This window comes from Theobroma cacao, chromosome 5 (genome assembly GCF_000208745.1).
Source record: "Theobroma cacao cultivar B97-61/B2 chromosome 5, Criollo_cocoa_genome_V2, whole genome shotgun sequence".
Taxonomy (NCBI): Eukaryota; Viridiplantae; Streptophyta; class Magnoliopsida; order Malvales; family Malvaceae; genus Theobroma; species Theobroma cacao.
In genome coordinates, this window is record NC_030854.1 from 33,602,819 (window position 1) to 33,659,929 (window position 57,111).

At 35.2% G+C, this 57,111-nt stretch overlaps 4 protein-coding genes and 1 long non-coding RNA gene across 10 annotated transcripts; 3 read left to right on the forward strand and 2 right to left on the reverse strand.

Annotated features, from left to right (window-relative positions):
* Positions 18,202–19,779, forward strand: LOC108661888. Its single transcript, XR_001927780.1, has 2 exons — positions 18,202–18,537; positions 18,707–19,779. It is a non-coding gene; the product is annotated as an uncharacterized LOC108661888 (long non-coding RNA).
* On the reverse strand, positions 20,178–24,941 carry LOC18599715 (protein NUCLEAR FUSION DEFECTIVE 4). Of its 3 annotated transcripts, XM_018122207.1 has the most exons (4): positions 24,432–24,938; positions 22,283–22,411; positions 21,519–22,141; positions 20,178–21,035 (listed from the first exon to the last, which is right to left on the reverse strand). In XM_018122207.1, the coding sequence occupies exons 1-4, from the start codon at positions 24,738–24,740 to the stop codon at positions 20,561–20,563; spliced, it is 1,536 nt and encodes a 511-aa protein (XP_017977696.1). In that variant the 5' UTR covers positions 24,741–24,938; the 3' UTR covers positions 20,178–20,560. The 3 variants fall into 3 exon arrangements, with proteins under 3 accessions (XP_017977696.1, XP_007029848.1, XP_007029849.1); XM_007029786.2 differs by having other exon boundaries at positions 21,519–22,411; XM_007029787.2 differs by having other exon boundaries at positions 20,698–21,035; positions 21,523–22,411; positions 24,432–24,941.
* LOC18599716 lies at positions 26,159–43,724 on the forward strand. 3 transcript variants are annotated; one of them, XM_007029789.2, is made up of 26 exons: positions 26,159–26,542; positions 27,302–27,382; positions 28,811–28,948; positions 29,541–29,651; positions 29,753–29,803; positions 29,929–30,029; positions 30,153–30,246; positions 31,087–31,218; positions 31,305–31,565; positions 31,677–31,755; positions 32,179–32,270; positions 32,409–32,492; positions 32,985–33,059; positions 33,194–33,241; positions 34,309–34,404; positions 34,615–34,844; positions 35,246–38,742; positions 38,853–38,932; positions 39,160–39,240; positions 40,588–40,659; positions 40,735–40,840; positions 40,959–41,013; positions 41,269–41,397; positions 41,500–41,617; positions 42,001–42,080; positions 42,719–43,724. In XM_007029789.2, exons 1-26 carry the CDS (start codon positions 26,378–26,380, stop codon positions 43,137–43,139), a joined length of 6,477 nt encoding a protein of 2,158 aa, XP_007029851.2. In that variant the 5' UTR covers positions 26,159–26,377; the 3' UTR covers positions 43,140–43,724. The 3 variants fall into 3 exon arrangements, with proteins under 3 accessions (XP_007029851.2, XP_017977135.1, XP_017977136.1); XM_018121646.1 differs by having other exon boundaries at positions 31,683–31,755; XM_018121647.1 differs by lacking the exons at positions 26,159–26,542; positions 27,302–27,382; positions 28,811–28,948 and having other exon boundaries at positions 29,563–29,651; positions 29,746–29,803.
* LOC18599717 (tubulin-folding cofactor A) lies at positions 44,149–46,170 on the forward strand. Its single transcript, XM_007029793.2, has 4 exons — positions 44,149–44,263; positions 44,595–44,754; positions 44,984–45,070; positions 45,867–46,170. The coding sequence occupies exons 2-4, from the start codon at positions 44,602–44,604 to the stop codon at positions 45,966–45,968; spliced, it is 342 nt and encodes a 113-aa protein (XP_007029855.1). The 5' UTR covers positions 44,149–44,263; positions 44,595–44,601; the 3' UTR covers positions 45,969–46,170.
* Positions 47,004–51,644, reverse strand: LOC18599718. Of its 2 annotated transcripts, XM_018121691.1 has the most exons (4): positions 51,210–51,644; positions 48,531–49,197; positions 47,449–48,134; positions 47,004–47,362 (listed from the first exon to the last, which is right to left on the reverse strand). In XM_018121691.1, exons 2-3 carry the CDS (start codon positions 49,136–49,138, stop codon positions 47,453–47,455), a joined length of 1,290 nt encoding a protein of 429 aa, XP_017977180.1. In that variant the 5' UTR covers positions 49,139–49,197; positions 51,210–51,644; the 3' UTR covers positions 47,004–47,362; positions 47,449–47,452. The 2 variants fall into 2 exon arrangements, with proteins under 2 accessions (XP_017977180.1, XP_007029857.2); XM_007029795.2 differs by having other exon boundaries at positions 47,131–48,134.

Genomic DNA, 57,111 nt, shown 5'->3' on the forward strand with positions numbered 1-57,111 from the left:
AGTGAGTATAGTGTTGAGCAAAATGGATCTTTTCTGGAGAAATTTGCAATATCTATAGACTAGTGGACTATGCAACTACAGAAAGTGAATGTGCTTACAATCTTCTGGATGCTGGGCATTGTATTTTGGATTTCCTGGCTAAGATTTCTCAGATTTATGATGAGAAACAGGGGAAAAATGGAAGGAGGAAATTATCAGTTGACTAACATTGAGATTAAGGTATATTGGGATTGCTCTGCTGATTAGCCCTGATCCTTGCCTTAATTTGGTTCCTTGTAAATCTCAAGAGTACAAGCTTATTTTATGAAATTAAAAGCCATTCAGTTAAACTATATAAATGTGTGGCTATCTTACAAAACTGAAGGTAAATGTTGCTTAAAAGGTAAGTGGTTATTTATTTGGCAAAGATCAAAGTAAACTCATTCGATTGAAATGGAATAATTGAACAAATAACATTTGCAATTCTTGGCCAAAATACTTGAAAGAGTTGGAAGAATGATTAATATAGAAAAAAAAAACTGGATTAAATAACAATTTTAAAAAATAGAGAACGTTCTTTTTCATTTTTTCAAGAAGATTCCAATCCGATAAATTTTTTAAATAAAAATATATACTTATCATTAAATTAAAATTCGGGTACTTTTTCGTATATCAATAACTACTAAATAAAAGATTATTTAATGGTATATACACAAGTATATGCCCTCAATAGACTAAGACCTTAGTTCACACTATTATTAATTAAGATAGAATAAAAACATAAAACAAAACAAAACTAAACAATACATTAACCCGTTTTTATATTAACTAATCTGCCAATATATATAAATGAAAGGATTAGGTCCAAATCCTATTGTTGATCAGTGTGAGTCTCCGGTCGCAGCTTCTGCTTTGCTGCGTGCTACGGCTTCTTCGAAACATGAGAAGCACAACATTGCAAGCAAAAATAGCACAACTACGACCACAGCAACTGCCAAGGCCCAAGGGGGAACTGCCAGACCCATTGTGTCTGCAATCACAAATTCAGAACCAAAGTGTAAGAGAAAAGAGTTATAAGGAGGAATAAACAGAGGAATGCAATGCAACGACTCGATTAGACTTAATTTCACGTACATAACGTAAAAGGGAGACTGTCTTCCCTAGCTACAAACAACAAGCTTCAAAACTCAACAGGAGCGTCCAATCTGCTGGGGTATTGTAGCATTCCTTACGTCCAATCCTCTATTTATAGTCGTTTATATGGAACCTGGCTAAGCTAGGGTTAATTGTTTTTCTTTAAAAAGTCTTGATGGTCAAGAAATAGGCAAAAAAATTAACCCTTTTGTTAGGATTTATATCACGAATTAGGACATCTTTAAGAGAGAAGTGAACCCTTTTCTCTATTAATAAATTTAGCCAATTATATATATTTAGTTATATATATTAGTATACATCAAAGAGCAAATTTGCTTTTAATTATCATAAATTGCACCTCATTAATTATTAGACTAAGTTTTAGCAAGGAAAAGAGAGAGCTAATTATTCTATTGCTAAATATATATTGATTATAATCAAAACTGGCCAGACCCTCTTTTTTATTTTTTTGGAAAGGCGGAGATTTTATTGCTATAAAAAATCTCCAAATGGAGACTTACAGGGAGCAAGGTCGCAAGTGACTGGCCAGACCCTCTTGAAAGGTTAATATACAAAAAGGAAAAAGTTATTTTGGCCTTTATGACGATTTTATCTTAGGTAAACTGTAGATGATTTATAAGCTTGGAAGAATATAGCATTTAATTAATCATAAAGACCATATAGCTAAGGGAAGTGAAGATGATTAACCAGTTAAAATTGAAGCAAGAAAAATTGTTCAAATATACATTGCTATTCGTCTGTCATGATTGCCTAACAAATTAATTCCTCATTGTGTTTTGTCTAAGTACAATATTTCTTTGGATGCATATTCAGGTATGCCATGAGCTCCCATTCCCTACAGTCAATAGTTTCCTCAGGCGGTGTCAGTACTCTGGAGTAGTGGCTTCAGTGCTTATAGCAAGGAAAGCTCAGGGAAGATTTAATGCCAAAACATAGGGGTGGTCACTTGGTGTGTTGCGGCCATTAGAAACAGCCCAAGCCCATGAACAGGGTATAGGAACTGCAGGCGTCTTTGGCAAGCTAAGTCTTAAGGCTACGGCAGCAGAGAAAGGAACAGGCTATCGTTTCGAGGGGTGCTTTGTTGGAATAGGTGTACACACAGGGGATGTGTAACGGTTCAATATCATCTTCAATGTAGGCATATGACTGTAACAAGTCTCCTGCCTAAATTCAAGGCTAAAGACTTGAAACAGCATGATATACTCCAACCATTACACACACACACATATGCTCAAATTTGCTTTGCAGAAAAAAATTATAATAAAAGTCTTCTTCATTTTTATGAAATTATCAATGCAAAGAAGAGCTGTGCGGAAAATTCAAAGTTGAGCATACCCATTAATTGACAAAAACAGTTGAAGACTTACATAGCCTTTGACTCAGATGAATACATACTCACAAGAATGTTTTTTCATAAATGGGCTTAAGGCATAAGGCGTTTTTTAGAATAGTCTTCTTTATAATTTTAACTATTTTTAGTCAAGAGAAAAAAAATGGACAAAATTATCCTTAATGAAACCGACCTATTCTCATGCTTTGGTACACTTTTTGAAACCTCCATAACTAGCATAAGGTTTTTCTCTTCCATATGGACATCTTGTGTATCTTACTTTTCATTCAAACTCTATCAAACTCAAGTTCAAATAGTATTATTCAATGCAAATATCAATGGCAACTTCGAAACAATCCCTAACAATTGACGTCTAAAGGGCCACTATCTTCAGGTACGACACCGATAACGTTATCAGGGTTTGTAGTCCGCATTGGATAGCGGTTTCGTCTGTGCCCTGGTTGTCTACAAATTGCACATGCCTTGGGTCTACGTCATCGAGCCGTCGGCTGAACAGATGATGTTTCCCTGTTTGTCGGTAGAGATGCAAATAGAGTCCGACAATTTTGTCTATTATGACCATAGCTCTTGCATTGTGAACATCCACGTCGTCCGCTACCTTCCCTAGCTGATGGAATCCTTTTCCTCCTAGGTCTTCCCGCTTAACCTTGCCAACTTGGTGGCAAAACGACATTTTGTTGAACGTAATCGGGGATGTCCCACTCACTAGGATGCCCAATCGGGCGAATGAGAACCGCATATCCCTCCGCCCAAGACCGAGTCTTGTAATAGTCCAAGCAGAATTCAATGGCTGCACGTTTGCACTTACTGCCAAGGCAATGAAATCACAGATGGCAAACAATGTAAAAATTCAATTCATCATGCACAATATAACAAAACATGCTCATACCTTATTGCAGCCTTGGCATGCGTGCAGGGGAGTAGATTGGACTGAAACTCACCGCATGAACACTCCTTGGTGGAGGGGTTCACGACTCTGTCCTTACTCCTGCCTATAACTTGAAACTCCACCCAATCGATTGCTTGTACGAAAAAGTGACATGCTTCATTGAACCGTTTGTTCAACAAATCGGTAGCCCAAAGGTTGAGAGGTGTGGTCAAATTCAATGCCTCATTGTGCCGGTCATGGAACCAACGTTGAAACATGCCTCTGATGCACTCGACCAAGACCGTTATTGGCATTTTTCTTGCATGCCTGAGGCAGGAGTTAATACACTCTGCAGTGTTGGATGTCATTAGCTTATATCGCCTTATTGGTGACCGTGCACGTGCCCATTTCTTAGGGCCTAATCTCATGAGGCTGTCATAAGCAAGTTTGCAAAGCTATTTCAGCTTATTCATATGTCTGTCAAAATCGATGACCCTATAGTAATTGGCGGCCATGGTGAAAATCGCTGCAACATCTTCACGCTTGAACTTGTTTTTAACGTTTTTCCCTAAGTGGTAATTGCATAGACCGTGATGAGCGTCCTTGTACACTTTCTCAACTGCATTCTTAATGCTAAGATGCTAATCAGAAATGAACATTGCATTTTCAGGACAACCAATCGCACGACGCAATTGGTTAAGAAACCACGACCAAGACTCTTTGTCTTCGACGTGGCCAATGCCAAATGCAAGTGGATATATCTGCTCATTCGCACTTTGCATACCACCACAAATAGAATACTCTTGAATCTGCCTTTCAGATGTGTGGCATCGATAGCGACTACAGGCCAATTACAGCACTGAACCCCCGAATACATGACCCGAACGCCCAGAAACAATATTTGAATCGTTGTTCCCCATCAGTAGTGACACACGTCATAGTATCGGGATTTTTACATTCCAACATATGGAAATACGAGTGGAGGAGTTGGAATGACTCTTTCGACGGACCGCACATAAGACTCTCCGCATACTCATTAGCTTGCCAAGCCTTGCCATATAGGCATCGCAATCCCCACTTGTGATTCATCTCTTCCATTATTTCCTTTGGTCTCAATGGGTTTACACAATTTCCTTACACCCTGCTGGATATAAGCTCACCAATTACTCTCGCGCTCGTAGTTCGATACCCACATTGCAAACCATCGACACTACGCGTGTGTACCTTATGCAACATCCGAACATGCCAATATTCTCCCTCAGGAAACTTCGTTGCACCCAAAGAAAACTTGCATGCCTTATCTTTACAACCAACCTCAAAACGAGCGTGACATGACTTTTTAACTCTAAACTCAAAATGCTCTTTTAGTGCCAACATGCTGAAAGCTGGTTTCAATTCAGCTTTCGATAGAAACACTTTTTTGCGATATAAGTGGTCGTCCATTGATCTAAATTCCTCACTCTCAACTATTTGGAAGGATATCATATCTAGCCTGGGAATAATTCATTGACGAGATACCCCTGTATTGACCCTCTCTTGATCACTGTCATCAGGCGAACAAATGTCGTTCTCGTAAATAGGGTCCGCACCCTCAACATCTTCTAATTCAACGGTTCTGCAATGGTCGTCCAACTCAACCTCTTCTAACACAACAGTTGTGGTATGACCTCTATCGCCATCTGCATGATTGCAATCAGGAATGTCGGTCTGCTCAACCCTGCCGTCCTCTGAACAGTCTTCATGTCTGCCAACGTAATCATCTTCACAGTCATAACGCAACTCATGGTTCCAATCTACCGTGTCGTCCTTTTCAACATCATCTTCAATCTGATCAGATGCATCGTCATCACTCACAACCATCACAATGTCGTTTGCTAATGACAATGGACCCAATGCAATTCTGAGCGACAGTTGTGTTTGTTGCAAAGTACCGAGTATTTCGTTCAATGTACATTCCGATTGAAATTTTGCAGACACCTCATGTGTGCGCCGGGCTGCTGAAACTCATGAGGATACATCAAACGTGATTGCCATGGTTGTTTGTTAGGAAATGCATTGTGTGGTATGTCAGTATAATTAACATTTTGTTCTTGTTGATTACTATGTTGGATATCGTGCTCATGTGGAATATTGTTTGCATTTCTTGCCTTAACTGTCACAAACACAACAACTGCCCTCTCATCTCGCAGAATACTGGCTACATCTTCATCATCCTTGATAACTGTGCTCGAAACCCCTGCGGCATGGCTAAATGATGCATGTAACTCGATTTCATTATTACGTGAGTTGACCCCAACAACCTCTTCAACTAGCTTCACTAGTCCCGAAAATGACAAATCACTCCCAACACCCCTCACTCGTGTCTCACCACCCTTGTAAGTGTCATCGACCCAATGACCACCGTATGTAATCATAAGCTTGTCATTTGACAGGCCGCTGAAATTTAACAGAAAATAAGTGTCACGGTAAGTCAATTTATCAAAAATAGCCCCTCAATGCATAGAAACCACTTATGCAATTCCTAAGTCACATTTGGTCGGCCGCAGAAATTTAACAAAAATTAAGTGTCGTAATGTATAATACACATTAATGCAATGCCTAATAACTAGTGAACAAATGCCCCTAAATAAGAGGTGAATTGCACAAGTCACGTGCCATCGCTCTCGCAATATATAACAATAAGTCACGTAATACATAAAAATTAATAACGTAATCCTAAAAAACTACTGAACAAAAGCCTCTAAACAACACATGAATTGCACAAGTCACGTGCAACCATTCTCGCAATAAATAACAACAGGTAACGCAATATATAAAAATCAGTCACGCAACCCTCAAAAACACTGAACAAAAGACTTTAAACAACACATAAATTGCACAAGTCAAGCACCACCACTCATGCTACAATAGGTAACGCAATATATAAAAACCAATCACGTAAGCCTAAAAAACTACTGAACAAAAGCCTCAAAACAATACATGAATTGCACAAGTCACGCGCCACCACTCTTGCTACAACAGGTAACACAATATATAAAAACCAGTCACGCACTACTTAAAAAACTACTGAATAAAAGCCTCAAAGTAACACATGAATTGTACAAGTCAGTCACGCACCACCAGACTCGCAACACCTAAGAATAAGTCACCCAATGAATAATAAGCCTCTAAACAAAAGGTGAATTGCACAAGTCATGCACCACCAATCTCGCTCATAATACCTAATAATAAGTCAATCGATGCCTAATATCCACTCACATTATGCCAACTTAAACAGTCACGTACTGGCCCAACGTCACGCAATACATAACAACACGTCACCATAGGTACTCTATTCCATATACATACAAACCACTCACGCAATGTCTCAACAGAAGATATGCATTGCACAATTCAGGCACCGCGTATAACCCACTCTCCCAATACCTAATAATAGGTCACCCAATGCCTAACATCCACTCACGAAGTTGTATAGCATAATATAACTTAAACGAACAAAATAACTCAACGAAATATGTGCTCAATAAAAATAAAAATAGCATTAAATTTTATTCAAATTTTATTAAAAAGACCCCCTTGAAAATACAAGGAGATGATACAAAAAAAATGAACCGTAGTTCATTTCTTCATAAGTTCATATACTTTGAACTCTATCTCGACGAGAATCTTTTCGTTGCTTAGGATGGTAGCCTTCAGGTCAAAAGTCCTTTGCATCAGGTTGTCGATGAGGACTTGCATCTCCTGCTGGAATATGTGCAATTGGTCCCTAACACTCAAGAATATGTGCAACTAGTCCTTCACACTCAATAGCACCTCATCCTCTTCGGAAGCTGCTTCTTTCCCCTTCTCGACTCTTAGATCTCTAGACGTCATTTTTCAATTATCTGAGATTGATTAAGATAATTGAATTTGATTCAAATGGTTAATGGTTCCTTTTATTTATAGACATGAAAGTTAACTCTTCGTTTTCTACAGCCATATCAGTGCAATGAAGGGGGACTGAATTAGTTATTAAGTACCCATTCGGCCTACCCTTTTATCTTACTTACCTCTTAAAAGCAAAAGTCAGGCCAAACATCATTTTTCAAGAAATTCTTAATAAAAAGCAACTTAAAGGTTTTCTCTCTTTTTCACTAATCAACAAGGATTTTAATGTTACCTCTTTTCTCTGCTTTTTTTTTTTTAATTTAGGCATCATGGTAGACTAACCAAAATCTAATACTATTGCTACTATACAAGTCTGAAATTATATATAAACTTCAAGAATTAAATTAGAGCTTATTAGGTTATTGAAGATAATCAGTAGAGAATCACCTTCAGCATTAGGTAGCTAAAGTCACGCAATGCTCAACAAATATTCAGTCACGTAATATTAAGTCACGCAACGCTTGTCACGCAACACTAACAAATATTCAGTCACGTAATGCCTATAAAGAACTCACGCAATACTCAACAAATATTCAGTCAAGTAATATTCAATCACGTATTAATTGTCACGTAATGTCTATAAAGAACTCACGCAATGCTCAACAAATATTCAGGTACCTAATGCCAAATAAACAGGTAACGATTCCTAATATTCAGTCACACACCCTAATATCCAATGACTCAATGCCTAAGAAATATTCACGCATTGCCTATAAACTGATTGATTTCGCTACCCCCTGCCAGATTTAAGTTTCCAAACTCATATAATTTACCCATCAACTTTTTCATTCTATGAATAACCCTAAATAAATGCAAGAATTCATAACAAATACCTTGATGTCATCTATGTACTTTGGGATCGTGAGAAAGTTGACTGCCGATATAGACCTCGATGGCATTGGAGAGCTGGACAGAAGGATAGCTAAATCTAAATCGAGATTTAATTTTGGAATTTTAAACTGAATGGCGGAAGAGCAGAAAGAAAGAAACCGAGACGTGCCTTCATTTGGATTAATTGGATTAAAAGGTATTTTTGTCAAGTAGTGCCAAAAATTGGCTAAAAACAGTTAAAATTATAGAGACGGTCATTTTTGAAGTCACCTTACTACGAAGGTCATTTTCCATAATTTCCTCTTTACACAATATGTGCTACACAAAATAAAAATAAAAACAGGCAGCAAAAACATCCACAATTGATAAAAAATTATCCAACCAGCTCCCACCACATAGAACTGTATTTAAACAACACCAGAAAGATAGGGGCAGATGTAAAGCATCCCCACCAACATCAACCCCGTATAACCACTACTCAAAAACACAGTCATTGCCATTGTTGTGAAGCACACTTGAAATTCAGAATAGGCTTAATTTGTGGGTAATCTGAGGAGGTGCTGCACTGTGAGATCTGAGTTGTTGCCAATTGACAATTGTCTCTGCTGAGGTAATAATAATGGAAGTCTTAACTTCATTTTTATCGAATTATCAATGCTAAGAAGAGTTGTGCGAAAAATTCAAAAGCTGAGCAATTCCCATTAATTAACACAAACAGCTTAAGACTTGCATACCCTTTACCCAGATGAGTGCATACTCACCGTTCCATCAACAGACTAACCACTACCAATTGCCAGAAAAAAGGAAAAACCCTTTCTTGGAATGCTAGATGAAGAAAAACAAAACAAAAGAAAATGAAACCTATGAGTTTAACAGGAAATTAATGATTGCCATAAATTGCACTTGGTTACCAAGCTTTATTAAACCGACTTTATCTAGGAAAAACAAAGCTTTATTAAATCCACCGAAACTTTGTTACAAGCTAGCAATTCTATTCCCATTAGAACTACGATTAAGACTCAACATTCCTATATATTAACATAAGAGGTTGAGAAAGATCAAAGATGTTAACTTTAAAAGATTTAGAGAATGGGCATTTTTAAAAATAACCCTTAAAGATAAGATGTTTTCAAAAATAGCCTTCTTTATAATTTTAACTATTTTTAACCAAGTTGGACAAAATTACCCTTAATGAAATTACACACTATGATGTTGCACGTCATGTACAAAATATATTACACACCATGATTAGGTTGTTACATACCATGTGTAAAAATATGTGACACTCCATGGTTAGGTTGTTACACACCATGTATAGAAACATGTGACACGCCATGTACAGAAACATGTGACACGCCATATACAAAAACATGTGACACACCATGGTTAAGTTGTTACACATCATGTACAAAAACATGTGACACGCCATGTATGGAAACATGTGACATGCCATGTACAAAAACATGTGACACGCCATGGTTAGGTTGTTACACACCATGTACAGAAACATGTGACACGTCATGTACAAAAACATGTAACACGCCATAGTTAGGTTGTTACACGTCATGCTAAAAAAATACTGTTGTTACACGCCATGTACAAAAATATATTACACGCCATGGTTAAAAAAGGTTGTTACACGTCATGTTGAAAAAAAAATATTGTTGTTGCACGTCATGTTGAAAAAATATTATTATTACACGCCATATTCAAAAATATTTTGTTACACTTTAATGTCTAAAAAAATATTGTTGTTACACGCCATGTACAAAAATATATTACACGCCATTGTTAAAAAAGGTTGTTACACGTCATGTTGAAAAAAAAAATTGTTGTTACACATCATGTTGAAAAAATATTATTATTACACGTCATATTCAAAAACATTTTGTTACACTTTAATGTCTAAAATATTGTTGTTACTTGTGAACCAAAACTTCAAATCTTCTCAACTTTCTTCATTTCTTTTTTTTTTTTTATAATTTGACACCGATTAAAGTGTTTCTAACATATTTTCATAAATCAAAGCATAAATTTCCTTATCTAAAACACCTAGTTCAACTATAAATAAAAAAAATTTTCCTTTGACAACCTAGGTTTATAAATTTCAATTTTTAAGTTTATTGGTGTCTAGGTCCCGAATTGATTCAATAAAAGTTATTTCAAACATTTGTGATCATTTCTACCGTTTTAGTTTTACCCAAATACCTAAAAATCAAATTTTCCAAATAGCCACATATCCAAGCACATCAAAACCATTGCTTGGTGTCTTGAAAGTGCAAGAAAGAGAAATCTGAAAATGCAGGAGAGAGAAATCAGAAGCATAGCAGACGAATACCGAAAAGAGAAATCGATAAAATTTGAGAGACTAAGATGGTGTGAGAGAGAAATCAGAAACACAAATGGAGAGAAATTGTGATGAATGATTTAATTTATTTGAAATAGTTCTAATGGCATTTTTATCAAGTCATGACTAAATATGATTAAAAACAGTTAAACTTATTTTGATAGTTATTTTTAAAATGTTCTTATCAAGAAAGACTATTCCTCGTAATTTCCTCTTTAAGGGAGAATGTTGATGATGCTGATTTGTGATAGCAACTGATAGAGGAGATCAAAGCAATGACTGATAATTAAAGCCAGCAGCTACGCAAACTAAATGAAATAGTGTTGGAAGGGGTTATAAATCGCTTATTCGACGAGGCTAAGCAATCCGCAGAGAAGAGGAAGATGAACATTGAGACAAAAAGCGTGTGAAACGTTACTTTGGAACTAAAACAGGAACTGGAAGCAAAAGTTCTTCTGTTGAAGAAGAAAAAGAAGAGAACTTGATCAGGAAGCAAAAGAAGCAGAACACGTGATGGCAACAAGCAAAAACAGAAGATAGACAGTAAGGAAAAGCATAATGAGAGAAAGAGTTTCAATCCACTCGTAGAGCTTACAGCATTAGGTTTAGAACCGCCTCCTGATATGCCAGAAGTGTTCTGGAATCACATTGAAAACTTGGGTGAAACTGATATAAAGCTGGTTATACAAAAGTTTATTGAGCCTACTAATTTGAATCGGGGCACAATCATTTGTCAATCAATGACAGTACTGAAACAAGTTAGAAGTAAGTTTCTGAGTGAAGCTGAGGAGGAAAAATTCAAGAACCATGGAGGAATGGATGTTATATTGGTAGAACTATGTCTTGATGTATCTAGAATGCACTTGATCAAGTGACTCATAGGAGGGAGCCTTAGCCTTGCATATGTTTTCAAGACTCAGTGGAATCAGCTCGTCAAGAATAATACTGATAGTCTCAAACCAGAGGCTGTAGTACAAATTTGATCGTTTCGTGTCAAACCTGAATCACAGCTTGATTTTGCCATGATCAAGGTTAAAGATGGGAAGACAGTCACTAAATTAATAGGCAAAGTTGAAGGCTCTGATGATTCCAACGGTCCAAGGCCTTTTTCTTAATAATCTTACTTCATTTTTTTTTCCTTAAGTTTGATTACTTTAGGTTTGTTATTTTTTTTTCTAATGAAATTTACTTTTTGCAAATAATTCATTTTTTATTGATTTTTCACTTTAAATTGTTCAACTTAATGGTGATGATGACTAACGTTATGATGAACGCAAAAGTGTACAAAATTTATTTTTTTTTCTATTTTCCTCTGTTTTATTCTTAAAGTTCTTTTATATTTGTACCCAATTAAAAAAATTTAAGATATAAAATTTAGAAATATTCTTTATTCAAATATTTCTTACATTTTTACTTATCTAAAATCTGATACAGCATAAAACCTTTATTCTCTAATCGAGATTCAAAGTTAAAAGCTGGCTTTTACCTCAATTTTCTAATAAACTACCATGGATATTTTTGCAATTAAACCATAACAAGGAAGCCAATTTAAATGAGTGTAATTCCTCATGTAAGAGGAAGAAGAAGAAGAAGTTGGAACAAAATAATTTATACAACAAAACTTATTTACAATTGTACTTAAGAATTCGGCATTCAATTAAAATAAAAAGCAAAAGAGCATACTTTTAAAATATTAATCAAACTGAATTGTCCTATTAACAATAAAACCAACTTAGAGAATTAATTTATCCATTAAATCAATTAATGTGCTTTGATGTTGTCATGCTGGTAGTGCTTCTCTATATTAAATCTTCACTTGGCTAAAATAAAGAACAGCAAATTATAAGCAAGCTTTGCTTTGGTTTCTAATAAAGGATTTCCATTCAAAATCATCACTACTTTTATTAAGATGAAATTAGGGAGACAAAAACAAAGAATAAAATAAGCAAATAACATTACTCTATAGCTCATATGCTGGTCATTAATCTTTAATTAGGATAATATAATATATAAATATATATAATATCGTCAAGAGCAGCTGGAGATTATTCTTCTTCTTGTTGGTCTGCTTCGTTCAAACCCTATGGTTCAGCAGCTGGTTTTGGCTTGTTGCCTGCTTGTGGCTTTCCGTTTCTTCGGTCTTCCTCGCGCCATGAGCAGCACGTAAGTGACAGAAGAAAAACCAGAAATATGAGTACGAGAATCTTCCCGATGGCAGACCAAGGATGAGCAGCTATGTCTGTGATCAAATGACCCATAAAAGCCATGCTTGCTAGAAAGAATAACCTTCAAACTCAAAGGCCAAACGTTGAGGAATTCTCCAAAGGATGGAACGCCCAAGCTGGTACTAGTAGCTGCTTCCTAGTTCCTAGTGTCCCAACCCTCTTTTTATACTAGTTTATAGAAGAACCTAACTAGGGTTGTTTTTAAGGAAATAGGTAATTCTTTGGTGTCAGGATACCATATCACGAATTAGGACATATTTTTAGAATTTGACCTAATTGCTTAAGTAAATAATTAGATACATAATAGAGGAAATTGATCACTTCTAATTATTATAATAAATAAATGAAGAAATTGCTCATCATTAGACCAAGTTTTTAAGAAGGAAAACATTACTTAATAGATATTCTAATTAATACGACCTTGGCTTCTGAGAAAAGAAGATGACACATCCTTTTTCCTAATCAATAGCAAGGTAATATTTGAAAAAGGTTAATTAAATTCAAGTGATCACAAAACTTAAATAATTATTAGTTTTTCGATAATTAACACAATAATTGTTTATCTTTGTTCTGTTTATGATTATTTTACACGAGAATTAATTGTAGTACATGTAAAACTAATACAAACAGCTAGCAAAGCAAAGAACAAAATTTTATGTAAGTTGCAAAATAAATTGATAAAAATCGTCTAAAAGTGAAAATAAAGACCAAAAGTTGAAAGAGATTTTGCACCAAAATGAATAAATAATTAAAATATAATACCAGTTATAAAATACTTAATCAATCTATATTATAGAAACCCAATAAAATTTTTCTCACTCACATACACATATATATAGTAAAAGTTGTAACCATTAAAACATAGACAAGTTCATCACATTATTTATTTTGGTAAATCATGGGAAGATTTTATTGATAGGCTGTGGAGGCATCTGATCAGTACATAGGGAGGCATAGCTCCCAATAAAGGAATACAAGTCACCTGGAGAAGGGATGAGACAAGCTCCAAAGTCTACAACAAATACAACAGATATTAAATTAAGTATCAGATTGTTTATGCTTCCATTCAGTTTGTGATGAAGATTAATCTCCAGAATCTCTTGGAAGGGCAGAGTACCATATACCCATAGGCAGGATTCCAGTGACGTAGTGCATCCAAATTATAATAGAGAAGTCCAGAAAATAAGATGTCAGGTTACCAGGGAACCTCAGACGGGCGCATTAAGGCAGCCAAGAAATGAAAGAGACGCAACCAGGTGAATATATATAAAAACCCAGAAAGCAACCAGGAGCAACATAGCAGCCTAGGGAGCAGGATATCAGAATACCAGAGTCGGCATGCAAAGTATAAGCCACAGTTATCAGCCACAAAGAGCATTCATTCACATCAGATGAAACAGCATTATCAGAAAAACACAGAATTCAGCCGTACAGCCATGAGTAGCAGATGGAAACAAGTAAAAAGCATAAACTGGTGAGAGATGAAATGGTAGTCATTAATTCACCACCAAGCGAAGAACATCCACTCTGCAAGAGTCTGATCAAAAGATATGGATCCAACTTCCATGAGTGCATTCAATATTAAGGTTTTTTGTGGCCAACCCATTATAACTTTTGAGTCGAATTCAACACATTATTACTTTGTACTCTTTGAGTGAAAGGGGAAAATGTTGTAAAATATGTAATAATTAATTCTTCCAAATTACTGTTTTCCGCCAAAAATCCAATGTCAGTTGAAGGAGATCAACTCTATTTTCAAGTGATGATCATCAAGCAATTATTGTACCCTTGTGAGTGAATGGCATGGCGTTGATTTAAAAGGTAAAAGATATTGACTTGGGCATGCATAAAAAAGCTATATCAAATAATTAAAATATATAATTAATTAATAAAAGATTTGCTTCATTAATTATTAGTAAGCAATTGGTCATGATTTTTTTTCTCACAAAAAATCAACTTAACAAAATAATCTGTCTATTAAGTAAATACTTTAATATTGTCATATTATATGCATGTTAAATCTTCACTAGATATAATATATAAAAGATTTCTTTCCATTTAAAAGAAAAACCTTCGAAATCGTTCTTTTATTAAAAATTAAATTGGAGACAAGAAAAAGAAAAACTATAGCGAGCTAATTAGCCCATATATAAAATGTACCCTTTCTTAAGAAAAGATAATACTAAATAGATTCATCAAAAGAAGCTGGAGCCCATTCTTCTTCTTCTTCTTCTTCTTCTTCTTCCTATGGTTAAGCTACTGCGTTTACCCTGTCGGGTTCGTTTCTTGCTTTCTGTCACGCTTCTTGCTCTCTGTCGTCAACGAGACATGGTGTGTACACAATCACGGCAACAATGGCCAGCAATAGGACCACCACGACAATTCCCACAATGGCAAGGGCAGGCATTATTATGTCTGCATTGACAAATTGAGAATCAAAGTCTGAGAGCAGTCAATATACAAAAAAACAAAAGAAAAAGAAAAAAAGACTTGATTTAACATACATAAAGTATACTAAAACTTATATTTGCGTGAAAAAGAATATGAACATCCTACAAATTAAGCAATTGCCATGCACCGGTTAAAGCTACACATTTGAACATGAGAGAACCGAAGGGATCAGATTGTTACCCTATCTAGCTTGAAAGAATAACCTTCAAATTTCGAAGTACACTTGGGAACTTGAGAATTTTCCAAAGGGGCGTCCAAGGCTATATTGGTGTGCGATAGCCGTTCTTGCATCCAACCCTCTATTTATACTAGTTTATGGTTGAATAGAATCTAAACGTAATGGTCAAGAAAATAGGTAAATTAACCCTTGTGTTAGGGTCTACTTCACAAATTAGGGCATCTTTAGGGAGAAAGTGGTCCCTTTCTCTATTAATAAATTAGGTCAATTATATACATATATGGGATACATAACACAGAAAATTCATCACTTTTAATTATTATAAATTGCTCATCATCAATTAGTCCTAGTTTTAGGAAGGGAAATAGAGAGAGCTTAATTACTTGCCAACATTTAAGCAAACTTTTATTGCTTGGTACTATATGATTGAGACATAATTACTATTCGATTAAAAAAATTAACCATTCATCCCCCTTTTACGTGCTTCTATAATAAATACCTATATTAATTTCTATATATGCATGTTTAGTGACTAATTATTAAAATCATTGTTTTTGGGGCAATTATTAAAGTTAATTAAAGGTATAAGATATTCCATATATATGGGAATGCATGCAACAATTAATTAGATTAATAGAGAGTAAGCATACAAGCTCTTTATTTTTTTTTAGCTTAAATAGTAAAAACGTTTCTAAGTTTGGGTCATTTTCAATTAAGTCCTTAATCTTTTATTATATTTCAATGAGTTTTTAATTTTTTTTATTTGTACCTAAATAAACCCTTAATCTTGACAAAAAAAATAATTAATGTCAGATTTAGCACAAATTGACATTTTCTATTCACGTGGCATATGATGTTATTTGATTACAAGGTCTGTCTCCGAAATTAAAAAAAAAAAACCCTCTCTTTTTCCTTCCTTTTTATTTTTTTTTTCCAATTTTCATCTTCTCTCTCTTCTTGCCACATTTTCGATGATTGATTTTCACCAAATCTCAAAAAATGAAACCTAGACCTAAGCTTTTTAGATAGTTAATATTTTTTTTTTGGAGATTTATAGAGATTGTGAGAGAATTTTTTGAAAAAATACTATGATTAAAGGAAAGAGTATAAAGAGTGGAATTAGAAATAATCTTTTTTTTTTGTGTAATTTCGATGTCAATAAATGGCTGCAATCAATGAGTGACGACGAGGCAACAGTTCTAGGTTCTACCAGATGGTCACATCATCAAACACGTGATATGCCACAAGAACAGAAAATGTCAATTAACATTAGGTATAATGATGGTTAATTTTCCATCGAGTTAAGGGCTTGTTTGGTTATAAATTAAAAATTAAAAACTCATTTTGGTGCAATAAAAGATTACCTAAATCGTGATTTTAGAGAATAAAGATTGTAAGGAAATGACTATTTCTTGGGACATTTGACAACCAAATGTTCCTCAAGAATAAGAAGGGAATGTCAAACAAACATTATGTAAGGGTTTCGTTTAAAAAATGGCCATAACTTAGGGGCTTTTTACTATTTAAGCCTATATTTTTCTTAGGTGGTTTTTCAATTCAGATTTTTGTATTTGGTGCCTAGGCTTAGTGACCTACTCAAGTTAGGCCTTGGACACGATATCTTAGGCCCAGGCTTAGCTCGACCTGAAATATTACAATATTAATAAAATAATTTTTGTTAATTTTAATTCTAAAAAAAATTAGTTTTATCACTTTAATAATAAATTTAAATTAATCAACTCCAAATGGATAGATCAAATTAGGTCCGGACTGAGCTCAACTTTATCATTTAAAAGAGTCAACCGAGCCTGGCCCGACCAAGTCCGACCCATGAACACCTTTATAGTAGACCTTTTGTTTTTTACTTTTTGGCATTTCAATACGAATAATATAAACTGGCAATCAATTACAAAAAAAAAAAATGCTAATAAAATCTTTGAAAATATTTAATTAAAATACTTTAATTCTTTTCTGATGGTACTAATTTCCACTGAAACAAAAAATTTTAAAATTTATAACATATCATGAACTAAGGTCTAAAGGAACAACACCATATCTCTATCTAAACAAACACAACCAATCAAGTCTCTTTCCTCCGTAAAGAGACAGGTGAAGAACATAATAATATAGGCTCAAGCTGATGCCGAAGGAGCTGCGGCCTGAGACTTCTTCCTCTGTTTATAGCCTTCCAATAATGACCAGACGATGGATATCAACAACGTCACCCCAATAGCTGCCAAGACAAGCATCAGAATCACCTTCTGATCCATTATGGTCTATCTGCTACAAACTGAGAGCGAAAACAATCAAACCACAATATAGAATTAAGCAAGCTTCAAGTGTAATTCCTTGTATAAGTAGAAAAAGAAGAAGACGATAAGAAGATGAGGAAACTAAAAAACTTTCTCCATGAAAACTTTGCTAATTACTATAATTAAGGATATGATGCCTTACAAATACTTAATCTCTTCACTCACTACTACTTAATTGTTGCATAATTGTCCTTAATTAGGCTGTATTTATAGATTAATTTGTTGATTAAATTCCGTGCATGTCTAGTGTAAAAAAAGATTACATGGGCATGCATCTCCATATAACTAATGAAAAAAAAATATTGCTCCATTATTAGTAATCAATCATGATTTAATTATTTTTCTTCTTCTTTTAACATCAAATTCAAACTATACTATCCTATGATGATTTATGAAGATGTGCTGAGTGCAAACCGATGACAAATACAACTTAATTAAACCATAGAAACTATGACAAATCCACATTCAAATGCAAAATTTAATTATCTCAAGCATAATCAATCACAATTAATTTCTAAAGAGAAATTTTAATTCTAGAAGAGATTACCTTCAAACTCGAGATTTCTCAAACTTGGGGCCGTCCAAGCTGGTAGCAGTAGCTCCTTTGCCTCCACCCTTTCGTCTATAGTAGCCTTTTATGTAAACCCTTACTTATTTTAAAGGAAACTTCATAGTCAAGAAATAGGTAAACCCTTGCTATATATAGGATTTCATGGAATCAGTCACTTGCAGATAAGTGAGAATAGGAACCTAATGGTTCTACCAATACATGTAACATCCTTTCCTCCATGATTCTTGAATATTTCCTCCTCTAACTTCATTCAAAACCTTACTTCTAACTTGTTTCACTGTCATTGTAATGCGATTCTTGAATACTTCTGGGCTGCCGGCAGGCGGTTCTAAACCTAATGCAGTAAGTTGTACGAGTGGATCGAAACTCTTTCTCTGCTTCTGCTTCTTCTCACTGACCGTCCTCCGTTTCTGTTTCTTCTCAATGCCTGTCGTTTGCTTCTTGCAATCACCTGTCTCCTCCTGCTTCATTTGCTTCCTAATCAAGTACTTTTCTTTCTCTTCTTCAACAGAAGAACTTTTGCTTCCAGTTCCAAAGCAACGTTTCGTACCCTTTTGCTCAATGATCATCTTCTTCAGCTGTACGGGTTCCTCGACTAAGCGATTTTTTAAGCTTTCCGACGCTATCTCAGTTAGTTTGCTTAGCCACTGGTTTTCATTATTAGTCACTGCATTAATCGCCTTCATCAATTTCTGCCACGAATCACCATCATCAACATTCTCTAAATTTTTTAACGTTAACATCTTTGATTTTCCTAATTTCAGTCGGTTTAATAAAGGTTGGTAACCAAGTACAATTCAGGCCCATCATCAAATGCCTGTTAAACTCTTAACTTCCATTTTCCTTTTTCATTTGTTTTTCTTCATCTGGCATTCCAAGAAAGGGTCTTTTTCTTTTTCTGGCAATTGGTAGTGGTTAATCTGGTTACACAGAAACGAGGTCATCTTTCGCGGTCAGGTGTGGGATCCTCTGCAAGTCACTGATCTTACGCGACTGCGGGCTGCAGCGTGGGTCAGAGCTAAGTGGCCTGGAGAGAATGGCACCATTGCAGATTGCTTCAGATTTCCCACAAATGCCAAGGCCTCAAGGCTAATCACATTGCGGACGGACTGACAAAGGCAGGCGTTAACAGGGCTCAGCAGCTTCTGACGGTTTTCAACTAGATTATTGGCCTCTGATTGATTTTTTTTTTTTTCTGTTTTCCTTCTGCTTCTGTTTATGTGTGCAGGGTGTTTCCTTGGAGAATCTGATTTGATCCTGTTGATAAGCTGCCTGCATTTCCCTTTTAGTCTTCACCTGCTGTTTGCTTTTGACGGTGGCTGTGATGAATCCATCCTGATTCTGGGTAGGTCTGATTGTGTTTCTCAGTACTGGTTGTATGGGGTTGATGATGGTAGGGATGCTCTGCTTCTGTCCCTCTGCTTCTGGTGTTGTTTAGATACAGTTCTATGTGGTGAGAGCTGGTTGGATTTTTTTTAATCCATTATGGATGCTTTTCTGGGTTGCTGCCTGTTTTTTTGTTTTGTTTTGTGCAGCACATATTCTGTAGATACTGTTACTGAATAGGAGAGGGTTTTTTGGGTACATTAAAGAGTTTAATTTCAATAGTTTACTAATGCTTGTGAATCATACAAACTAATATATTACATTTATATATAAAGGACAAATCATAAGTTTGTATGAAGATTTAAATAGTGTTCATTGTTCTCACTCTAGGATTTGGTTACAAAATGCAAATTCAATTCTCAATGCGCCCGTTTTGTGTAAAAGTTAGAAATAATGAATCTTGATTGCAATTTTGGGTTGGAAGGAGACCTCTCGTATAGTAATTTTGTGTTTGTAGTAAAAAATAATATAAAAATTAGCTAAAATAAAAGCATGATAGTACAACAACAAAATTCAATAATGAATCATAGTCTCGCAGCAAATTTGGTATTATTAATTTAAAAAAGAAGTGAACTTGTAAAGTTTTCCTCAAGTCATTTGCAGTCTTAGCAACTTTCTGTAGATTAGATGTGTCAATTGAGCAACAAGATAATGGTAATAGCCAATGCTTCAGCCATGACCAGTTGAAACTAGCTAAATTGTAGTCTCCCTTTAAATTTACAATCCACAAGTCATAACAATATCAAATTCAAACCATATTTTTTTCCTTACCATGCCGTAGTTCCTTCGAAACATTTGCCCCACTTGGTCTGAGGGGCATAGACATTCTGTTCGTTGTATATATGATTCAATGAATCATTTGTCACTTCTGCTTTTCCCAATTTTCTTGGGAATCCGTATACCCTTTCAAGTGTAAAGCAAATATGAGATCCTATGAAAGGAAAATAGAGAGAGGGGAGAGGGGAATTTAGTTTATAGTCTATGAATACTGTGCTCGACTTCTATTCCTTTCTAAGTGGTCATAAGCAGGCTTGGTTCTTAAGAAAAGCAGAAAGCTAGAGATTAGGCCTAACAGGGAAATGCAACCCCAGTATATGAATGTCTTCTGATAGCAGTCCCTACCCATGCACACCATTGCTTCCCCTAACGAGTTTTCCTGGGAGTAACTTTTCACATTGGAATCATATACTAAAGCTGCAAGGAGACCATAGAGGAGTGAGCCGATGGGAATGTTGGTAATGAGGATGTTGTGGTTGACACTGGCACTATTAGGCCCAAATAGTTCTGATGTGATGGACACTGCTGCTGAAAATACGAAACCGGAGCTTAATCCAATCATGGCTGTGCCAGCATGCAATGCCACCTCACTACCTGATGCAGCAAGTAAAAAGAAGGCTATTGGTGTGGGCACCAGGGCAACTGCTAGCCACCCGGTCCTGGCAAAGTACACCTTGCTGCGATTGGAAAGACATTTCAGCTTGTGATCATTTTCTGATGTAAAAAAGTCTACATGGAACTATGGAAGTCAATTTAAAATTTTAATATTCCAAAATTCTTCAGGTATGAATTCTAAAAAAGGCCTTTGTGGCCAACTGGAAGATTAGAGAACTCTAAAAAGGGTTTCCATTAGAATTCATTCTCCAATTATGAAGCAACTTCAATACAGATTTGCTCCCAAGTTCCAAGATATTGAACGACTATATATTGAAGTCTAACAATGGACTTAGTGGTCAACTAAAACAGTAAGGGCAGTGTCCATGCAAAGGGATGCAAAGCCAGAGATGCCTTTCCTCTATTTAATGAATATGCCTTTCCTATATTTAATGAATTGTCAAGGTAATAAAATGGTGCTTATTCTTTGATGTTGATGCATTCTCGTAAATAGCGCGCGCACACACACACACACACATACAATACTATTTGCAGTAAATACATACTCACGCAGGAAATCTGGGGCAGCTGAGAGCAAACGACCAAAGAATGAGAAGGAGGAGTAGAGAGTCACAACTGTACTAATCTGAGAGTAGAATCCACGTGATTGTGCAATCTGCCCTAGATTATTGCTATATACCAGCCCTATTGTCCCTCCACAGAAGTAGGCCAGATAATATAGCCAGAAATCCCACCGGTGCACTAGCAATCTTGCAGGGTGTTCCTCACCTAGCACTGTTAACCTGCCTTTCTCCATTACCTTCTTGAAGAACCCTTCTCTGTTTGTTACACAAAATGAATTACTGACACTCAAGCTATTATTGTAATCACTTCCAAGCAACTCCTTATGGAGCTCAAGGTCATCAGGGTCAACCAAGCTGAAGGTTGAGCCATCAAGACAAAAGCTGGTATGGATATTGTGACGAGCCCAGTTCCTACCACAGACAATGCCAGGTAAACACAAAGGTAGGAGCAATAGGATTAAGGCACCCACCAGAAGAATGCGTGCCCTTGATGCTTCAGATGAAAGTGAATTTAAAAGTAGAAGATATAGGCCAGTGATAACAGCTAAAACATTGAGGATAATGAAAATGAAGGAGTCCTGACTAACAGCATCAGTGGAGAGAAGCTGCAAAGGGGGTTGGCGGAGGATTGGGATGAGAGCTAAGCTAGATGCAAGGAGAGGCACAAGTGCATTTAAGAAGAGATAGAGCGTGTCATCATCAGGGTTTATTGCATTGGCAATTAGAGTGTAAAGTGCAGCACTTACACCATTGAAACTGATGGTAAGGGACAAAGCAAGTGCCCTGCTGTTTGCGAAATTTCTGATGCATAAAACAAAGCATACTGTGTTGAACCAACAAATGCTACAACCAGCTACCAAACACAGAAGAAATACCTGCCATGAATTCATATTAAAACATAATTAGTTTACAGTGGAATGGTGGCTCAGTACTAATCAAAAGCTTTTACTCAAGCATTTGTTTCCCTAATTCCAGACCAGGGTATTATCCATCAACTCCTTGTAAAATTGGTTTATGTGCAGGCATTTAGAGAAAGGGGGGGGGGGGGGGGGGGGGGGGTAAACTTGCCATTAAGTTCGTCAAAGCTTCCAAAGGAAGCTTTGGCTCTTNAGGGGAAGGTATAGGTGAACCTAACCTTTTTTTTTTTTTGATAAGCCAATTCATTTTGTTAATGACCAAAATTGACAGTCATGGTCATAGCTTTATACAAGAGCTTAAATGTCCAACAACACCTAGCTTAGAAATACCAAACTCCCCCTGGTGAACCTAACTTTTTAATTACTGATGAGGAACTAAACTTAGATTCTGTTGAATATTTTAGCAAAAAGTGTGTAGTAGCCATGGATTTACATGAATGAGCAGACAGATAGGTACCAAATATTTCAAATAATGGATTCAGTAGAATTTTTTTTCTAATTGAAAAAAGAAACTAAAGCATTCAGTAAAGTCAGTATAGAATTGTAAGTTTTGGCTCAATGGTCAAGTATCTTTCCTTAAGGAATGAGAGTTGTTGCAGACCAGGATTTGACCTCTTTGGTCCTTTCTTGTGGTTGTGTCTGCAAATAAGAGAGGATGTAGACATAGCAACAACCTCAAGGGCCTTTTATGCAAGTAAACATGAAGAAAATTTAACTTCAATAAAAAAGGCATTGCAGTAACTTTCTAGCATAAGCTGTTTGTTGGAATAAATTGTATCAAGTTGAGAGCAACTCCTGGTGTATAGGAGATGGCCCCATTCTGTCAATGCAAGAATGGTAGGTTGGAATGGAAGGTTGCCTTGTCTGACAGTGATCCAAAATAAAAAAAAATCACTGGAGGTTTTCAATCACATTGTATATGGACTAACTAAACCTTGAATAACAAACGTTGGTTGATCTGATATAACAAACAGAGTGATTCAACATAAAATCCCATATTACCTTTACCAGAAACAAGTTTTTTACTGAATCTTTGTCACATTACAACAAAATCCTAACTTTCCTTCAACGAAAAAATGTCTTGAAAATCAAAACTACCCTTGTTTGAGATATTCTTTTGAGAAATTTTCACCCAAAAGTGAACTTTGAATAACCAATTATGCAAATATTCTTTACCGACCAAAATGTGCAGTAAAAGTTAATAGGTGACTCTTTGGTAATTGCTTCTAGGATTATCTAATTAACAAAGATTAAGCTTAATGAAGTAATCAATGAAAGTTTAACCAAGAGAATTGGACTGCTCTCCTGCAATTTGTCTCGTTTGTATTAACTGAAGCATTTGATTCTAACAAAAATTAGCTAAGAAAAGCAACTGAGGGCAAAAAAAGGTCCCCGAAAGTGATAATTATCATCTTGATATTGGACCTGCTTCCTCATAATAACTAATGTGGACATTTTTGAAAGTCATTCTTTACTTCAACAACCAGCTACAGTCCCGCACCTAATTGACTCAGATGTGGTCGTTTCACTTGCCATTTGCCAAACCAACGTCAGGTTGTGGTTATGTTTGGTTTGTTGTGGAGGAGTTAGGTTCACTCCTTTAATTTTGTCAAAGGAAGAAACTAGACAAGGAAAAAAATGAAAAAGAGAAGAAATCGAAAAGGACTTGGACATTGCAAAACCCCACACTTATCCCTTGGACAAGAAAAAAAAAAACCATAAAAGCTTGAAGGACTTTCATGGTTTTGCAGGAAAGCAGGAGACTGAATAAACAAGAAAAATTTAAAAACAAAGGGAAAAAAAAAAACAACCCAAAATTCAGTAAAGCCAGAGCAACAATTCCAGAAAGGAGAAACCAGGGAATCTAAAGAAGTATAGATTCAAGTTAAAGCAAAGAAAACAAGAAGCATTTTTTAATTTCTCATATCATTTCCACTCCTTAATAGAATCATAAAGTCTTCAAAGAACGAGAACTTACCAGGAAATAAGGTAGGGTAATAACTTGTTTAATGACAAACCATTGAACACCATAGCCCAAAAGCCCCAAGAAAGCAGCCATGAACATGACAACCCACAATGGCAAATACATGAGAGACACCCCAGAACACCAACCAAATGCCTTGCCCATATCTGAAGCTACAGACAAATAATTCAGCTGCACCTGAGATATCCCCAGAACTGTTTTCAACGTCGAAGAGTACGATGAGAAGTCAAAGTTTGTCCCTGTAAAAGCCTGTACCCATGTTGTTGCTATTAGCATCATCCATTTTCTTGATTGTCCTACCATTGCAAAATACTTCACTTCACCAGGAACAAAAGGACGATGAGAAAGAGAGAGAGAAACTTGGAATGCAGGCTGCAGCTAGTTATTGTGTAGTTAATGCTGCTGCTAATGCACCAATGCCTAGACTGTTGTGTCGGCTTTGATTTTTGGAGTGGGGATGGGCTCTCTGAGCTTGCTGAGCCCTTTGTCCATTTTTATATTGAGAAGAAAAATATATTGGGAAAGTTTTGAAGAAAATTGTAAACCTTTCTCTGTCCAATGGCAATAATCGACTTAGTCAGAGTCCTGTTTGGGAACAGAAATTCAAAACCCATTCTTCAAGTTACAGAATTCAACCACTTATCACTCAATCCATACACATACCAATTAATCATAGAAAAAAAAAAGAATAGAAAAGAAAAAGTAAAAAAATAAAAAATTAATAAAAAAACAAAAGACAAATACCTAAAAAGAAAAAGCAAAAAAATCAAATCTTAATATAGTAGTGCAAAAAACGTGCCCTTAAGATATATTCATTATTAAATCTTAAAGTGTCTCATTTTATCGAATAAAATTATATTTATCGTCATGTGCTCAATAATTGCACTTAAGTTCCGTTTGGCTAATACATTTTTAATTTTTTTTAATTTTTTATCTTTTATTTTGTAAAAAGAAAAATAAAAAATAAAGTAGCAAATTTTTTAATTTTATATAGGAAGTGACTACAATTTTGTCTGATTTTCTCGAATTGAATTTAAGGTTTTTTTTTATTTTTTATGAAATAATATTTGTTTTACGTAGTTAATAATTGCAAGTATAGCGTATGGTTTTATATTCTAGGTAGATCTGGAATTATAAAGCTAATTCAAGTCACGTGGGTCTATCATTTATCTTAAATTTACACATTAAACCATTAATTGTTTATTGAAATATTCTTTTATATTAATACTTAAAAAAAATTATTAAATTTGGCATATTTATTTATTTTTAAAAGAATAAAATATCTTTTAATATTAATTCAAGTTTTGGGCCTTTGACTATAAGATCCCTACTTCTTAATCTGAACAAAGACTGTAGACTAATCCTTTTAGTAATCTTAAATTTCACCTAACTTTTAATTATTTTTAAACAAATTTCATAAATAATCCTTAATCCTTTTACTTTCAATTGTGGTTTCCAATTTTTTAATCTTTTAAATTAATTTTAAAAAATTTTAAACAATTATAGTACTTCTGATAACTTCATCAATTAAAATATAAATGTGTAAACAAAAATGGAAATAAATGGAACATAAATCTTTACGTAAAGCCCAAAGCTTCATTAATTTACCAAAAGGCCCAAAACTTGAATCCAATCCCAAGCCCAAAGCTGAATAGATCAATTTACCCAGAACCAAAAGCCCTCAAACTTCAATCCCATCAGTCGAGCAAATTGAAGGAAAACCAAAAAGCTTCCATTCCAGTTCCCATCAAAGAGAAAGTCTTCTCTTTTCTTCATTAAATTAAACCGAAGGGATTATCTTTCTCTCAATCAGAGTCCAGGAGGAAAAAACAGAACAGGACACCCTCCACCCTTCTTCAAATTGAAAACCCAGAAAGCTTTAACCGAGAAATAGAGGGAAAGAAGAAGCTTTTGAGAGCTTGAAGAAGGAAAAGGATAAAATGGAGATAGAATTGGAGCCAAGGGTGAAGCCATTGAGTTACAAAGTGAAAGCAACATCTCGAGAGTCACCCTCTCAGAAAGCCTCTAACGTTCTTGACACCGACCTCAGGACTCATTGGTCCACTGCTACGAATACTAAGGAATGGATCTTGCTTGAGCTTGATGTAAGTAGCTGTTTATAGCTTTCTGGTTTCCTCTTTTTTTTTTTTTGGTATTTATATGTGGAAAATATTTCTGGGTTTTGTTTTTGTATCTATTTATGTTCATTTTTGGTGTTCTCTTTATGGCTTTGCGGTTCTTTTTTTGTTCTTGCTTTGGTGCTTAAAAGTTTGTTTCTTCTTCCTATTTTGTTAAGGTTTGGTGTTTCTGGGTTTTGTCTGTTTATTGTTTTGTTTTGACATTTGAATAAATTTTCATAGAATTGCTCGTTTGTTTTTAACATGAATAGGAAGACTAGTTTAGTAAACATGCCTGTTTCGAACAGTGGTTTTTGATCCTTTTCAGAACAAGAGAAATGATGGAAGGATCAAACATGAAGTTATACCAAATTTTGAGTGCTATTCTGTTTATGCTAAAATTCTGAAATTATGGCACTGTGGATATTGATACATGTATAACTCTAGGAGCTGAACACTGATGATTCCATGAATGTAATATAAGCCCATTTATGATCTTGTTTTTCTTTGTTTCCTACTAATTGGAGTTCCAAACTCCATTAACCTAGACAAAGGTGAGATTTCAAGTGATTAGTACTGCCTGGAGACTTTTACTGCGAGAGTTGCTTGATAAATTCATGCTTTCCTCTGGTTTATTGTAAATATGTCGTAGATTCTGAATATCTTTGCTGGACTTTTAATGAGAAAGTCAATGGAAATGTTCTAGTTGTGTCTAAATGTATTTTTCTTTGGTTTCCTTCTTCACAGGAACCTTGCCTATTGTCACATATAAGGATTTATAACAAATCGGTGCTTGAATGGGAGATAGCTGTTGGCTTACGCTATAAGGTTGATTCTTCAACTTATTGCCATATAGGTTTGACTTCCTTTGGTCATTCTTATGTTGAAAATTTATCTAAATCTCCGTGCTTACTTTGTTTTGCTAACCTAACTGTTTGCAACTTGTATCGCCCCATATGGTTAAGTTTATTTCATGTGTACACATTTTGCCAAGTGCTGTCTTTACTTCCTTATTTCTGTGATGTTTTGTTTTATTACCTCTTCTTGCTGACATGCTAAGTTTTAGTTTCATGTAGAAAGTAGAAACACCAGATGAAAATCAAATTTGCTGCAAAAAGGATGATTTTTCTTTTTTAGCAGATGACTAAAGTTTAATTTTTCACAATATCTTGAATATTGAAATGACTTTCACTCCAAATAAGTTTTCTCAAGAAGCTGAATGAGCAATTTGGAGAGGGTAGTTCCTAAGAAATAACTTAGGTATCCAATAAAGCTGTTTGAAGGCTTGTTATGGACTCCTTAGTCTAATTTCCTTAGCTGCTGCAGAGCACCAGGTGCTGATTTATTTATTTTTGAATTAGAATTGCCATGATATTTGTGATCCTAAGAATGCTGGTGATAATAATGAGTGATTGCCCTTCTGGCATTCTCTGACTGTAACTGCCTCTCTGAAAGCAGACAAGTAGTATTTCACTTGTTAAATGAGAGATTCTCAGGAAGTTTTTACTCTTTGGCTTATATCAATCTCATTATGTGCAACATAATTAACATCCTTTTTCACTCCTATAAGTGGTCTACTGAACGGCAACACCGTTTTCTGCATTACTTGGTGGTCTGGCCTTTGATTTCCCCGCATTAACAGACTTCTGAGTTGAGATGCAAGTGGTGAAATTAGAAAAAAGATAATAATAATAATAAAACATCTTGCATTAATTTTTCTTGTTCATCGGTATACTGGGGGAACAAAAGACTTAATGATTCAGGCTAAGTGCATTGTGATCCTCTCCTAGAGCATCAAAAGAGCCTTTAAAGGGTCCATATAAGTATCCATTTCCTGAGACCTTGCAAAAGGAGACTTGACCCAGCAAGAGGGCGAATGAATGGAGTGAGCAAGCATAGAGTATACTCCAAATCCCAGCCAACAACCTGGAAAATTTCTAGCATGACAGGAGTTCATAGCTTTGAATAAGGGCTAGACTAGAATGCATAATATTTTTATTGCCTCTTTGTTGAATAAAACTATCCCCTAATTTGAAAGTTTCATGATGCTATATCAATTAAGATTCTTCTTCTTTTACCCGGCAACAACTAATTACGTGTAGCAATGACTTGCATTCTTTCACCTTTATTCATTATTGAAATTACAATGTGATATTTATCTTGGTAGTCATGGTAGCATCACTGCATGTTGGATTCTAGAATGCAACTTATGTCCAATAATTTTATTGCATGTCTAGTGACTGATTTTTCTTACAGCCAGAGACATTTGTAAGAGTTCGCCCCCGCTGTGAGGCACCTCGCCGTGATATGATGTATCCTATGAACTACACTCCATGCCGTTATGTACGAATATCTTGTTTGCGAGGAAACCCAATTGCAATTTTTTTTATTCAGGTAAATATGAGAATTATGTAGTCCTTGGGGACTCATTCCTCCATGAATTCCTTATTCTCCTCCCCCCAACCCCTCCCCCAGTTTAGTACATATTTGTTATTTGAATAAGCTAATAGTTATTGTTAGAAAGTTAGATGCATGTGAATTCTTATTTTGTAGTAGATGTTTTTATCCCTTTGCATGTGAATTTATTATTTTGTGAAGCATTGATGAGGTCGTAGTCAAGACTTTCTTTTGTCACCTCTCATAAGGGTCATTTAGATACTACTAAGAGAACATCTCATTCTCACAATTGGGTCACATGAACTTTGAGAGCTTGGATGGTGCCTGTAATAATGCTTAAAATTTCACTATCTGACATTGTAAGAAATGATGAAAATGAAAGTAATGGCAAATCCTGTGTCCTTATTTGAATCATAGGCTACAATATGACAATTACTGCTGTTTGATGGTCACTAAGAGGCTTATTGCACCTATTTTCCTTCAGAGTTAAATTTATATTTTTTGAATAGATCATTTTAATAATTCTGAAGTATTTATTATTTTATTTTTATTATTGGCACTAAAATTGTTTAAATATTTCTTGCCTCAGTTGATTGGGATCTCAGTGACTGGTCTTGAACCAGAGTTTCAGCCAGTTGTTAATCACCTATTGCCGCAAATTATGTCACACAAACAAGATGCTCATGATATGTATCTTCAGGTGAGCATCTTGAAAACGTTGCCCATAATGCTTCTCAGTGTTGCTGCCTTGTATCACCATGTTTCTTTGTTCATTGCCTTCTGATGCCCATTAGTTTGTAGTTGCTTCAAGACATGACAAATCGATTACTTGTGTTCCTTCCCCATCTTGAGGTACATTTTCTTCTTATTTCATCAGTATCTTTCCTTTTCTTTCTTTCTTATTTTTTGTGTTTGTTTTCCGGTATTTCCTTCATCATGGCTTTTGGTTTTTGGGCATATTTTTTGTCATTTTGCAGGCAGACTTTGCCAATTTTTCAGATGCTGCTGATTCCAATTTACGTTTCCTGGCGATGCTTGCTGGTCCTTTTTATCCAATACTTCACATCGTGAAAGAAAGGTAGGTTTATCTTGCCCTCTTTATTGAAAATTAGAAACCTCTTTATTAATTTGCTTAAGCATGTGTAGACTATTTGGTTAGTTTTTATTTAAATTGATGGCCCATGGTGTGATTGTACTACAGAGATACTGCCAGATCTTCAGGCAATATTGCTGATTCTGAAGTTCCTAGAAATACTCAGTCATTGTCATTACTGACAGTTTCCTCTAACTTTGAGGTATCTCGTTTGCTCTTTTTACATCTCCTTTCTTTGTCATTTGCAGTAGTTTATCTTTGATTCAGTAAGCATAATTATGTCTGGTGATTGGTAATTAGAGAGTTACTTTAATTTTCTTTTTTATTTGTTTGATGGAAATATTTAGGTATTCTTTATTCTGTCAAAAATCAGCGTCTATATTCTTGCTTTTCTTTGTTCTTAAAAGAAATATGCAACTTTAATATGGAAGGAGAACTTGAGGAGGATATTTTTATGGGATTATATATGGCTTGGTAAAATGGAAAAATGCAACTAGAGCACTCTGTGATGCTAAGTTATCAACCAATCTCTGGTGAAAATTTTTTTAGTGCCTCTCCAAGAGTGCTGCTATATGGTGCTGAATGCTGAATAAGTAGAAAATAATTTATAAAAAGAAACTTACAAATAGGTCAAGGTGGCACCAGTTTTGGATGATTTACAAGAATGCCAACTTAGATGGTTTAGTGACATGCAACATAGTCCTAAGGATTCACTTAGATGAAAGGGTGATTTAAGACAAGATTTAACTGAGTTATACTGGGTTTGTTGTTAGAAACATATCCCTCAGGTATAGAAAGAGAATTATATCTTCTTCTCCTCTTTTTTTATTATATTGCTTGAAGATACCTGCAATGATTCTGATATTAATATGTAATTATTCTGTGACTATCACCTGCCTGAACAATTCTATATCTAGTATTATCTGAGTTATATGTTTGTTTATTGGTGACAATGTGTGTATATCTCTATGTTCATAAAATTCTTGAATCATTATAAGTAATAGAAAACTAATATGTTTCTTTTCCTCTTTTGCATGGGAAGCCAAGGAGATCTCGTAACACCTCACCTTTTGTCTTATCCACTTCCAGTTCCATAGCGTTCCGTTCAGATGCAATTTTTGTGCTGCTGAGAAAAGCATATAAAGATTCTAACCTAGGGACTGTTTGCAGAATGGTAATGCAGATATCTGTCTTTTTACCTTTGTAATGAAGTTTCAACTTAAAGATAATGTGCTTACCCAGCTATACTTATATCTTCAGGCTTGTAGAATGCTTCAGAAGCTTACAGAGCCACTTACAATGGTAGACGAATTAACTCCTTCCGCTGAAGTTACACCAGTTTTGGATGAGTCATCAAAATCAGAGTTACTTAATCCTCTTCCCATGGTTGATTACTCAAAATTATTTGGGGAGGAATTCCAAGTGATAGATGATCAGTGGGACCCTAGCATTCTTAATGTCTTGGATGTGGGGGCAGTGGAAGAAGGAATTTTACATGTTCTCTATGCTTGTGCGTCTCAGGTCAATTACAGTTTCAGGGATATGATGCCCTTTAAGGATTATTGTACTTACTATGATGATTTCTTTCATCTTGATCTATCTATTTAGATTTGCACTTTGTATGTTTTATAGCCTCAGCTCTGCAGCAAATTAGAAGACAGTACTTCTGACTTTTGGTCTGCATTACCACTTGTACAAGCATTGCTGCCAGGTAGAGTGACTAAATCCATATCAGCTTTTAAGGAGGTTGTAACTCACTAGTTATATGATGGGATTGGCACGTCACTGCCTCTTAAAGGTTTTTTGGAAAAGTCAAAAATTATACCTGTCAATTGTCATGTTGACCTTTTCTGGAAAAGTCAAAAAGTATTATTTTGAATTATTAAGACCTAATGCTGCTTAACAAAAAAAAAAAAAAGCCCTCATGCTGATGTTCATCTTAAAAATTGTTGAATTGGATGAGCCAATATTTCCTCTTCATAAAAGTTGTTAATTATTTCTATGTTTGCAGCAGAAATCTGTCAAACATTGTATGATAGTAATTACCATAATTGAACTTAATTTCTTGAGCCTGTTATATTAAATCTATTTAACTTCTTTTTTTGTTTAATTTTGGTTCTTTGTGGTGTTTTAGCACTTCGTCCTTTCATGAGCAGTCCTTCTGATCATGTTGATGATACTTTTTCTCAATGGAAACAGCCTTTTGTTCAACAAGCTCTCTCTCAGGTTGCTGTTGCTCTTGTTGTAAATGTTTGTGTATATGTGAGAAAAAAAATAATTTTCAGCTTAATGCTGTTGGTCTGATTGATTTTAATTTTTATAACTTTCAATTTGTATGGCTCATTTCTGTGCTTTCTGATGCAGATTGTTGTTACAGCATCTTCTTCATTGTACCATCCACTTCTTCAAGCCTGTGCTGGCTATTTGTCATCATATTCACCATCTCATGTCCGTAATTTTCAGTTCATTTTAATTATCCCAGTAGCAGTTATTCTTTCATTTTCTTTTATAGTTTGTAAATATTTTTTTATCTTGACAGAAGTATTGACATTATCATGATCTCTCTCTCTCTCTCTCTTCCTCTGAGACACAAAACCACGTTAAGCACAAGCTTGTGCAATATAAAAAATGGCCTACCTGCCCTACAAATTTGTATAACCGTATACATAATATAAAAGGGAAAATCCTCTCAACTTATCATGCAAGTTGGAATTTCATATGCCAAAGTCAATTGTTATAGTAAACATGTAAATGATTTGACTTGCAACCAACTATGTGGGTAGAAATGGGATCTATTTATGGCAGCTTGTAGGACTTGTGCCCCCTTCAATTTTTTTCTCCCTATACAAGTAAAAACCTCCTTAATATCTCAAAGCTTATGTTTCATAAGATTCATGAACTTAAAGAAACAAATTGGTTTAACCTCAATTTCTTTTACAGGCTAAGGCTGCATGTGTTCTAATTGACCTATGTTGTGGCGTGCTAGCTCCTTGGATTACTCAGGTCATTGCAAAGGTTGGTGTGGAGCATGTCTTCATAGTATAAGCTTTGTACTCTACGGTTGGTGATACACCACTGACTGCCATTTCTGTTTATAGTTGTTCTTATAATTTTTTTAAATTTCTCTTCTTGAAACTTAATTGCCGCAGGTTGATTTAACTGTGGAGCTTGTGGAGGACCTTTTGGGCATAATCCAGGTATAGTTCTTCAGTTTTATATTTTAATTACAAAACTCTGAAAACAGAAGGAGAAAAATGGAAAATGAAAGATAGAGAATAAGGCATGACCCTTTCACTTAAAACATGTATTTATATTTTTATACAAGTATAAAATTTAGGCCCAGGAGATCAATTTGACAGATCTTTACAGTTTATAACTGAGTGGGATTGTTTGTTACATGGTTAGTTGCTGGTGTCCTTTAAATCCATGTCTTTGGTTGAGAATGACCACAACAGTATTACTCATAAAACATTCTTTTTATGTTTAAAAACTTTGGAGGATATCCAATTCAGATAGTTTTTAAACATCTTTTCCTTGTGTAATGCTTGTGACTTCTCAGTTTGTTAGTCTGATTCTTGTTGCAAAATTTTCATCTCTAGTTCGAAATGTAGCATAAATGCATAACAGCTATGACATCATTGCAATATCAGGGCTGTGATATACCAAGTTTAACTTAGTTAATTGTTTTGATGTGCATATGATTGGGGATGTATGATACTCGCTGCTGGTGAATTCCCATAAGACCAGTGCTGCATTATGATGACCAAAAGTTGAAAGATAGAACTCATCCTGACCAATCAATCTGAATTGTTAGATCTCTAATTATTTTTAACGGACCTTGTATGACCCTAAACCTCTGGTGAAATAGCAAAGCCTCCATGCTGAAAATTAGCAAACCCATATCATAGCACAAGGCATGGAACATTCCTGATATCTCAGGGAGAATCCTCCCATGCCTATAAGATCCCAAGAAATTTAACTGATATGGGATATGTAAGGCATCTCCACTTGTTTTATGAACTGGTTTAGGTCAATGCTTAACATGGTGTTATCCTTAATTATTTGTTACCGTGTTATCGTAATCCAGGTGATGGGCTCGTTAGTTTTAGTTAGTTTTGGGCGTACAGATAAAAGCAGGTGTTAAGTAGGTTGGAATCAGCTATATGTTTCTTTTGGTGCATTTGTGTTGCTTACAGCAATCTTTTCTGTTCGTTTCTCTGATGTGACATAGTTATAATATTTTTCTTTTAATATCTCTTATCAGGGAGCCCGCCACTCAATGGCTCGTGCTCGTGCTGCTCTTAAATACATAGTGCTAGTTCTGTCGGGTCACATGGATGATATACTAGGGAAATATAAGGTACTAAACCATCTTTTCTTCTTGTACGTATCATTTATTTTTTGCGAAAACTGTCAAAATTTTATGGGACCTTTCAGAACAGACTGAACACCATTTGTATACTACCTGTAAGAGAAAATAATCGATTTCATCGGGTTTACCATCTAGTACAAGTTCTCCCTCATTTTATCATTAGAAATCATGTTAACTGTGTTATTGTTCACCTTTCAGGAAGTCAAGCACAATATTCTCTTTCTTGTGGAGATGCTAGAGCCTTTTCTCGATCCTGCCATATATACATCAACAAGCAAAATAGCCTTTGGTGATGTATCATTTGCTTTCCTGGAGAAGCAAGAGCAAACTTGTCTAATTGCCCTCAATATCATCCGTACAGCGGTTCAAAAGCCAGCTGTTCTTCCTTCGATTGAATCTGAATGGAGGCGTCGATCAGTTGCCCCTAGGTATCTCGTGCAATTGATTTCTTATCATTTTATTGGTATATAATATCTTAGAATATTTTGGTAGGAAATGTTATCTGGAAGTTTGAACTACTTTACTTTTGTAACTTGTTAGCATAGCATGATGAAATAATTTGGAGAATGATATGATGACCTATAACATATATTAGAGTAATACCTAATTGAGAATTTGCATCTTTTATGCTATTAGCAATTGCAAGTTTGTGGACAAGTTCAGATCAGTTGCAGCATGGAAAACATATTTTTTCCCTATATTTCCGTGGAAGTTTAAAATCCATCTCCCAAATTTTGTATTTCAACTAAGATTGCTAAATTCATCAGGGAATATTACTGTGTGTTACACTATTTAGATGGTGATGGGTTTTTGCCAACTGTCAATGCAGTGTCCTTCTTTCAATATTGGAACCCCGCATACAATTACCTCCAGAAATTGACATGTGCATATCTCCCATTTCTGAAGATGTTGAGCATGAATCATTGAATGCTTCTCCTGTCCTACATTGTGAGTCTGATGGCAAGACAGATGTACTTGAGACTGCTGTTAAGATGGATGCTTTAGAAGATGTTAGCCTTCTTTTTGCCCCTCCAGAACTTCGGAGTACCACGCTGACTAATGTTTGTAGCATTCCTAATGAAAATGTTCTGGAATTAAACCAAATGGATTTAAACTCAGAACAGAAAGATGTTGAGAAAAAAATTTCTAATCAATTTCAAAACAGTTTAGTTTTGGATGCTGGTTTCGCTGCTGAATACTACAACTTGCAAGCAGACTATTTGCAACTCATGAACTTCAGAGACTGCGAGCTTAAGGCATCTGAATTTCAGCGCTTGGCTTCAGATTTGCACTCACAGCATGAGATTTCTCATGAAAGCCATGATGCTGCTATAGATGCTTTGCTCTTGGCTGCAGAATGCTATGTCAATCCCTTCTTTGTGATATCTCTTAAAGCCAGTTCAAATATAATGAACAAGATGAATGTCTGCAGGGTTAAAATTCCAAAGACTTTTGAAATGTCAGAGCTTAGAAGGGTTACTAAGAAGACTAACAGCAATTTGCAGACAATATCTCATCTTGAAAAGAACAGAGATAAGGTTGTCCTTAAAATACTGCTTGAGGCTGCTGAATTAGATAGGAAGTATCACAAAAAGTTGTCAGATGGAGAAGATTGTGAAAGCTACTCTGTAGAATCCGATGAACAAGTCATAGAGATATCTCCCTTTGATATACAGTCAGCAGATGCTGTCACCTTGGTTCGACAAAATCAGTCCTTATTGTGCAATTTTCTGATTAGACGATTGCAAGGAGAACAACATTCTTTGCATGAAATTCTCATGCAGTGTCTTGTGTTTCTGTTGCACTCAGCCACTAAGCTACATTGCACCCCTGAACATGTGATTGATATTATTTTGCAATCTGCTAACTACCTTAATGGGATGTTAACATCTTTCTCTTGTCGGTTCAAAGAAGGCCAGTGCCAGTTGAATCCTGAAAAGATACATGGTTTACAACGCCGCTGGATACTGCTGCGAAGATTAGTAATTGCTTCAAGTGGTGGTGGTGTTGGTTCAGACTTTGCAGTCAATATCAACAATGGCTTCCGCCATGGAAACTTGATTCCTCCTTCAGCCTGGATGCAGAAAATACCCACATTTTCTCATTCTACTTCTCCACTTGTTCGCTTTCTTGGCTGGATGGCAATATCTCGAAATGCAAAACAGTTCATAGAGGAGCGCCTTTTCCTTACTTCAGACATGTCAGAACTGACATATTTACTCTCTATATTTGCAGATGAGCTTGCGGTAGTAGATAAATTTGTTGATCCTAAACATGAAGATCTAAAGATTGAACAATCTGGGGATAAACAAGACTCTCCAATCCCTAATGGCGTTGATCTTGCTGATGGGCAGCATAGATATCAATCTTTCCGGGTCATCTACCCTGATCTCTGTAAATTCTTTCCAAATATGAAAAAGCAGTTTGAAGCTTTTGGGGAAATCATTTTGGAAGCTGTTGGGTTGCAGCTGAAATCACTACCTTCTGCTGTTGTGCCTGATATTTTGTGCTGGTTTTCTGATTTGTGTTCATGGCCTTTTTTCCACAAGGACCAAGCTACTTCACACAGCAGTTGTACTCATTTGAAGGGCCATGTTGCGAAAAATGCCAAAGCTATAATTCTCTTCGTGTTAGAAGCCATTGTTGTGGAGCACATGGAAGCACTGGTGCCTGAGATACCAAGAGTTGTGCTAGTGTTGGTATCCCTTTGTAGAGCCTCCTATTGTGACACGTCATTTCTTGATTCTGTATTACATCTGTTAAAGCCAATTATCTCATATTCGTTGCATAAGGTGTCTGATGAGGAGAAATTGTTAGTTGATGATTCTTGTCACAATTTTGAGTCTTTATGCTTTGATGAGCTTTTCAGTAACATCAGACAAAGAAATGAGAATCAAGATAGTTCTCTAGAGAAAGCATTCAGCGGAGCACTGACAATTTTCATACTGGCTTCTGTCTTTCCAGATTTATCCTTCCAACGTAGAAGAGAAATATTGCAGTCATTAACATTCTGGGCTGATTTCACTGCTTTTGAGCCAAGTACCTCTTTTCATGACTATCTCTGTGCTTTTAATGCTGTCATGGAAAGTTGCAAAGTTTTCTTGCTTCAGCATCTAAGGGTCTCTAATTTTGTTCCTCTTCAGTTGCCTCCCTTTTCTGACTCCGGGAAACTTGGTGAAAGTGGCTCAGAATCCTTTTCATGGTTTCTTAACGATATATTGCATGGCTCTACTCCAAATGAAATTTCTGAAAATCTGGAAAGTAACAGCTTTGATGCTATTGTCTTAAATGAGAAAAATTACAATCTGTCTGAAGAGGAAATAGAGGACTTTACAAAAGACTTAGAGGGTGTCATTTCAAAGCTTTATCCAACTATTGAGCAATGTTGGTCTCTTCATCATCAGCTGGCAAAGAAGCTTACTATTGCATCAGCACAATGTTTTGTGTACTCAAGATGTTTGTTGTCTATGGCTCCAGCAATTCATAATGCTGAAGGGTATAAGAATGAAAATTCTTTGCCTTCTAAATCAGTTGACCGGTTGCCAGCTCAGTGGAAAACTGGTCTTGAAGGTCTTGCTGGAACAATATTGATGCTCCAAGAAAATGCGTGCTGGCAAGTTGCATCTGTGATGCTTGATTGCCTTCTCGGAGTGCCCCTTGGTTTTCCTCTTGATAATGTTATTGATTCTATTTGTACTGCAATAAAAAACTTTTCTAGCAAGGCACCAAAAATTTCTTGGCGTTTGCAAACTGATAAATGGTTGTCAATATTATGCATAAGAGGCATCCATAGCCTTCATGAAAGTGAAGTTCCTCCTCTAGTTAATATGTTTCTTACAATGCTGGGCCACCCTGAACCTGAGCAACGCTTTATAGTGCTTCAGCACTTGGGTAGATTGGTAGGACAAGATGTAGATGGAGGAATAATGGTACAGTCTTCTAAGTTTTGCAGTAAGATAGTTTCACCAGGCTTAGTACCTTCTATTCCTGAAAAGATAATTTCACTTTTGGTCTCAAGTACCTGGGATCAGGTGGCTGTTCTGGCATCAACAGATGTGTCATTATCCTTGAGGACTCGTGCAATGGCGCTTCTCGTGGATTATGTCCCGTTTGCTGATAGGCATCAGTTACAATCCTTCCTTGCAGCAGCTGATAGTCTTCTATATGGCTTGGGCAGGCTTGTTTACCCTATTTGTGAGGGACCATTACTTAAACTTTCATTAGCACTTATTACTAGTGCTTGTCTATACTCACCAGCTGAAGATATTTCTTTGATTCCTCAAAAGGTTTGGGAAAATATTGAGACTTTAGGGTTTTCCAAAGCTGGTATGTTCTCTTTGTCTTTTTTTTTTTAAAAAAATACATCTAGCTTAAATAAGGAAATATTGGGTGCATTTTATTCAGTGTTTTCTTGTTTTCCTTCTTCCCTTCTATAGAATACAGACTTCCAGATCTTGAGAAGAAGGCATGCCAAGTCTTGTGTAGATTGAGAAATGAAGGAGATGATGCCAAAGAGGTATGCTATAGTACATTTGTAAGAGGTATAGGACATGCAATGGTATTTGGCTGCAAAAAAAAGAAAATGCATTTTCTATATGCTAATGTCATGCCCATACATACATGTTAAGTGTTTGTATGAGTACATAAAATCTTATGTATATAAGGATTTCTCTTGATCCACAAATTTATGCTTATTCACTTGTAGCCATTATAATAATAGACTGACCTACTTTGTGTATAAAGGTCCTGCAAGAAGTGCTCTCTTCAAGTTCTGCAAAACAATCTGACCCAGAATTTGGGAGCACCCGGGAATCTGTTCTTCAGGTAAGAGATTATGAATTCAACTTTATATTTTTACCTTTTAAAGGTTCTGTTATATTATTGTTCGAAAGTTGGTATCGACCACAACACGAATTGATTGCAAAAATTTGCTTTTACTTTGATTTCACACAATTTAGTATTTCATATATCGGTACATCATACCAGTTTTATGTCATGTTGTATGATTATATTACATAAAGTTTTGATCAACTATTGTCATCTCTTTGTTTAATAAGAATTATGTTTTCTCAATTCAAATTCATTAGTAGATGAATGTCTTTTGGGGTCTGACTTGACAACTTTCATTCATATGTTAGCTTTCTAACTCTTAAAGTTTGTTTGATTGGCATTCCCTTCCTTGTGTTCCTTTTCTTTCCTCTGTTTCTCCTTGCCTGATATCTCTTTGCAATGGTGCAGTTTCTCCATGTCTTCCATAAATCTTGCATAAAATGATTAGAACAGCCATAATTGCACTCCGAAAGGCCTATCCTATTAAATTTAATCGTCCTTAAATCTCTATACAGTTTTGCAGTTTGTTAAGTTCTTGCAGATAGGCCTTGCATTAAACAGTCAAACGGCCATAATTCTACTCTAAAAAGCCTATTCTACTAATTATTGTTTGCTCAGCACCTGTTCTGCTAATTTGATCTTTCTTAAAATATAGTTGCTTACGAAAACTTGGTTTTATACTTATACTTTTGGATCAATTGGTAACAGTTTCTGGTTAGACAAAATGCTTTCTCTCTTTTGTTAGAACTAGCCTTGTATGTAGGGTGGCCCCTCTTGGTACCTTCTATGCTCTATTTTCTTCCCATATTAAAAAAATAAATAAATAAAACAAAAATTCAAGCAGTCAGCAAGCATGGATAGCTATTGCATTTGGTTTTGGCATCCATGGAAGCAGTCAGCAGAGCTCTGCTCTCCACTTATTTTACTAAGTTTTAGAAAGATCTTGCATCTTTTTTTGCTATCAGTGCTTCTGTAGGTAATTTTTAACTACCTCACATCATGGGTAAAACGTTTTTTCTCCTTGCTTTAGTGTCACATTATAAGTATTGTAGGAAAGATTTCCTTTTGTGTTAAAGGCTACCATTTTAGCTTGTTACCTGTATTCTATGAGTTAGAGAGAGAGAGAGAAGATATTCTGATTTTGTAGAAATTTAAGTAGGGAATTAGACAAGAATATAGTAGACCATTCGCAATGCTTATTTCACAGTTTTCTTCTTCCTCTTTGACCTCTCTACCAATCTGTTTCTTTTGTTATGAATGTCTACTGTCTTATGTCTCTAATGATGCTGGCTTTTTGGCTCTTCATAATCCTATCTTTAACTATTACCATTTTTTTAACAGGTCCTTGCTAATCTAACTTCTGTTCAGTCATACTTTGATATTTTTGCAAGGGAAACTGACCAAGAGGCTATGGTAAGCTTGGTAAACATTTGCTGTTTCTACTTTGGACTTCCAGATAGGGTTTATTTGATCTTTCATATGCTACAGGAACTAGAGGAGGCTGAATTGGAATTGGATCTTATTCAGAAAGAAGGTGTCCTTCAAGAATCATTGAAAGACTCTGAAGATGGACATCAGCTTCCGCGTCTAGCCAGTAATATTTCTGTTTTTAATATGGTCTTCATCATTCCCTTTTTTTCCGTGTAAATAACATGGTCTTAATCTAGCACCCTAATGCTTTTAATTTATCATGCAACTTTGTTTTTTCCCAGCTCCTGTGAGAGATGAAAACCGTCTTCAGCAAATCAAGGATTGCATTCGTTCTTTGTAAGTACCATTTTTACTTCAACGTTCAAAGCTGTATGTTTACAAGGGGAGAAAGAACATAGAATAAAAGTTGGTATATTTTGGCTTCATTTTCACCAACTAATCAAGATTTGGCCTATTTCTTTTCCCAATTTTACAATTCAAACATCATTTCACATGCTCTGCTTGATGAAAGCTTCGAGGCCTTTTCTCAACTAGGTGCCAGAAATCTTAAGTTTTATAGTCATAATTTTGATCTGATACTATTACTGTCAGCAAGAAGAACAAACTTCAAGACGATATAGTAGCTCGCAGGCAACAGAAACTTCTTATGAGGCGTGCTCGTCAAAAATACCTGGAAGAGGCATCTTTGCGAGAAGCTGAGCTTTTGCAAGAACTTGATAGGTTTTGCTTGTGTTGCTCAGTTCCAGATTATTGAAATAATATAACTTCAGAGTGAGGAAATTTATGCACAATAGTGCTAACAGCTTGCCTTTTGTGTGTCAGGGAAAGGACTGCTGAAGCTGAAAAAGACATTGAGAGGCAGCGCTTGTTGGAACTTGAACGAGCTAAAACAAGGGAATTACGTCACAATCTTGATATGGAAAAGGAGAGGCAAACACAGGCATGGCGCTTGCTGATTTTATCAATCTCAATTTAGTATAATTAAATTTTACAAAACTTTATAGGCCTTCTTTAGTGTTGTATAACTTACAAGTTAGAAAATTGGCTGATAATTCAGGTAGACCATCACATATCATCTGCTGAAAATGCCTTTATTATCTCTGAAACATGCCTATCCTTTTTTTGTCTTTCCATAAAATATCACAGAACCACTGCCATGTACTGTGGATGCCTTTGCATGCTGAGTGTTCTCACTTTATGTGATTGACACATTACATCCTTTGGTTCTCTGTGATTCTCATTGTCATGAATGTTCCTAGTTGATGGTGTCTTAAATTGCAACTACAGGAAGATCATTTTTGTTTCTTGGCTTTTGAAATGCAGAGAGAACTTCAGAGAGAATTGGAGCAGGCTGAATCTGGACTAAGATCTTCAAGGCGTGACTTCCCTTCATCTCATAGTAGGTATGGCTTTTTTTCATCTTTGTCAAACAGATGGCTTATTCTTTTCTTTTCTTTTTTTTTAATCTTTTCCCCCATCTGGTTAAGCATTCATTCATAAAAAATTACCAAATCTATCATGACAAAATAATATTATTTTTATATTCTAGCCATTAGTTGTAAGATAACCTCTTAATCTTAATTTACTTTTGAGAATACTTAAATTAAGCTATGATTATTTGGCTTGATGAATTTGGCGTAATATTTGTCTGCTCGTTTTTGTTTCCCTTCAAGTACACAAGATTGCAGATGAGATGGATTTTATAAGTGTCTTGATTTCTGATAAAATATTAGCAGCTAGTTATGCTAATTTAAGAATAAGAGTTGTCTATGTTTTGTGTATGTTTAACTGAATTTTCTGTGAATATGTTCTACTTTTGGTCAATAGCCATTGTAACATGCTGTTTGTTGGGCTTGGTTGGCTATATCCTATTCATTATGATGCTTATTAGGTAACTTCTACCTTCTATTTTCCCCTTTTGGAACCATATTAATTTGTGCCTAAATACAACATTATTGACACTGCATGGAATTTGACAATTGGCATTAATCTCCCCGACATTGATAATTCCTCCTCTTTCATGTAATGTTTTCATCTGCAGTAGGCCTCGGGAAAGGTATCGTGAGAGGGAAAATGGAAGATCAAGTAATGAAGGAAGCACAAGAACTACTAGTAGCAGCCTGCAACCTGAAAATACCACTAGTTCATCGATGGCTGCAATGCCAACAGTTGTTCTGTCAGGATCACGATCGTTTTCGGGCCAGCCACCCACCATTTTACAATCCCGTGACCGTGCAGATGAATGTAGCAGCAGTTACGAAGAAAATTTTGATGGAAGTAAGGACTCAGGAGACACAGGTAGTGTTGGTGATCCAGAGTTAGTGTCTGCATTTGATGGACAATCAGGTGGCTTTGGATCTTCTCAAAGGCATGGATCTAGAGGGAGCAAGTCCAGGCAGGTATTAGAGAGGAGAGAGAGGGATGGTAGACGTGAAAGCAAGTGGGAGAGGAAACATTCTTGACCAATTGCCTGGGAAATGGTGGCGTTATTACGAGTGAAAGTGAGTATACATGAAGGGTTATCACTGGTGCAATTGTACTGTCTCCCTGTTAAAATGAAGAAGGGGAGGAATTGAAAGATTGCAGGCAGCCATTGGATTCATGAGGTGATTCTGGTTCATGTTGTACTTGTGCTCCAATGTTGAATATATGAAATGTTGTAGTAGCTTCTGCCCCAATGACTATATAATTGTCAATAGGGAAATAGAAGATTCATAGCGGAGCATTATTTTGTAAAATAATACCACTGTTCCTTTTGTCCCATCTTTCTGTAAATTTTAGAGCTTGATGAAGGACTCTCTTCAGCCATTTAGCTCTGTTGGAACTTGAAGTAGATTCTTAATCAGGCGAGGGTGTGCCCTGTTCCCTGCTGCCACATGAAGTTACAGACTTGAAAGTTGAAGGCAATACCACTTTTAAGATGTTATATTCCAGAAACTGTAGTATCCATAATCCATCTCTTGAACTGACTCCTTGAACAAAATGGTTGGGTTGGACCTTGTAACTTAAAAGAGGACAAGCACACTCAAGGAAGATTTACAGGTTCATAGTGAGAGAATTTTATGTACTATTCAACCAAATCTCAAAATCAAGTAAATTAAACAAAATTGAGTTAATATGACCAAAATTTTTGGCAAGTCTATATTGTTTACTGGATTTTGGGAAAATCATAAGAAGGAAGAATTTGGGTTTCCCTTAAATAAGTAAATATTGTCCTGCAAATGGCCAAACACTATATAATCTTGTACTTATTATATTACAAGCATCAAAATTCTTTTTTACCAAACAATAACTGGAAAATATTAATAATTAGATATTTTTTAATCAATTATAAGTTAAAAACAAAACTTAAAACCCCAAATTTACATTACACACTGATATTATTTATGCATTAAACCATTTGAACTTTCCTTGATATTTGTTTTTTTAAAAAAAAAAAAAGAAAGAAAAGAGAAGAAAATGGGCCTCCGCTCTAAGAATATCTCCCATGCTCTCATCCTCGGCCTGCCTTTTACTTTTTGAAGCTTCACTTTCAAATCCTTAGTGCTCAGTCCTCTCACCTTCAGATCCCCTCTCATTTCTTGAGGTATGTATTTTTCCCCTTTTTTTTGGGTTTTTCTTTGCATTTATCGAACAAGATCGATCAAACCCATCTCTTCAAATTTTAAAACAATAATCATTAGTAGTTTTCCACTTCCTCAAACGATTCTCCCCCGACCCAAATCTTTTTCTCCCAGAAAAACCCAAACCATATGTTTGGTTTCCGAGAAAATGTAAGGAAAGTAATAGTAAATAGGAGGCTAGAAATGTGAGCGGAAAGTATGAATAATTTACCGTTTATTGAACCAAAGCCATACGGGACATTTCTTTTGATTTATGGTGTCGAAATCAGTAATGGAAAGCATTTGCTTTTACAGGTTAGCCATGGCAACAATTAGAAATCTGAAAATCAAGACATCGACTTGCAAACGAATTGTTAAGGAGCTGCACTCCTATGAGAAAGAGGTTGAAAGAGAAGCTGCAAAAACAGCTGACATGAAAGAGAAAGGAGCTGACCCTTATGACCTCAAGCAACAGGTAATACTGTTTTGGTTAATAATGACCTTTATAGAACTCTTGGTTCTGCAGAGGGTGTAAGTTGTTGAGGAAACCCATTTATGGAATCCCCGTGCTAGTTTTAATTTGCGATTCTAGTTTACCTGGTAAAAATGAGTACCTATAATTTGGAAATTGGAACTACTGCATGTAAATTGTTTTCTTCATCTATTGCCTATTGTCATACATATAAATTATTATCTGCTTGCAGGAAAATGTGCTGGCTGAATCCAGGATGATGATCCCTGATTGTCGCAAGCGTCTAGAGGCATCATTGGCTGACCTTAAAGGAACTCTGGTATTGTACATTTTATCATTGTTATCTCTCTTGCTTATTTTTTTTTTAAAACTAGTATTTGCTGAAGTTATTTAGCTTGATGAATATGCTGCTAATGAGCTGTGATATGATTCTTTTTCATCATTTGTTCTGCAAGAGTCCCATAGATAACCCCGGTCAGCTTTTCATATATTAATGATTTGGTCCTGACTGAATTTTGATTTAGAAGTTGGCATGGAGAAATGATATTCATACATCATTTCATTAGCTTTGTTTCAGTATTGGAGTTTGTATTGCACTAAGGCTGGATGGTCAGGCAATCAAGTCTGCTAACTAATCCATGATTGAAATATATTATTACCATGGCCTATGCAAACAGTGTTTAGTTCTTGCTAAAATAGGTCCTGATAGCATTTATAAGGATTGTCCCAAACCTCTGCATTCCTTAAAATAGGTGTATTCCTGGCTTACAACAAATAGATCATGGATGATGTTGAGAAAGGTAGCCCTATACGTACACTGCACACTGTGTATAACTGAATCTGCGGATGTACTTTAGGTCAAGAAGAATAATTAGAGCTGAAGTTGCTCTTATTGATCAATAACTAACTTCCACATTCTTCGCACTAACACGGAATAGAATGAAAGAGTTCTATTCCCACCCATCTCTCTTAGTGTCCCTCATTCTTCGTTATGGCATTTGGGTTATAAACTATGCTGCTACAGTCGGTTGCATTTGGGTTTCCTAATTTCCTATCCGTAATCCATATACCTTAATATATGAATGAAGTTTAATGAATTACGTACTGAATATCAGGCTGAGTTGGACGAAACAAATGAGAAGGAAGGCCCAGAATTCGAAGATGCTCGAAGCACTATAACAGAGGTTGAAAAGTTGTTTCAAACAACAGAGGCTTAGTGAGATACAGCTTCTTATCATTGGCTGTAACTCAAAAAATTTGACATGGATGGACGATTGTTATATGTTCTGTTTCTATTTCTAGCCACTATCAGCGCAGATGGAATGCAGCTAAGATGTCTTTTGAACTACATATCTTGCGTGCCTTTTATGTTCCGAAATTAAGTGTGCAAATACAAGTTGCTATGCTCATGCCAATTAATTGGTTCTGTGTCTGGGTTTTGCACACTGTGGAAAACGAAATCCTGGGTGTAAAATGGAAGTCATGCTTATTTTATGAGGTATTTAGTGATGACATTAAGATTGCGTGCTAGTGAACCGATGCCTCATGTTTCCGAAGGTTATTCACAGAAGTTGGGAGCGCCCAATAGCACCCTCGCCCAAGGCATGGGGCTTACGGAGAGTGAGGCCTTTCAAGCTCGAAAAATGGGGACTTGTATGTTTTAATGGCCACACATACATGGAATTATGCTCAATATCTCGGAAGAGAAGCACCTAGGCTTCTGGCATTTTAATGGGAGGAACATCTTTTGACCCTCATACTATCTTATTCATTAATGTGGAACCCAGAATTCTTTTCCCTCTCAGCTTCCTTAAAGCTTGTACATTTTCTATCTTCTCCATTAAGTTTTCACACCCAACCATTCTCCAAACTGTTAACTTATTTAACAATCCAAATGATATGGTAACTTGGCCATGTCAAAAGTTGGCTATGTTGTGTCATAATGGCCATTCATCCATATAGATATAACAAAAAATTAACTTCTCAACGCATCAACCGGAAACAAGGCTAACTTCTCAACGCATCAACCGGAAACAAGGCTTTGGCTCCACATCATGTGTTCAAAGCCTCATTGAGAAACTCTTTACCCTACCAACCCCAACGCTTTCAATGAATCAAATTAGATATAATGTAAACATTCCATATGTAATGTTTCGTTAGTGAGCGACTAGTGGAAATTGGCACACGCATTTGGTTGCATGACCAGTGAAAGAGTCCTTGTCTCAGCCACCTAACCTGTAACTCAGGTGCCATAATGCCTGTGTTTCTTCACACAATAGTGGCAATTATAACCAGTGGAAGCGGGGGTTCAAGCTTTAACCATTGGCTGTGAAAACATCATGACGCTAATGACAGCCAAAGGTGCAGACTAGACTTTGGTTAAGTCTAAAGCTAGAAATCTACCAATCATCCTAAGGGAGGAGGTAATTCAGTGAGGGTTAAGGGAGGTAAAAATTCAATCTCCCCCAAGCCTATCAGAACTGAAAAACAGAATAACCTCACCAGCTGTACAAAGGCCCCAGCTTGAAGACTGGATAGATAGGTGTCATGTAGGCTGTACTGACACCATAAATGTGTTGAACAATTTTTGAACAGACGAAACCAGAAGATCCTGTACACAATGCCAAATGTTACAGAAATCAACACAAATAGAGCCATTCTTTGGTCATGGAAATAAATCACCTTAATTCTTTTTACTTTTTCATAAAGAATGGCCTGACCCTCTCCTTATCCTTCTTCGGAAAGGCTTGCATGCCTCAATGCTGAGGTCAACAGCTGCTGCAAGTGCCATGAAGATGGCAGCATCCTCCACACATGTCACATGCCGCATGGCCAGTTGCACTAATGGCTTGCTGCTCTTACCTTCCCCTTGGACTCTGCAGCTCATTACAAAGCCACCAGCAATTGGACTTAATGCTGAAAAGTCTCCACTGCTTTGTGGACTTGGTATTGGAGTTGGTGCCTGCCGCATTTGTCTGTCAGTATCAATGAAAAATTCGCCACCCTTTTCAGCACTAATAAGTATCTCCGACATGAGAACCTCTGCTCCATCTTGGGCTTCAGACAGGAGGTGAAATCGGCAGCATATAGAGTCTCTAATGCCACGCTCACGCCAAGCCTCAAGCTTTCCCCAAGGCAACCAGCTCTCTGGCCTGCAAATATCTGGACGAACAATCAACCAAGCTCCTGGGTTGGACCTGGCAACCCAATCACAACCTGTTGATGGCACAAAGGGAGTGGTTATGAAGGCTGCCGCAACAGCTGAGCCAGAGAGATCGTGTATCTTCACCTTCCATCCTTTCCTCTCTCTTCTCTCTGTCTCTATGTCTAAACTGTCAGCAGAACCTGACCAGTAAGTGCTTAATGGGTCCACTTGTGCTACCCTGCCAGTTCAAAACAACCATGAAAGGTTTCATTAACAATGAACAAATGACTAGAAAATAACAAAGAATTGTTTCTGATTTCATGACCACAAAAAGTCAGTAAACCACCACCCCAACCCCCCCCCCAAAAAAAAGGTAAAACAAAGATCAATAAGAGTCAATATACTACCTATCAGGAAATTTTTATATATATCTTAAATTGTCCTCTCATTATTACTTTTAGCAAGTTCGGATTAGTTTCCAATTTTATCAATTTCCCTAGCCAACCTAGATATTATTTCCAAGAGTCATCTAACTGGGTCCAAAATATACTTTAAAGCCCGAGGAATTGATGCTTTTCAAAAGTTTTAACTTCAACAAATGGAAGACAGACAAAAATTTATAGTTTTACATCACCTGTCTCGACTAAATTTGCAACTGAAAATTGGTTGTTTGATGGAGCCTTGAAGCTGTACTATCTGAGGACTCAGCATGGTCACATCTTCAAACTGGAATACATATCTTGGATCAGGATCCAGTTTTACTCTCAAATGAAGTTCTGCTCCGGGTTTTCCATTCTCATGCTTGTTTTTGCCGATGCCAATCCATCCATTGAAAAGAATTACTGGCTTTCCTTCACCCCATTCAGGACCCACCTCTAACTTGAATGTTCCAATCTGCTGTCTCTTGACTCCAACACCACAATGTGACCCCTTCCTCCCCGTGAAAACAGAAATCTCCAGATATGCATGGGGGTTGTAGAAACAGCCAGGTGTCAGCAAAGCCTTCACATCAGAGTCTTCTAGATAAAAGCTAGAGGCAATGCTGTGAATATCAGGTGTAGCTTCAGGTGAGGATACTAAGGGAATCGATGTTGTTTGCACAGGGAAACCTCGGAGTCGTATCTCACAGGAAAATGGGGAAGAGAATGCATGAATTCCAGCTTTTGAAGAATTCAGGGCTGATCCAGGAATCCTCAGACCCAGTGAGCCTATTGACAACCTGATGAAAGCCTGAGGATCCATTATCGTCACAAATTTTTCCCCATTGAATAAAAAGCTTAAGCTATGACAGCTCAACAACCCTGTCATTTCAGAAGGCATGTGAAGATTAGATCACAAAAACAAACTCAGAAGAATATTGAAGCAAAATTATTGCCTCACTAGGTGACACAGTGTGCATGTTAATAACTTCAAATTGAAATCAGTTTAATTAAATAGAAAAGTTGACAAAGCGACATATAGGTGGTGCAACAGAGTAGCCTAAGCAAGAAAATTTTTGGTTGAAGTCAGTCAAGTACTTGCAATAGTTTAATCAGTGTTTTCTGGGAAACACAAACCAACATATGTATTATCATATGCATTATGCTGGTATGGACCATGTCATCCCTGTTAACTACCTCAACCTAATATTTTGAACAGAATGATAAAAGGCTCCAGTAGTAATGCGGATAAGAGGACCTTCTTATTTCTTCCACATGATAAATGTCTGATCAAAACCCCATGCTTGTGGCAAGGAAAGAAAACAAATAGTAGGATCTATCGATGCAATCCTATATTTTGTGTTATTTATTAAGACATGGAAAATACAGGTCCCAAACTAAACAAGCTTCCAATGTCAGCATATAAGATTCCAACCCTAAGCAAGAGTCAGATGATCTTGCCAAGTTCAAAAGCTTGATGTTCCATCCTGACATCATATACTAGAAACTAGAAAGATAAGTCACTTTCCTTGGCATTTTCAGCAACAATGAACGAACGAACAGTTTCTTTGTCAGAGTATTTCAGGCCATGATCAATATCATATCAAAGTTACAGGGACACACATGAATCTTATCCTAAACATAGGTCTGATCATTTTTTCTCTCTGCACCCTTTGCTAAAACTTATGCAAAATTCAACAGAACAAATGAAAACCCCAGGATCTCCTGACAATTAATGTGAACATCTACACAGGATTAAGCAATGTCACACTGCCAGTTGTTCCCAAGCTCAGCAAATAGCCCCTTAAAGGGAATTTCGCGCACTTATGTGCTTCTATTACTTTTGTTCTTATTCTCCTACAAGTTCAAAACTTTCCAGATAATTCAGAAATGGTTCAAACAGAACATCAAAAATCACTTGAAAATAACAAAAAATCAACTAGCTCATAGAAGACTAAGAACTGGAAAGGGAGAAATCCTCAAGTTGAAATAGATCTGAAACTCTTGCAATGTAAACAATAGTTATGTGCCAAATAGAAGGAGCAGCAAAAGTTGACATCATTGCAAACCATCGAAAGAACTGAATTCAGCATGTTTGCTACTTCTTTCAGAAGGAAATCCTGTGTTATGGTTTCTGTGAAAAAGAGTACTAAAGATGCTAGAACTACTGGACACCTCATGTTCTACACAGCCATAAGAAAAGAATATGCCTAGAAACAGTCATGCAAGGAAACCAGCCATCTATAATCAATTTTCCTAAACTAACTTTATTTATCATTCTATACTCATCAAATTGACCATATAAATTAACAAGGCCTTCTGTATCGTTACTAAAATTTCATTCTGCATTTAACAATCCAATCCGGCTTCAGTTATCCTTCTAGCTTCTTAAAGTTTCTCCTAAAACAGAAAATTGACCTCAACTAAGCCAATAGTTACCATAACCAAGCTTCGATGAGTAAAGAGACTATATATTTTATTAAAATCCCAACTTAAAAACAACAAGAAATATCGTGCTTAGAATTCCAAATTCTTCTCTTTTAGCATACATTTCCATCAACCAACCCAAAAAATAAATGCCTTCTAACTCGAACTCAAAAGGGAAATCTTACCAAATTCCCACTTAAAATGGAAATCCACATAGATTTTCAACTTAAAATGGAAGATTCACATTGAATTTCAACAAATATTTGTTGGTTACTTGCAAACCGAACAAAAACATTAAAACCCAACTAAAAGACCAGCTGACAATCTGCACCCAACAAACTAATAAAAGTCAAAGTCGCCTCAAAACAACACACACAAAGGAAAAAAAAACCCAAATTTATATAAAAGTAAAATCCCAACAGAAAGGAAATAAATTTACATCCAATAAACATAGAAAGAGAACCCACCTTTGAATGAAGCTTTTTCTTCATACAAAAGCTGAAGGAAACAAATTTCCCAAAAAGGAAAACATCACAACATCATTTCCCCAGAGTCCCAAAAGTCCTTTCCTTCTTTCTGTTTTTTCCTCCAAAAACAAATTTTCTTTTCCTCCTCCTCCAAAAGGAACTAAGCTTTCTAAAGAATGGGAACAACAATTGGGTGTCGAAGGAAGAAGAAGACCAAAAAACAAGGAACAAAAACTTTCTCCAAAGGCTTTAAAAGAGGGCTTTAAGGCAATCTGGGTTTTCACGTAAGACTCTGCACAGATCACGAGGAAGCTCCCTGTTGTCTTTTTTTTTTTATTTTTCTATTTTCCTTCCCATTACAAATCTCTCCCCTTCTCCTTCGTTTTCTCCCTCTCTCTCTGTCTGTCTCTGTCTCTCTATGTATATATGTAAATAAATATTGAAGTTCTATCCAAAAGATACCCTTTTTTATATAAATTATTTTTTGCATAATTTGTCACGAAATAGACGGAGAAAGTAAAGCATTTGTTTTTTAGTTCTAGGGGGAACGAAAAAAAAAAGAGAAATATATTTGTGGGAATAATTAGGTTAGATGAATAAATTATTAAGAGAATAAAAAAAATTTTTTGAGGAGAGAGAGGACGTGAATACAGCTGTAATCAACGTTGGGTTTGGTTGATATGCCAAGGGAAGAAGGTATCGTTTTCGGACACATATGGCTGACTTCATTGTCCAAACTTTTTTCTATTTTATTTATATTTTAAAGCTCATCTTTTTGTTATTTAATTTTATATATAATAATTATATAGTAATTTATTTTCAAAATTATCCTGTAGAGAAAAGGTATTTCCAATTTCTTCATGAATACTTTAGCTCACCTTCGCAAGGTGAGATCACTACTGTCTGTTGGTGTTCCGAAAGATTAAAAGACAGTCGAAGTGTTTCGTCAAACTTTCTCAAGAAAATGTTTCAATGTCACGTGAAGTAGATATAGAAATTTATAAATATCGATATTATGCATTTCTTTATATCGATATAACGTATTTCATTAAATTAATTTTTAAAAAAAAATATAATGATTTTGATACGTAATGATATTGTAACCAATCGAATTTAATTTCATTTATAACAAACATCTTCGTAGCGAAATAGATAAGATGAACGGTATTATCGGATCACGTAAGAAAAAATGTCACATCAAATTTTTAAAAAATATATACAAAGTGTTTCAATTTTTCATATAAAAAATATAAATTTATAAACTTGATATTCCACATCTTATCATTTATCCCGTTAATCTTTTAAAAAAAGACTAATAACTTTATTTTTATATGTTTAAATCCAGCCTAAGTTTTTAAAAATATCAACTGAATTCAACCAATAGATAACCCTAACTGAGGTTATACATAGATAATTCATTATGACGAAAAGAAGAATGCATTGAATAAGTTTTACAAAATATTAAATCTTAAGTCACATTACCTTCATTTGCTCGATATTTTTTATTTTTTATATTTTATAGTTGCTTTTATTTATTTTTTCCAAAAAATTAAAAAACTTTTTTTTTTGGATTACAATGGAGAACATTGGATTATTTATGTATCAATGGAATCAGCTTGCTCCATCGAAACGACAAGTGACATGTCTTGGCGGGAAGGCAAATATACGATGATTAGTTTGAGATTGGGATATCTGCATTGATAACTACGATTAGTAGGACAACTACAATATTTAATCCAACAAACAAGGAAATTCTATACAAAAATTTGTAAAATTGACTTGATCATTGATGGAGGACTTGCAACATCTTAATAATTAATTATTTATTTATTTAAAGCAAGTGTCCAAACATTAATTGATATTCATAATTGGCTGACATTTTTCCTAAGATGGCTACATAATTAGTCCACAAACTATTACATTAAAACTCTTTTATGCTCAGGTTGTACATATTATAGGTTCCTTTTATGAAGAAATTTAAAGGGAAGAGGAAATTAGAGTTTAATTTAGTTTTTTTAGTGTAAAAAGAACTAAATAATTTGTATAAAAAATATAATGTTTTCAAAAGTCATTGAATTATTTAAAAAAGTAAATAATTTTTATTTTTTTATTATATGTAATTAATTCTTTATACTTATATTTTGAATTAAAAAAGTTGTTATAACTAACGATCAACTAATTATTATTAATCAAAATATTACTTATTATTTTATATTCATGTGACGAAAACATGAGACTGACGTGGAAGATAAAAATATCATATACTCATGTCATCTGTTACACAATCATGTTATAATATTATCTATTATGATATGTCACGCGATATAAATTGATAAATAAAAATTTGATTATAAAAACTTATTTAATTTAAAATAAAAATACAAAATTTGATTGATGTAATAAAAAATAATAACTTATTTAAATATTCATAAATAATTCAATAAATTTTTAGGTATGATGTCTATAAAAAATATCAGTAGTTATTTTCTCTATACATTTATATATGTTTGGATCAATTATGCAAAGCAAATTAAATCTTAATGTAAAACAGGAAGTGGAATTATGCAATAGTTTTAATTTGAAAAGAAAAACCAAATCAGGCAAAAGAATCTACTTTTTTTTTTTTAATTACGTAAAGGGACAAAATAAGATTTGTCTTTTAGAGAGATGAAAAAGAAACAAGCGTGAAGCGTGGGATGGGAAAAGCCCCCACTTTGTGTTGTCTCTCTTTGGATTGGATAAGAAAAAATCTACACAAAAAGGCAACAGAAGTGCCCAAAAGTATGAAAAGAAGTGACTTTGGCGGCTTAGAGTTAGAATTCTTTTTTTCTTTTTAAGGGAGAAAAGATGATTATAGTTTTATTCTTGTATATTTGGTCCAATCTCACTAAGCTTGACATTAGGGCAAAGAAAAAGAAAATGAAAATAGGCCATTGTTGACCGTATCACGAAAATACTATCCAAGAACCCATATTTTCATAGTTTAATGTCATCTCTTTGTTCATTTGAGAATTATGCATCAACTTTATAATTGCAATTACATAATTATTCTACATGATATATATATATATATTTATTTATTTATTTATTTTGGGGTACATGATTGAATTTTACTACAGCTTTTCCTTTGATCATCTTGAGTTCAATCAAAGGTTTGGAATATATATATATACCATGCTTTACTCAAGGAAAAGGTGTTAAGAAGATAATAATAATAATTATGATACAACTTTTAGTGGTAAAATGGTTTATTTGGCACCAAATCATTTAAGCTCACAGGCGGATCAAAGATGGTGACGAGGGTGACGGTAGTCACTTTTTAATTTTTTATTATTTTATTATATATATATAATTTTATTGTCTTTATATGATTATTTTTAATTCTCTTTCATGTAAAATATTAAATTATTACTATTTAAGTTCATTTCTTAAATAAAAAATTTAAATATATATAACCTTTGATGTGATGTAATGATGCGACAGAAAGAGCAATTTTGTTCGTGAAAATAAAATAAGATATTCATGAATGTGAAAATGGCCTTAATTCAAGGGGCTCTGGGAGGGTGAACATGGAACATAAGTTGCATAAGTCTCCACAAACAGGCATTGTCAACCCAAGATGTTGAACAAAATCTGGTCAAAAAGGTTGAAGAAAATGGCTGCAAAAATCAAGGGATATGGACAGCTGAATGGCATGTGCAAGCATGAGGATTTGGGCCCCAATCATTAAACCACTCTCCTCTCAAGAACATGCAAACGCTAGTAGCAGTAGTAGTAGGTTGTTTGTTGTTGTCGTTGTTGTTGATAACTGTTATAATAAAACAAAAATAATAATAAAGAGAAGCCACAGGAAGCTATGGTATACATGGAATAACCATAGGGATTGATACTACCTTGGTTGTTTTTGTTTGAACCTTGATTCTAAATTGTTTCTTGAGTTTCAAGATTCCTTCTTCAAAAAATAAAAAAAAAATAAAAATCTTTGCAAATCCCAACATTTCTATCTACCAAGATTGAAACACTTTATTTTAATCATAAAAAATTCACACTTTCTTTTTTCTATACAGTGTGAGGAAAGGATAATGAGATATGGTTGGTGAATGGTGTGGACAATCCATATGTATTCCCAACAGGGTTCATGATGGGGTTTATTGCCTTCAATATTACTTTGATTTTTCCAAATTTTTTTACTGTTACAACTGAAGTCTGTCTTCATCTTCTACCGACACGAAAAACTACAAATAACTTACAATTGAAATATAATATTTTAAAAAATTATTGAATTATTTGAGAAAATTTAAATAAATTTTTATTTTTTAATTATATTTAATTAAATTTTTATATTTTTATTTTAGATGAAATAAATCTTTATAATTAACAATTGATTAATTAATATTAGTTAAAATATCATTTATCATTTTATATTCACGTAACGTTAATATGAAAAGTAAAAATATCACGTGAACATATCATCAAGTCACGTCATCATATATTATGATATATTGATATAAAATAAAATGATAAATAACAGTTTAACTAACAACATTTAATTAATTATTAATCATAAAATTTTATTTGATTTAAAATTAAAATATAATAACTTGCTTGAACGTAATAAAAAATTTTAATAATCTTTTAAATATTACACCACATTTTAAATACAAACAATCTCCTATATATGAAAAATCGAATTAAATACATATATATATATATTTGTATAAATATAGAAGTCAACATAGTCAAAATAGTTGGAATTTAAAAAGAGAAGAAACAAGCCATGCACATTTTAGCTTCAAACATAACTCAACCACCACACTTATGTATGTGCCTGTGACCATTCCAAGGCCAGCCATGTTCAAATCATCTCATCTGGCAATCAAGCAAAATTAAATAATAATAATAATAATAAACAATATTTCTCGTTTGCGTCACCCATGTGGCACTTCTACACAACCTCATTCGCTTGTCCAACAAGAAATTTATTAAAATCATATTCAAAGTGGATAAGGCGACTAAAGGAAAATAAAATTATTTATATATATATATATATATGTGTACACGTAATAAATTTTACAAAAGGGAATTTTCTAATATTGTGGTTGCAATTTAAAATTGAAAACCAAAAGTCATGGGCTTTTGTTTAGGGAGTACTTTCCTATATCCCTTTCAACAAAACAAATAAAAAAATTTAATATTATTGTTGTTTTTTTTCTCTTAAAATTTTTTAGTTTTTTTTCGTTTTAGAGGTATATTCGTAATCATCGATCATGAGAAGGGATCGAACCAAATTTTTTAAATAAAAATCAAATATAGTACAAGATATTTTTTTTTAATCTTGGATTGTACCAATAATTGGTTGATACACACACTCACACACACACTCATGCCTTGGTATGGCAGAAGGTATGAAAGCAACGCAAATTGTAGATATAATTGAAGAAGCTTTAGCTTATCCAAAAATTTGACTAACAAAAGAAGGTAGGGAGTATGAACATCAACAAGATTGAGGAAATAATAACGGTAGATTGGAAACAAGTTGTGATTTGAAATGGGGGAATGGAAGGCATCTCCTTCCAACAATGCACGAGGGTTTCAACCATCTTTCCTTTTCAAATAAGCCATGCACATGGTCGTACACCGCCTAGGCTAGGCAGCCGTAGCTGGACCATCCGCTCCAAGAGTCAGGAACCCCACTTTCACAAAAAAAGTGAAAGTCTAGGGGCTCTCTTGTTCTTTTCGGCCTATCCCCTCACCTTTTAGCTCAATTTGCAACTTTATTATTTTTATTTATTTCTAATTTAATTTATATAATGTTATATAAATGGATAGATCAAGCAGAGCTCGTGATTAGCATAGGAGAAATCCACCCAGCTAGCCTGCCCAACTGTCCCAATTCGGTGCA

What these genes read in the sequence shown, in the direction of transcription:
- LOC18599715 (XM_007029786.2), bottom strand. Translation starts at nt 24,740, where the DNA reads ATGGTAGGACAATCAAGAAAATGGATGATGCTAATAGCAACAACATGG. An exon ending in TTACCCTACCTTATTTCCTG is followed by an intron (nt 22,412 to 24,431) that starts GTAAGTTCTCGT and finishes AATTCATGGCAG; the next exon opens with GTATTTCTTCTGTGTTTGGT. An exon ending in GCCCCAGATTTCCTGCGTGA is followed by an intron (nt 21,036 to 21,518) that starts GTATGTATTTAC and finishes TTCCAATCGCAG; the next exon opens with CAAGGTGTACTTTGCCAGGA.
- LOC18599716 (XM_007029789.2), top strand. Translation starts at nt 26,378, where the DNA reads ATGGAGATAGAATTGGAGCCAAGGGTGAAGCCATTGAGTTACAAAGTG. An exon ending in GGATCTTGCTTGAGCTTGAT is followed by an intron (nt 26,543 to 27,301) that starts GTAAGTAGCTGT and finishes CCTTCTTCACAG; the next exon opens with GAACCTTGCCTATTGTCACA. An exon ending in CTCATGATATGTATCTTCAG is followed by an intron (nt 29,652 to 29,752) that starts GTGAGCATCTTG and finishes ATTAGTTTGTAG; the next exon opens with TTGCTTCAAGACATGACAAA.
- LOC18599717 (XM_007029793.2), top strand. Translation starts at nt 44,602, where the DNA reads ATGGCAACAATTAGAAATCTGAAAATCAAGACATCGACTTGCAAACGA. An exon ending in CTTATGACCTCAAGCAACAG is followed by an intron (nt 44,755 to 44,983) that starts GTAATACTGTTT and finishes ATCTGCTTGCAG; the next exon opens with GAAAATGTGCTGGCTGAATC. An exon ending in CTGACCTTAAAGGAACTCTG is followed by an intron (nt 45,071 to 45,866) that starts GTATTGTACATT and finishes ACTGAATATCAG; the next exon opens with GCTGAGTTGGACGAAACAAA.
- LOC18599718 (XM_018121691.1), bottom strand. Translation starts at nt 49,138, where the DNA reads ATGGATCCTCAGGCTTTCATCAGGTTGTCAATAGGCTCACTGGGTCTG. An exon ending in TGCAAATTTAGTCGAGACAG is followed by an intron (nt 48,135 to 48,530) that starts GTGATGTAAAAC and finishes TTGAACTGGCAG; the next exon opens with GGTAGCACAAGTGGACCCAT.